The 72,089-nt window shown below is 33.7% G+C and overlaps 2 protein-coding genes across 2 annotated transcripts in view; one reads left to right on the plus strand and one right to left on the minus strand.

Moving 5' to 3' along the window:
* Positions 1 to 25,413: 25,413 nt before the first annotated feature.
* Positions 25,414 to 39,527, plus strand: LOC137922254 (protein-glucosylgalactosylhydroxylysine glucosidase). Its single transcript, XM_068765211.1, has 14 exons — positions 25,414 to 25,736; positions 27,950 to 28,281; positions 29,763 to 30,065; positions 30,768 to 30,868; positions 31,799 to 31,934; positions 32,325 to 32,472; positions 32,897 to 33,044; positions 33,841 to 33,931; positions 34,273 to 34,360; positions 35,383 to 35,580; positions 36,263 to 36,431; positions 37,490 to 37,661; positions 37,913 to 38,053; positions 39,383 to 39,527. The coding sequence occupies exons 1-14, from the start codon at positions 25,561 to 25,563 to the stop codon at positions 39,490 to 39,492; spliced, it is 2,313 nt and encodes a 770-aa protein (XP_068621312.1). The 5' UTR covers positions 25,414 to 25,560; the 3' UTR covers positions 39,493 to 39,527.
* A 24,324-nt stretch (positions 39,528 to 63,851) lies between these two features.
* The window catches only part of LOC137922112 (carbohydrate sulfotransferase 11), a 20,379-nt gene continuing 12,141 nt past the window's right edge, over positions 63,852 to 72,089 (minus strand). Inside the window, exon 4 of the mRNA XM_068764988.1 lies at positions 63,852 to 65,120. Within this exon, the coding sequence (XP_068621089.1) occupies positions 64,891 to 65,120 (230 nt within the window). The 3' untranslated portion in view covers positions 63,852 to 64,890. The remainder of the gene's footprint in view (positions 65,121 to 72,089) is intronic.

Raw genomic sequence — 72,089 nt, forward strand, 5'->3', positions numbered from 1 at the left:
GTTCTTCGGTTGAACCATTTTGTAAATATACAGGGTGATTAAGAAGACTATGTGAAAAAAGCATCTTACTCTAATTATAGGAATGGTGAATTATAAAATAAACCTTCCGGGGCAGTCAAGACCGCGCCTTCCTCACCAGCTGGGACTACTGCAAGCATACATGAGAAGCTGCCTAATACAGGTTTTATCCAATCCTTGTTAGAAGCATTGTAAAAGTTCCACTTCACTCACCCACGCCACTTCTTCTACCATCTCTTTTCGAGGTCATAGAAATTTCCAAGCGACGATTTCGAAGCAACGGACCAAGTCGAGGTTTAGCTTCCTTCGGAACTTCTAAGTTGGAATATTTTTTGGGAAAGAAGGTTGGAATAAAGCATTCACCCAAGCGAACAATTCACTTGCGGGCTCCCAATTCAGTATTAACTCTATTTCACTGTCCGAGCCTGAGCTCCTGGGGGAGCCCTAGCAGTTGCTTATTTAAAATGAGGTATTGGATAAGCGACTTATGTGCGTTGTCTTTTCGAACCCGAGGATTCTGTAAATGCCAAAAGGCAAAAGTGAATTTCGATCAAAAAGCACATCACCTGTTTTATATTCTTATGTCTCTGGGTTCCTTCCTGAAACTTAGTTCTGTAGTACTGGGAAGCTTAGTTTCTATTGTAAATACTTTTTTAAATATCTGTAATTATTGAAAATTTTTCCATTTATGTATTAACTCGTTGTGATATTTCTTGAACCATAAGCCTAAGAAATTTAAACTTTTGTAGAAATATTCTGTTCACCTATTCAACGAATTTGTGGAACCACTCCAAATGATTGAGGGCGTTCATAAAGTTTGCGAAGCAGACAGAAGACAGTAATTATTCTTAAATATCTTCTCCCTTCGTTTCTTATAATACACTTTCTCTTTTATAATACACTGAAAAAGAGCGAAATTATCGGAACATATTTTTCCGTATCTATCTTTTCTTCTTTGCGATGAGAATGCATTGTATAGCCAGTTTGACAGCCCTATATCACATGTGAGACGGCATTAACATAGCGTGCGCTCGCGCAAGACAGAGAGGCGCCTGCACGCTGTCGACCGTACCGCGCCCTCTGATTTATAGTTCGTACCACGTTGAACGGCTGCGACATCACGGCCACTATGTTTACATCATATTACGTACTTACACCTGGCTTACCTGCTTTTCTACAGACTATATTATACAGCTACAAAAGATATATTTTATTACAGAATTATAGCAAACCATTGAGCCGAGTTTTGGTATGTATAGCAGGCACCAATCGTAAAGTTAAATAAGTCCTGTCGTTTCGACACATACTTGCGCTTACTAAGTTTATAATTAACTTACCTGTGATGCATTTAATGTAACTTATCTTAGGTTCAGCCCCATGTAAGAATGCTGATGTTCCCAGACCAAGAAGCATAGTAAAGTGTCGTAGATTTATGTGTTTACGCTCTTTTGATATTCTACCTGATGCCCATAACTTAGTCTACGGATCTCCACATTTGTGATTTGTTCTCGTAAATAAATTCCGAGCGTAATTCTTTCCATGGCTCATTGAGAAAACTAATTATTACAGTTTTCTCGTGTATTATACATAAATGTACACCTTGCATGAAAAATTATTATTATGATACATCCTATTAATTAAAAAAAATTCGCGGTTAATTAACTATGTAGTTATATACGAGACAGCGAGCAGCGGTAGAGGTCTGAAAGTTATGATCGTAGGTCGCGGATTCGATTCCCGGGATACAATCTTATATAATTCACACTTTGTACATTAATTATATAGGATTACCATTATTGACAAAGCAAGTTGCCAGAGGATTGGCAGTAGCGTTCTCTGCGTACCGTAATACATACTGCAGTCGCCACCCCGCCTGTCAAGCGTGGTGTTATGTCCCCTTAGATATTTTTGAAAGAGGCAGTGGGCTTTGCAGTGGGCGCCTAAAAGCTGAAACGACGGTGTAGTTATACTCCGATGGTTCTCACTTCGGCTTGTAGTCTAGAGAGACCTAGCATCGATAGTATTGAATAACATTTCGGAATGTTTGATTCTTTCATTTCACACGTGTAAATTAAGCTATAAATTAGAATGTAAATATAGTATTTTTTGGTTAAATAAAATTTGTCTTTGTGGTCAAAATAAGCAAAAGATTACCTCACCGGAGTGTTCGCAATTAGGGATAAGCAGGCGACATCAAAAACAGGCAAAGCAATTCGCATAACAATTTGTGATTAATTTCTCTGACACATTCAGCAAAGGTGGTCGTTGTACTAATTAAAATAACTCTATTTTCGTACATTATTCGGCCACCTGTAACCGTACTAAATGTATAGGGTTGTATCGTTTGTTTAATACGATTTTTTTCGTTGACAAATACTGGATTTGGGGGTAAATCTTCTGAATACCTTGCTCTCTTACGGTAGGAGAAGGGGTTATGAGATTCCTACACACTAAAACCTAGTCGGTGGTCATCGTCTATACCATTGAAGGTGCCGCTGGACCTTCTTAGAAATTCTCAGGTGTATCTCAATACTGTTAAGGCACATCCGTGTCTTACAGCTACACCTGAGTAGAGATGGCGGAGTGCTAGAGGTACTTAACCAAGACATCTTTATATTTATGTTTTGTTTTTTTTTTACCTTTTTAATGACCGTTCTCTTTAAGGGTCTCTCGTTTCCCTGTTTTTAGGACAGGGATTTATAATAATAATTTTTTGACTTTTTTCTTTTATTGACACTCTCTTTCGTCCATCACAGTTTCTTTCTTCCTTTTCAATTATCTATCATTCTTACAACATTAGTTTAAATTTCATTCACGTCTCCCCTCCTCCGTCATACTTCTTGCAATTTTCCATTTTCCACTTACTTTCTTAATTTTTGTTATTTATTTTTATACATTCCCTTCAATATTATATTTAATGATACTTTATACAGACCTCATTATAATAAGGCTCTTTATAACTCGCCTCCGGCCAAAACATTAATCCAAACGAACCATGGATTTAAACTCCTATAGGAAACTGGGACTACATCATGTGGGCAAAAATAAAAAGCATCACCAAAACCATAGAACGATTTGAATTGCGAATCCTAAGATTGGCTTTACAGGAAATTCTTTGTGAACACTGTTCAACTATAGAGCACACAGATTTTAGCCAAATTTAAATAATTTTTTTTACCAGAAAAGTGAAAAGAAGAAATTTAGGTTCATATGTAGTTAAAAGAGATATTAGATCAAAATGATAACCATTAATAAACAGTACTGTTACAACTACGAAGACCCTTATATAGAGTTATGTATTGAATACTTTAGTTAATGAAAAATAAATTGTTCGTTGCTACATAATAAAAAGACATATTACTCGCAATCCATTGCGAGATCCATCTGCAAGAGCAATAAGATGTAGATTCAGCAACCAAAAGAAAAATCAAATCCTTGCCTAAGAATAAATTGTTTTTCAGCCCGAAATCATTCTTCTTTTTTGCGATAGTTTAACTATTTGTACGATGCATTATAGAGAAATTTAGAGAAACCAAATAAGGAATAGCTATTGGTATTTCATATTTAAATAATAACTATTCTGTTTTCAAAAAAGGAATTATACTATAAACTGTTTAAAATACCCAAAACATTCTCATTAAAATCAAGTTCTTACACGGTATATCATAATTATTATGACGTTAAAATTAGGAATGGCTGCCGCTACCGGTAAATAAACGTCAGATTTTCGTTCACTGGGTTCAAGTAATAAAAACGATTTCCCGCCAAAAATTATCTGCTTGTCAAGTATTTTTTTTTAATTCTCTTTTAAAGCACCAGCATCTTGTTTAATTCAACATATTACGGCAACCCTAATGGCGCGTGACTAATTGGAGTGAGCTCAGTGCGAGCAATTATTAAATTATTTAACGCCTTGCACCGTGACCATTAACAAGGATCCGCTGAGTAACAGACTTTTTCGTGCAATTAATTAAAACAAGACGAATATCTCCCGCGAGGGGATTAATGTCGGTACTGTCTGCATAAAATTTTAATTTCCGCTACATTTTTATACTAGGAAATAAGGTGAGACAATTCACCTGATTATAAGTGATATTAACATAATATCATAGACATTTTTGAAACGTGATTATAAATCTCGGTAAAGTTACAAATTGGGGGACCGGAAAGTAATGTCGTTTCTGTCGGCATATTTTACAGAAAAACCAATTGATTTTTACTGCAAATTGAAAATTTGTGCACTAGATGGCAAAAGGTTAGTTGTAGGATAACGAAGGTGAATATATTGTTGATTAGAAATATACAACCCATTTGTTTATAAAACTATATTATTAGATGTAACTGGCTTGTTTGAATTTTTTTTAAATGATCGTCAGTGTTACATTTTAAATTTAACTAAATAAACAGTTACATGCGACCGAGTGACCTCACCAATGCACTTACGGCGAAGTTTTGCATAAATTATTCTAGAATTTTAATGAGTTTAAACGAGACGCATGGTGCCGTGTCTACCTCGGAGGTCTATTTATCGCAGGCCAACTATCTGGGGTACAAGGAAACACGGGCTAATATTGGCGGTACATAAAATGGCGGTCCACGTGGGCGCTATAAGCACGGTATTGCTGTTTGTAATTTTCGCTCGCGCTTCGGTATCGTGCGACGGAGATATGAGAATAGTTTTGTGGAATAGTCTTAAAGATATCGGGAATAGAGTTACGGAGAATTCCAGTTATAAGGGAGGGCATTATTGTAATAAACAATTCTCTCGATATTCGATATGATTCAAATTGAAACTTATACAATTTCTATATCTTTATCTCATTTATTTAAGCTTTATATGGAAGATGGAATAAATAAAATTAGTGCAATGTTTTCTTGTCATCGTATATCTATTTCTGTTATTAGAGAGTTTATTTAAATATTAGTCAGCCAATAACGTCCACAGAGTATTAAGTTTATTGTTTAAACGATAATAATGTATATAATATAATTATTCTTTAAATATTCGTTTAAATATTTACTTAGAATTGTAAACTAACTAAAAAAGGTCACTTTATAAAGTATAAACGGCATTTGATTCGGCGTTTCGGATATGCATACATCTTAGTACTTGATATTCGCAACGGAAAAAAAATGTCAAAAATATATAACTCGGTTTTTATTTGGTATATCATAAGAGTAAGAATTATAGAAAAAATCGGATAGATTTGGTTTCGTACAGCGTTGTCTTTATCGCACAGTAATCTGAGAGTTTGCTATCTTTATAGAATAGTTGAAAGTTAAAACCAATTGTGTTTACAAAAACTTAATATTAAAAAAAAAAACAATACTTCGTAGATGCCAAATCGAATGTCGGATACTATACAAGTTATCGCTTAGTAGCATGGCTGGATATAGTATAAAAAGGTATTCGGCGCATAGGCATTTCGGCGCATACGTAGCCCCGTAGTGGAATTTTGGTGACAACAGACCAAATAGCCTATCACTTTTTAATATTTATTTAATTAAAATTTTTTATTAATATAACTTATAACAGTCAGATTAATTAATCATTGTAATAAAAAATTCTATTTCGATCCCTACGTCTATCTGTCAAATTTCAGTCAAAGTGACATTAATATTTATTCCGTTTTGACTTTCTATTTTTCAACGAAGGCCAAACGAAAACTACGCAACCGATCAATAAACTTTTTTTACTGATTAACAGCTGAATTGCCAACTATCAAATAACAAAATGTGTTTTACATTTGTACTACGTCTGCAAACCTAAAAATACAAAAGAAGCCATCTATGAGTTAAATTCGCAATTACTTAGTTGCCATCCCAATAGAAATTATTTTGTAGAAAAAATTAAAAAATTAGCACACAAAACATCATAGCTTTAAATCTAGTGTCATTTTTAATTAAGTATTAACAGTTGTGGGTTATTTAGTATGCATAAAATGAAATTAGTTAATAAAACTTTGAAAATAATTTATATGACAATTTAAATAAATACATATATTCATACGTACAATCTTAATAAATTTTATAGCATTAAAGAAGCTAATTGTTTTATGCTATCTGCTAAATGCTAGATATAACGTTAATAATCGATACATCCGCTGCATTGCCGTTTACTGTCGCCGATGAGTCACTGTTTACCGTCTAATCAGAGATATTCACGATTCCATCCGTTTATACAGACGTTGAGACTGCCGTAGTGCGCCGTACGTAATATCCGAACGCCCTGCAATGTATAATTTCTTACGCTGTAAATTACTGGTTATGTAAGCTGACAGGATTCAAAACAAGTACGAGGGGAGTCGTAAAGACCGCTGCCTCATTACGCCGCTTATAACGAGCGCATAGACTGAGCACGTGCCACCATATATTAGTGTTGCGATGCCGAAGCACGTTTCAAAATTATCGATTGGAAAATCGTTATTTATGTATCGTTACTTCCATGTTTATAGGCGTGCGATCGCAGGAGGAGCATCAAAGCAATATAATAATAGCAATAATAATAATTATGCATTTTTAATATTACATTTTCCTTCGAGCAGTGGTAGCCTAAATCGAAGGTTGCGGGTTTGATTGCCAGGATATTATTTAAGGTTGTCACTGCTTATAAAAAGTTTCCAGAGGAGGGGCAGCAGCGTCGTCTGCGTATGGTACGCAATAATACCACACTGCGATCGCTTACCTGCCAAGTGTGGCGATTGTGGTATATTGCTCCATAAATATCTTTGTGGAAAGTCTATGCCTTACAATGGATGCCAATGGGCTGAAACTACGACAACGACATTTTCTTTAGGTTATCTCAAACTCTTTCTCTTAAGCAATATGGCGATCAAAGATTTAATCAAAAATGGAAGTGAATAGAAATGGAAATGAAAGGAAGCATTGACAGAGCCTGACAAGAATAAAAATTTTAGAGCCTGACAATTATTTACGAAAAGATGTTAATTTTCTTTTAATAACTACTACAAAGTTAGAAGCTTCCTTCTTTGGCTTTCTCAGGTTTAAGTGTTTTTCAACTATCATCAAAGTTAACAGCACCGGACATCGCCTAATACAGTGTGATTGGAAATCGGTGTAAAAGCTTTAAGAGGAGAATGTTTAGGTTTTATTGTCAATATATGTACACCCTACCCATAAATCAATGGTTACAGAAAAAAATAAAAAGTGAAGGTAATATAATAAGAAAAAGCATGTCCAAAATTCGGATTACCAATAGTTAAAATTAATTATTTTTTAATTTATAATCTATCCTTGCAGACTTTGCATTGCCGGAAGTTATTAGCCTGTTGATATTTGGATTAAAAATAATAATTATTTACTATCTGTATCTGTAGATAACAACTACAATAATAATACTGGTTGTTGCATTCCAAGATAAAAAAAAGAATTAAGGAATAAAAAAACCTTTTTCACTGATCACTTTCTACGCGGTGAATGGAAATAAGTAGTAAAAACTTTAAAATATTAAATACATAGTTTATTTGCTGATAAATGACATGAAAAGACATTTAACCGTTGATAATTTTGTAACTTTCAATGTGACTTTATTATTATTATTCAAGTATATCAGAAATTTAAGTCATAACATAACCTGAAAATTATCAAACGTTAGCGTTAAACAGACTACAAGTCATCTTTTGATCAGTGACATTGACAACCGTTATGAGTTGGTCATATCATAAAGCTGTAAGTAAACCTGATTCATTAAAGCGCCATCTAACGGAATTTAAATGTACCCCTACGGCTATTCTATGCAACTGTATAATTTTATTATGGCTATTAAAATGAAAACAAGACATTATCATTCTTTGTTTTTATTTGAAAATAAGGTTCTGAGATTTCAGTACATATCAAAGAATGGTGTATTTAAGAATGCCAAGTCATTTGTTTGAAGGTTAATCAAAGTCATTATTAAAATTAATGTTTTTAGCAATAGTATGTGGCGATATCTCTATCGAACGCCTTGTGGACATACTGTAAAAAACAATTTATTGTATTTTGTAGTAATCTCATTTTTTCAAATCGGTTTTTCTTACTCTATAATCATTACGTTAATTATAAATTAATTAACTGCAAACGAGTTATACATTCACCCGTTTAAACCTTTACACCTATAACAAAACACTATTAATACAAAATACATATTGAAGCCAATGTGCCAATATGCCAATGAACGATATTTTATAAATTACAATCATACAGGATATCAATTCAGTGCTTCACATTAACATGTTCAAGTAACGAAATTGTAATTTCTTCTCATTGAATATGTAATATGTAAATACATGTCAAATAAAAGTACACAGGTGCGAGAAATTCGCCATTTTGTACCCTTCGTAAACTAAATGAAAATTTTAAATTTGCCTTCGTGTAATAAATTTACACTTTATCCGTTGAATTTTAATTCCGTTACCATTACATGGGTCGTCAAATGTAAATAAATATTTGCATATTATGTTAATGTAACGTGTAATGTGTGATTTTGTTTCTTTTTTAATGTTAAAGTAATAATTCGAAGAAATTGATTCATGTAATGTATTCCTAATCGCAGTTGATACCGGTACCACATTACATTTATTTCATGTTTGAATCCGTTTTTATTTATATATTTTTAAAGCTGAATGCTCCGTTTGTTTTTGAATGGAGCCTTCACTTAATTGAATGTGACTCGCTAAGCCTCGATTTTAAAGATAAAACCTTAAAGTAGCTCATAACCCTCTAGTTTTACCATTAATTTTAAGCTATTTATAAGCCGTAAAATCTTTTTTAAAAGACGATTGGTAGGTGTTGTGCATTAAAGACGTGAATAATTAGCTAATTTGATGTGAAGTTATGTATCGTACCGTATTCAAAAAATCAGTGGTATCTGAAATCATAAAAAAGTAATGGTAACAGAACAAAAAAAATATTTTCATGTACGGTTTACTAAATATGAAAATTAATTACTATCTTCTATTTGTCCCTGTAGACTTAGTACTATCAGAAGTTTTTGGCCTCTCGCATTTCAATAGTTTCAGAATGATCAGTGGTTGTCAAATTTTTGCACAAAAATGAACTAAATCACTGACTCTTAATGTTTTTACACCTATAACCGATCTTCTTGAATGCTAAACGATGTAGAACTAAAAGCACGTCATAGCAAAACTACGACGTATTTTTCCTAACAATCTCTATGTTACGTGGAACCGGATCTCCTTGTCTTCTTTACATTTATTTATTTCAGCATTGGTATAATGCTACCGAAAACGCTGCACCGCGCATTAGATATGCTCCGCGACGAGACGGGGGTGGGAGGAGTGCGTCAATTTTTGCGGCAGCGGCGCTCAAACTATTTATTCCTCAGTTTTCATCGCTGCACACTCTTAAGACAGTATAGCTGCTTCCGTGGTACTGTACTAATGACAGGTTAGGTAGGTGACAAAAATAGACGCCATAGTAAAAACCACCTTTATGAAGTCCTACCAGAATGGCTGGTTGATAAGACTCTTCTTTTTGAGAAAGAAAGTTTACTCACTTAAGAAACTTACTTAACTTAGATTGCGAGCGTAATGCGGAGTCAATAATCTAACATTTCTCTGGATATTCGCCTATAAGACCTCTTAAATACTGTTTATGTGATACCGATGTCCCATTAATTTAACTGCTATAGACAAAGTTTTTTATTGACACAGATTAAGGTTGTTTCTTAGTTGACATTTACAGCTTCTCTCTCTTTACATTAATCTTAAAATTTTTGCCATTTATTAAGCTTGAGAGCCGTCAGGAACCTCGGTTCAAGCACAAATTTTTGTTTTGGCTTTATTTATCAGGTCTCTCGTTCTTCTGTCTTAATTGGGACATGGACTTTATTTTTCTCCACACACATTATGAGTTCCTCTAGATTAAAATTATTTCTACCTCTTATGTCGCTTAGGTGGAATATATTAACTGAGTGTAGTAACCTCAGGGGATTTATTTTTGGGCTGTCTGTCAAGAGAAATTAAAGATTCAGAAGCCAGCAAAAGTGTAGTCACTTCAATTACTATAACCTATGCTAAGAATTATTTCTGGAAAGATACTTTAAAAATAAAATATAAGTTACAGTCATAAGTGTACTGAAATAGAATAACATGTAATAAAAAGATTCGTCATAATTATAATGGAAATATGTATGCTGCAACAATTCGTTTAATCCTATTTTGGACTTTAACTCCATCGCATAAAGTTTACATAGCTTTGACGTTACTGTTGCAATCACGATTAATAGTAGGTGTAACGTCTTTGTTTATCAGATCCCTTGATGAGCGATGCACTAAGCTTTATTTTTGGATTACCTGTTTAGTTAAATTCGCCCACAAGTCCTTATATAATTTTAAAAATGAAGCAAGACCCGGTATTAAAGAAATACCATTTTACAATGCAATATTAGCTGATATATATGCTTTATATACACGTAATAGTTTATTTCTACATTCTGATGTTACGTTTCGGTAACTAATCTTTTTAGGGCGGTCAAAAGACGAGTCGAAATAGCCAAGAACACTACCTCTCAGATCCCTAAAACATGGACGAAGAGAAAGAACTGGCTCACTATAAAGATTGTACGATTGTCCCTTACCTGTTTTCTCATCTTTATTTTATGATTCTGTATTGTGAACCCTGGAGGTAGTTGATTTTTTAGTGTTGTCTTTACTCGCGTTGGTGCCCAAGAGGCATTCACAGATTCCGCTGGTGCGAGAGGAGAGAATGCTTAGCCTAAAACCTCTTTTAAAGTGGCGAAACTTGGGGCTCCCGTTTAAGCCTCTGGAACTGGAACGCTGTGCACAATTTCATTGGGCCGGAAGGCCACCGAGTTCTTAGATCGTTTCGGCGTGTATGACTAGACTATAATGAGGCAACTAAAAAATAACACTTAACTCTATTGTACAAATTCCAATGAGCACAACTTGGGAAAGGTACGGCAATGATCAGGGGAACGTAGCACAAAATGGTATTCTGATCTGCATCGCACACCATACTACTATATACAATGCTGAAAGAAACTGGTGAGGGGAAGTGATGACTTTAAGAATTGAGAAGAATAACGTAAGAAGGAGGAGTAATTCTAACCTTCCGTATAGAAGATATCTGTCTTTCATTTATGAACATATCGGCGTCAACATGTGATAGTAAACAAAAGTGTGTAAGTTTATAAAGACGCGCCGACGACAGAGAAAAGTGAGTTAGCGCTTGATCCACTGGAATTAGTGTGGAAGTACGGAATTTTAAATTCTTTATTTTTTATATCTAATCTCATTGATTTTCTTTTGTTGTTCTCAGGTCTAAGATACTTATCATCTGTAAGAGTATATAACTCAACGTTAATAACTGATATAATCTATGATGTTGAATAAAGTATTTTCGAATTTAAATTTGAATTTGAATCTTGGTGTCACTCACATAGTATTATTTTATGTTTAGTGAATAAAACTCCTGTTTATGATGGAACATTTATTGACGCACATGGCACATTTTTAACGATTTACAGTTTTTTATACACTTGGTTATATAGAGGTCTTTGGTACATGGCATCTATACAACCACGATATATAGTATGTATACATCGTGGTTGTATGTATACATAGTCGTGTGGATCTGTCGGTGCGTCACCTCATTGCTTATTGTCCTAGTTAGTTCGCCTTCGGTCGTCGTGTCAAATTACGTGGCCGACCACGCGGTCCTGCGCGTTGACAATTAACGTCGATACGTTGTCCCAGGTGTTTAACACCTCTTACTTTATATTATATATCTATAGGGTGATTGATTTTAGATCTAAGAGTTTTAAAATAGTTAATGTTTACTATATTTGCTGTGAATACATGTATGACACATCCAAATCAATGGTTATTTTAATATAGTAAGAAAAAGCCTTTTCAAAATTCGGATCGTTACATATGATAGTTAATACTTATTTTTATCTGGTACTGCAAAAGTTATTGGCTTGTCGCATTTCAATACAAAAAAATAATGTATCACATTTCTGAGTGTTCACTTTTAACAGGGCAATTGAAAATATATGTAATTTTTTTTAAGAATTTTGATAATAATTGAGCTTTTAAACCTAGAACCTTAAATATACAAATATGACTTTTCCATTTATGTACTGACTTATTAACACTATAATAATATAATTTGGTAGTAATGTATTTCTTTTTCCCACAGATTTCTTTTGCGGTCAGATGAGAACAGACTTTACGAAATTGTACCCACAAGGAAGGTTTAGGAGGCGTGGGGCTGCAAGCATATGTTTTTTTTGACCCCGCTTTTGGAGCCTCTCGTTCAATCTCTATCATGGTTGGACTAGGTCTTAATTTATATAGTAATATTTTACATAATTTAAATTAATTTATATTTTCATCTTTTGTCCTTCTCAGTGTCTCTCATTTTTTGCTCTAATTTCCTCCACAATATCTTTCATTCCATTACCTCACCTCACTTTCTTCACCTAACTTCAGAGTTCTAGATTTTTACGTTTATTATTTTTAACATTATTTTAACAATTTATTCACTCTTAATACTTTTTTTTTCTTACTATCCGAACCACACTTAATTTACATTTCTAATATCAAAGCTCTTTTATCAATCTCATTTATTATACTTTTATTTATATATATTTATTTATTGCCTATTATTATTACCTTTATGCAGAACTCCAAAAAGGTCTGGCGACACTCTTTATCGCCAGTGAGGCGATGTACTCCTCTATTCTCTCTGTTAACTTAGACTGGTATTTTGAGCGTAATATGTTATGACAATAATGAAATGAGAATATAAAATAAATCTTAATGAATTGTCATGTTGGCACTGTTGGAACACGGATATGAATGTTGTGTCTCATCACACGCCTATAATGGAAAAACTGAATAGAGTATAATCTAACACGCGTTTCAAATTGGTTTATGTAATACCGTATTCTTTACAGATTGTCAGTGTAAAGATTTCACGTTACTCGACGATGTCATATTTGTTGTAGGGGAACGAGCTCGCGTCCTGCAATCTTAAGCCGTGGTCCCTTTCCATTATGCTACCATGCTTTATTTATATGCGGAATGACCTCCTGTCTATATAAGTATATAAATGTAATATATGTATATGAATTATGAAGATAGCTGATAACTACTTATATATAATAAAGTTGTCAATGTGCATAAGAATATTAAGGAATATAAGTAAAATTTCTTCTTAGTCATTTCCACATGGCTGAGGACGCGTCAGTCTCCGCTACCAGTTATCTCTAGTCTCTTCTGTTTTCGGAAAGGTTTACAAAACCGTGCATGGTGGAGTTGCACGCATTCGTAACTGCGTCAGTCTAGCAAGCAGATGTCCGTGCTTCACGTGCTTTTTATCCTTTACAATGCCGACAAATATAAGCTTCTCTAGATATTCTAGCTTCTCTGTGCAATGCGGCCGAATTACTCGAGGAATCGAGGAAGAAAAATACCCGTGTAGATAAGGTGGAATATGAAACCTAGAGAAAGCTCTATAAACTCAGTAATTATTTTAGGAGCACCTATGTAGGGTTTTACCGTCTCATGTCTCTGAATTATCACATTATAAATATAGGTAGTATAGGTTAAATAAAAACAAATACAGAGAAAAGTATTTTTAAGTGTTAATAAACTTGGGGATCTAAGTCCTTTATAAGCAATATTTGTGAAAGTAAAAAAAGCCAAGAAAAACCGCTCTAATTTTGAGACGAGTTCCTCGCTGATCAGGGCGCGTTCAAAAGCCATGTGGTTTTAGATTGAAGGATGCTATCATAAGAGAGCTTACTATGATTATATTTTAAAACTAATCAGACTCTTCTGGCATTTTTCCCGTGATATGTACAAGTGTTTAGTATAAAAACTGAATACGAATAAATAAATAAATACTACGTATGTTATCCCATAGTAAAGTAATTAATGCAATATTTAATTATTTATTTTATACACCAGTAAACATCTGTAACGGTATCGGAAAAGTAAACTATGATTCTATGTTAATTAACGATGCCCGTAGAGCTGATGGCATCAAAAGTCCAGCTAGTGCATCGACTTGCTGGGTATCGCACCTGACCGAAGGCGCCACGCTCCGCCGAGCGCGACGCCCGCGCCGTCCAGCCGCGACCGGACTGCCAGTTAACGCACTGGACATTTGAAATCAGAACACCGCTGCTTGTAACAATTTTTAAAATTTTACATTTTTCTTTCCAGCCAGTGTCATACATAATTAATAAATTAGTACATATTTTGGCGAAAAAATATCTGGTGGACATACATCATCGTTTTTATATGGTCGAAATGTGAGTTTGTTGACTCATTTGCGGAGTTAATATTATAATGTATATATAAAATCTGAAATGTTTGGTTTCCGGCTGACTCTTCTCAATATATCAGCATTCCGAGCTTCTAATAGCTTGCACACGGACTGACTGACTACACTGACATTTTTATAAACTTAAAAATAATTGACGATTCAATAATGCATGTAAATGGCTTCTTAAATACATAAAAATAGTTTGAAATTTTATTTTACATCATATTTTAATTTTTTTTTAATTCATGTAAACCGGACGCAGTTATTATCACTTTGACTTATTTATTAACTAATTTTTCATCTTAAAGGCTGTTTTGTGACGGTTGTAATTACAAAAATATGTGTATATAAATAGGTAAATATATATCATACATATTAAAATAAAAAGGTTTTATACATGTTGAAATAAGGTTTTCATTATTTTTTTTAATTAAAGCCGAAATATTTCCGGCTAGTATTGCCATTCGAGTGCGACACGTGTAATTTACACTGCCATTGGACGTCATACGGGGAGATGTCATTTTCATAGACGTACCTCTTTGTGCCCGGTCCTATCTCAAAGAATTATGTTCGAGGCTTCGAGTCCCAGCTTAAATTGTCATTATGGCAGTGTTCGCGTGCGGCGGCCCAGGGCTGCAAATTTCTCGGATAAAATAATCGTATAATAACATTCTGAACACGAAACTAAATCTAGATTAAATATAATGAACTCCTTCCTCCATCGTGTGGATGTTTATTTCGCTAAAACCCTTCTTAATTCGTAAACCGATTTATGTATGGACATATATAGTATTTTTAATATTTGAGAACAATGTATGAAATAATTTATTTCAAAATTAAGTAATAACTGTTTATTACTCCTATTTGGTGTTAAAGAAACCGCAAAATAAATATGAACGACAGATGTATCCGAATGTATGTATGTACAGGCTGATTGGTTAAAGGTGTTAAAAGGGCCAATGTATAGTTCATGTGCAGTAATAAAGTGTTATTTAATTTCAGAAATAATAATTAACGTCATGATAACATAGTAACACAAATTATATATATACATATATACTAAAAGAACGGGGGACTGGTAGCTCAACGATAGAGAGCTGAAACTTGCGCTCAAAGGTCGCGAGTTCGATCTTATGTAATTCGCACTTTATGTATTAATTATAAGATTTCTACGGTTCACAAACAAATTGTCTTTTTCCAAAGCTCGATGTGTAATATTTATCGTGGGTACTGTATATAGTTTTGTGTAGATAAATAAAGGAAAATTCCTCCAGCTGCTAATTTAGACAAAAAACTTTATATAATATATGTATACTAGCTGATCCCGCAAACGTTGTTTTGCAAAAAAAAAAAAATTTTAATTAACAAATGTAAGATAAGGGTTGATCGTAAAGGGGTGAAAATTTAGGTTTGTATGTATTTTTGTATGCTGTATCATAATAAAATAAAAACAAAAAAAAAATTGTCAAAAAAATTAAAAATAAAATTTAGGGGTGGACCACCCTTATCACTCAGAGGTATGGAAAATAGATAGTAGCCGATTATCAGACATACTGAATACGCATGTAAAATTTGGTAAAAATCGGTCAAGCCGTTTCGGAGGAGTTCAAGTTCGAACACCGTGATACGAGAATTTTATATATTAGATTATTCGTAAAGAAAATTCAGTTCGTTCGATAGAGTTCGTCCATTGATATGACAAAACAAGTTGGTAGCCCTAGTGTAGCCTGAAGGTGCGTTCAGACGGCATCGGTTGAATAATAACCGATATTTCAGAACAATCACTTGGAGCGCGCTGTATTTTACGCCATCGCTTATTGCTTTACAGCGTTTAAATTAACTAAACGTTCCCTGTTTGTTATTGCCGGTTCAAATTAAAATATAATCGTGGGCTTAAACTCGTGTTATGATTTAATATCGTCAGTTGATTTGGTTTGTTGATTATTAAAATGATTATTTATATTAAAATTAACTGTTCCGTCAGATTTTATACTGCATAAAGTCTCTAACAGATTTAAAAATAGTAAACAAATATTGTGCTAATTTGTTTTCTAAATAGAAAACTGTAACACGCCAAAAAGTATATATTTGATATAGAAACATGTATAATTAAAAAGTGTACATTCACACTATATGAGTACCATAGCCAAGATCTTCTACACTGTTCGGACGTCAAATTATGCAGTTTGTCGAGTTTAAGCCAGAGATGTTTCTGGTAGCGTGCGCGGGCTGCCCACCGCTGGGATGCGCAGCTCGGAGGTTGGCGACCGGGCGCCGGCGCGGAACGAGGAGGGCGTGCCGGTCCACCGCTCACGACTGACTACTCCGTCTCATTCATATCTCACTTGCTCACCAGGTGAAGAAAGACACCTGTCTAACCGCTAGTTTCTTCCCAGTACAAATACCAGCTATGACTACAAACGTACTGTGGTACTTTATATTTCTATTTCGTGAGAATATTAAAACGAGAAAGAAATCTCACTTCTCCATCAGTAAATACAGTGGTAAGTTACACACCCTGTCCAAAAATCAGTGGGTCTAGAAGTAATAAATAAAATAATGACAATATGTTAAGAAAAAGCGTTGTTTTTTCTTAAATTGAGAATACTGCGTTGTAAAATTAATTATTAATTACTATGCGTCCCTGCAGACTTTGTACTTCTAAAATTTATTCGCCTATCGCTTTTCATCATAGTTCCAGATTGTTATCTTTAAAACTCTTGCTGACAAATGAACTATAAATACACCACTTTAAAACTTTTACACCTATAACCAATAACTCTGTATATATAATATTTTAATTACACATTTATTTATATTTAAAGGCAATATTGGGACAAAGACAAAATTACGAGTTTCTATTAATCTATATAAATCTATAAACGTTTTCAACGATAGGTTTGTGTTATTAATACATTTTTATAAATTAATAATAAATGTTTACTCACGTGTTAAATATAAAAGCGACGTAATTTAATGTCCTTATTTTAAGAGTCTTAAATAACGAATAATAAAAATTATAACCTTTTTATATAATTTGACATCTGACACGGCCGTAAATGTTTCTCTAACCGTAAATCAAATGAATGAACAGCTACAGTTTAATGCTTCATATACACACACACACACACACACACATACATATTATATGTATTACATTGAGGAGAACTTTTAAATTTCACTAGCCATAACAGGTATGTGAATATTTCACGGATTTTGGGAGCTTAGTAAAACTCGTAACCCTACACTTGCACCGTCACCCAGTATTATTACCGGATTGAAATGCCGACTTCAATCATATACATGTGGCTAGAACGTACAGAGAGAGCCTACCTTCAGGCACTATAGATGGAAGTGTTTTTCAGCACTAAGACAAAGGAAAAAATGAAGTTAAAAACTGAAAATACAAGTAAGAATTTAGTGAAGCTATAACCGACCACTACATGAATTAAGAGCGGATGCCAAATACGAATCTTCTAATAGAGTTAAAACACGCGATGTAGGCACATTTATACATAAACACTGTGATATTAAGCTTTAGCTATAATCTAGGACAACCTATTATTCTCCTAACAAGTTATAAAAGTTTGTTTTAGTCTTTTCAAATCAGTACACGTTTAAAGCCCTTAGTAAATTGGACTTAACTGGCATTTATTTTTGCCATTGTAGATGATTGAAAATTAAAAAAAAAAATTAGTTAACCTATTTAAAGTTTAATGTACGCGGGGAGCATAAATCATACTGTTTAAAAAAAAACATGAATAAAATTCACTTTAAGTTTCGTCACTAGAAATAATTACAGAAATATACGTCGTACGGGATAAAATCTACATTCCTTAGCAGCAAAGACCAGCTTATTCCTAACCGTACTATCTCGGCAGCATCTCTCTAATATCACATTTCATTAGAAGCGTTTGATTACATGATAGGGCATTATGAAACTAACTGTTACTACAATAACGACGTTTGCTTCTTTGTATGCGATGCCTTTCATTGAAAACAAATTAAAATGTTTAAATAACAACATCACACGGTTTTTCTAATACCCGGCCTGTTACAAATGCGTCCTGGTTCCATAATATAGTCGTAATAAAATGGTTTTACTTTTAACCTCAAAATATAGAAAATGATTACTGTAACAATACTAAGAACTAAGTCGATTGTACAGATAATATATCTCTAAGGATAAAATTAAAATCACTAACGCTGTATGCTTTTTAGAAATAAAATATTAGCTGTACGGAGTGGCAGTGGACGGAGCACATTGCTGGTGCAACCGACGGAAGTCGGGGCCAAAAGATACTCAAGTGGTTGCAAACCGGTAGACGTGGAGTTGCAGATAGGCCACGTAGGTGAAAAGACGTCATCATCATCATCAGACGAGAAGGTCAGGGGAAGTCGTTAGACGCAGGCAGCTCAAGACCACTAATTGCGGAAGGCCAATGCCTTGCAGTGTACGGTGATAAGAAAAAGAAGAAGCTATATTCTCTGTTCTAAGTCTATCAAACAACGTAAAAACCAATCTAATTTTTTTTTGTAAGCCTCTAAAAGTTTAGTAATAACTTTATGGTACATTTTTTAAATAATTTTATAATCATATGTCTACGATAATATACGAAATTTCTATCAACATATGATGATAATTTTCACATATGATTTTTGGACTGTTTGGGGATATTATTCATGGGATACCTCTAGGCTGCGGTGGCAAAGAAAGGTTTATGACGGTCTCCTATCGGCTAAAACATCACGATCTTCCTCGACGCCTTTTGTTAAAACTATAGAAACGCCTTAATATATTACCGTAGTTTCAACGGCGAAAGCTTATTGGCTCAACTCCTTTGCAAATTCTTTTCACGTATCTTTTTTTAGTCACGTTACAATGTTCCGTTTGTCATTTACAATTGTTTCAATGGTCTCTTCATTTGAAGACCGCTACTGATCTTTTATTTTACCACACACAGTAATATTTAATAGCATTGGAAAAAACAACTAAGAACATCACATATATTTTAAAAAGTCTAATCGCTTTCGTAGCATCCACTTTATATCCGTCCTCTTAACAATAATAGCTTTCTTTTCAATCGCTATTTCACAGTTTAGGATCAAGACCCCCAAACATCTATTGACATTGTCTTCTCTTCAACTTGTCTCTAAGCGTTACGGTCTCCTGCTCTTACGTAGCTCCGCCTGAGTCGAATAAAAGATTAGTATCTACTAAATCAAGTCCAATATACCTACGAAATGAAGTGTCGGAGCACTGGCGTTGGAAACAAGCGGGCAACGGACCGAAACGCTCGGCTCACGGTCTGATGCCTCCACTATAATAAACAGGCGTTCGAAGTAATCATCCTTGTATCAAATGAAACTTCTAGAAGGTATCCACTTTATTATTTTATATGGGAGAAATATCTTTACATATCTTACGGGTTATACAGGTCATGTCGAACTTGTACCGACTAAACCCTCACACTGTTTCACAACTATATGCAGGGCCATGGGTACTCAAACGAGTTTCGGCATTGTAATACCGACTCTCCTCTTCTTCCATAACTTCGCTCTTAACTCTACTCCGGACCTAAAATGCTTCTTCTGAAATGATCTCATAGAGTCCATTCAGAGCATCTGCCTTGAGCCTGACCTATAGCTCAATCCGGCGATGTAAGTTCATCTTAACTTAACCGTGGGTGATCACAGCTGCAGAACCCTTTACCATGAAGAGTAGGGTACCTGTTTTGATGAGAAATATTTGTTTTACTTTAACTTATGTTAATAGAATATTTTTGCAAAGTTGTAGATGTGTAAATGTGATATTAGACGGTACGCTCAATTGATTATTTTTTATTTTTTTGTGTTGTCACGTGTAAAATAATCTAACCAAAATATAATGCTACATATAGCTACAGTTTTTGTACTGCAGAGAAGTCCTGTTCGAGATATATATTTAATGGGACAAATAGTCGCTAAGAAAACAGTTTGATGAAGTAAAAACAATTACATTACGTTGTCGATGTATAGATATGAAAGCTTTGTGGGATTAAATCGTCGTTGTTTCAGTCCATAGGTGATGACATAGACCTCCTCTCATTACAAGGGATAGACCTCCCCCAAAGATATCTGTGGGAAGATATCATAATCGCCACGCTTGCCAATCGGGTTGGTGATTGCCGAGTGGTATTTTAATACGCAGAGGACGCTGCTGTTCATCTTTCGAAAGCTTTGTTTATAAGCTGTGGTAATTCTAAATAATTAATACACAAATTGTGAATTATATAAGATTGTGTCTCGGGAATCGAACCCGCGACTTACGACACTCTTTGTGGTATTGTAGTGGTGATAAATATAAGAGAAATAGCAAAGTAGACAAGGTTAGCTCTAAAAAGATCATTTAGTTGTACTAGGGCAGTGGTTCTCAACCTTTTTTCACCTGCGGGACATTTTTAACTATTCTGAAATCTGGCGGCACATAAAGAAAAAAAACCAACAGAAGTTTTTTTGTTGGCATGACAAACTGAATAAAAAGAACCATAAAAATTGCATTATATGTAAATAATCTAAAAATACAACAAAATGGCCAGTTTTCTTAACGATATAAAATTAAAAGCTAATTAACTAAACTACTTTAATGAGAAATTTGAGCTTGATGTTTTTCGATAATTTCATTTATATTTGGTCGTAAAAATGACAATGCTACTCTCATATCGTCTTCTACATTTAACAACCTTGATCTTTTTTTAGTTTTAATATTGGCTAATGCTGAAAATCCGAATTCGCACAAATAAGATGTGGAAAATTGTAATAGAATATTTAAAGCTTTTCTAGATAAAAGTGGATAGATGCATCTGATTTTTATCCAAAATGTATTAAGTGATTCTTCAGAATGTTTTAAAATTAAATCTCGATTAGTTGAAAGCAAAATAAGCTCTTCTTCTTCATTTAAAGTTAACTCAAATACAGCAGTGTCCGTAATTAGAAATGGGTTACGAACCCAATCAAACTTATTAATATCCAATTCCGGGAAATAATAAACAATTCTCTCCTCTAATGTTGTCAAATGATCAAGAACAATTTGTTTAATAATTTTATACCCGTCTTTAGGAACTGATTCGAACTTTTCTAAATTACCTTCTTGGGCTTTCTTTTTCCATAAAGAAATTTGTCTTTTTAACCCCACCAACTTATCAGTTGAATTTAAAATATTTTCATTTGAACCTTGCATACTTGAATTAATACTGTTAAAAATGACAAAAATATCTGACAAATAAGCAAGTTTCGTTGTCCATGTTAAATCTTCTAATATTTCAACAAATTCAATATTATTATTTTGTTCAAAAAAAGCTTTCATTTCCTTTTTTAATTTTAAAACCCGAGATAAGACTTTTCCTCTGGATAGCCATCTTACTTCAGTATGGAGTAGCAAAGATTCATACTTGGACTCCATTGCTTTACATAGTTCCTTGAATAATCTGTTTTTCAATGGTCTTGATTTTATGTAATTTACCATTTTAACACATTGCTCCAAAACTATCTTTAAATCTGGTGACAGGAACTTTGTTATAAGAGCTTCTCTATGCAAAAAACAATGTGTAACTATTATATTTTGATTCAATTCTTTTACATAAGATACAAATCCTTTAATATGCCCGGTCATTGAGGGTGCACCATCTGTGCAAATTCCAATACAAAAATTCCAAGAGACATTTGTTTTTTCTAGATATGAATTAATTACTTCAAAAATATTTTTCCCGGTTGTAAAATTTGACAGCTCCCGACAACATAAAAAATGATTTATAATATCATCTTCATAGATAAATCTAACAAATGCAATTAACTGAGAATTTCCTGTGATGTCGGTGGTTTCATCTATTTGTATTGCAAAAAAGGAATTTTGAAGATTTTTTGTAGTATTCTGCTCGATATTTTCTGATAGATCTTTTATCCTGCGATGTATAGTGTCATTAGAAAGGGGTATTTTGGAAATTTCAACATCGGCTGATTCACCAATCATCGTTTTGACTATTTTACGGCAAGCAGGTAATATAATTTCTTCTGCTAAATTATGGGGCTTCAATTTTACTGCGATCAATTCCGCGATTTCATAAAAAGCAAACTGAGCTTTTTCGGACACACAAAATTGTTTTTTAAAATTTTTTCCTTGTTTTACTTTTGTTGAAAGATACGTTTTAAAATAGTTCTTATCTTTGGTTGATAAAGAGGGATGATTGGTAACCAAGTGACGAAGAAGTTTGCTAGGAACCATAGCACTATTTGATAATTTTAAATTGCATATAATACATTCTGGGACTACTATGTTATTTTCTAACGATGAGGTGAATCCAAATCTTAAAAAATTGTCGTTATATTTTCTAGGAATTATATACTTTTTTAAAATAGAACTATTTTCACTTAAAACAGAGGAACACTCATTACTTTGGTCGTATATGTCATCATTATTGTTACTTGCATCATCATCATCATTATTCTTTTTTTTCTTTATCCATTTGTCCATTTTTAAGGGGTCTGAAAAAAACAAAAAAAATACTGTCAAAAAAATCGAAGAATATATAAATTTAAATTTATAAATATACAAATTCTGTAACCATTTGTAATTTATGAAAATGAAAAATATAACCCTTATGAAGTTATATAACTTTCACACAAATACAATTTTTAATGCATAAAATCGAATTTTATTTAAATAATTGCTGCCATTGTATTCGTGAAACAATTTAGCAGCAAACCTCGGGATTTTTTTAGATATAAACAGCAAACTTTTTTAATTACAGAAATATTCATCGAATGGAATAAAATCTGAAAAGTCTTAGATATTGTAAATCAAAGAATACGTGCATTGCAAAGTCAATATACCTCCTATTTTTTTATCGAAACTACATGCCAACAAATTAATAAGGATACGAATCAAATACTTTTCTAATTTTACAAAGGGTAGATTAGTATTACAATGGAAAATCATGTAAATTTAAAATATCACACAAACAACATGCTCATTTGGAAAAAGACAAGTGTGGTAGACTTGAGACAATTTTTAATACATAAACATGACTTTATCATAATTAGGGATTAAGAAAAGCGTTTTGTAAATTAAATATAATTAGCTGGTTCAATATATAAATATTTACGTTGAATATTTTTTTTTGTATATGTGTTATATATATTTTAAATTTTTCGCGGCACATTTTTAAAATCTCGCGGCACACAAAAGTGCCGCGGCACATGGGTTGAGAATCACTGTACTAGGGCATCAAGGTTTTATACAGTTATAACAATGTCACTAAATAATATTATACAAAAATTTAAATATTTAAGTTTCATAGGCGTTAGCAAATGACGAGGACAACTAAATCATCATATATTTTAACTTTTCAAACTTCCGAGAGACGTTAATATTTATTTACTTAAAAAATGCAGAATTGGGTTAATAATGTGCGGAATGATAAGAAATTTATTTCAAGACTTACCATTTATTTGAAGAGGTAACCCAAGCCGAGGATATTTTAAAAATGATCTTTATCCAAAGATTGGCAACGTATGATAAAATTATCTCACATTTGTGATCACTTATTATATGAACTACATGTTTAACATCCCTAATATACGCATGTATTTTTATATAAATATAAAAGATAATATAGATTTCATGGATCATTTTTAAAAAATTTCCTAATAACTGTAAAAAATTTAGAAGAAATAACCAGAAAATTGCGAAGAAACTTGATAATTTTTAGAAAATATAAATGAAATGCGACTAGCCTATAACAAGACGCATGTTAGGACAGTTAGTATGCTTGTAAAAAAAATTAAAAAAATGTATTCTACTATTCTACATTGTATCGTTTTTTTTAATTATCGAAAATTATGAATACCAATATCTTACTTCGGTTACGTCACACGTATACGCTATGGATACCTACACCCAAAGACCCAAAACAACCAAAAAGAAATTACCAACAATTAAAAAAACACGAAATATTAATAATATAAATGGTAATAGATTTTTTAAGGATTGAAAATAAATGGCTTCATTAATTTATTCCAAAGTTAATAACTTTACATTCATTTTAAGGTAATTGACATAATATAGTTTCGTCACAACGTCAGAAATTTTCTTTTAAAATAGAACTCATTAAATAAATGTAAATAAAACAAAACAACATCATGATAAGCAGTGTTTCTATTTATAAATAAAAAAAAAATAGATTTGCCATCTTGAATACCGGGATGATGATCATACTGCCAATGTACTTTCTATGTAACTTTTTCTTGTTTATATACACATATCAATTATTGTCAAATATACATGATTAAAGGATAATCTTCACTTTCTCATAAGGAAAATTGTTAATATGACCTCTTTCTCTTTTCTTTTGACTTTTTCGGCTGTGACGTATTTTCGGGGGCTTCGGTCATTGCTAACTACTTAGTGGTAAATATTCACTTAATGAATCATTGCTTTTTGGCCTTTATTACTATAATAAATAAAAATTTACATAGACTTCTCTAAAGATACACTACGATTGATAATAATTTTGGAGCATTTACCTATTATATCTGGTAACGTTGCATAGATCAAACAGAAAAATAACAATTTTTAATATATAAAAAACCTTATTTACACCTATGTCAGTCTTTCTAAAGATACACGTAATTAGTTAATTAATTTCAATAAGAAATAAGCAAGCAAGTCACGTTTAATTACATCAATTGCCATCATAGAGACAGATCTTGGCTTACCGTATGCATAACTGCGTAAGTCTAAAGACATAATACAACAAGGAAGTGACAATTGCATTAGTTCACAGGAGTACTCTAGGGTTGCCACCTTCTTTTCCATATATTGTCACAATACAATGGGTTAGATGTTTAAAGGTGTTACAAGATCTTATGTAATACTAAAACGTTTTTGTTCGCTGAAAGAAAAAAAATATTTGTAGCGGATTTGATGTAAATTCAGACGTAAAACCTAAATGTGATAACCCTGCAAACATCATTAATAGAACAATAAAGTGTGTCATGTCACCGCGGGTCACGTAATAACTAACCAGTCGTAGCAGGAGACGCACGGACACGACCGTTCCGTTCCGACGCCCGCGCATTTCTGAACGCACTCGTTCGATATTTAATTTGTTTTATTTATCTAATGTTAGTTACCAGTATTTCCAAATAAGGAGATTGTTTTTAAACAGGCGCTTACAGTTCGCATAGATGTGGCACTTTTTGGCGCGAAACAAGCAGGCGGCTGTGATGTTGGGACTATTGGCTACCGCTACAGTTGTGGTGGCCTTTTTGGCGACGAAAGGCGCAAGTGTGGCCGTTTTCGAAAATTTATCGTCGGAAACAGAGGACATCAGCCAGGATCCGCACGTATTCTCTACTTACAGGTGATTTTTTTATTACAAGTTGTGATTATAGCTTTGTAGTTTTGACGTTCGAAAATTGATTTTCAGTTTTCGTTGCATGAATGACCATACTTCTATGACATAGCTACAAATTGGTGAAATAGTTATGCCATATATTATTTGTAACTTATGAATACATAGTACATATTGCAAAAAGGAATGATCTTAATCGAAGCAAAACATTTTCATTGTGTATCAATCTTACTTTCATCAATGTAGATAGTATACAGAATGATTGGTTATAGGCTTTAAAGAGTGGAATCCAATCACTCCGCATAAAGTGATCACTCTGAAGTATATTACATTGATATTTTTTTCTATTCAATGCGAAAGGCCTATTACCTCTGGCAGTAGAAAGTCTGAAGGAACAGATAGCAAATAATAATTAATATCCATGTGAAATCCAAATTTTAAAAAGGTTTTATTACTATTTTATCACTAGGCTTTTTATTATTTTTGATATAATTGATTTTTGAACAGAGTGCACCGTATATTAATTGACATCAAATGATCTATACATTCATCCTATTGTAACTTTTACACATATATTCTATCACTCTATATAATTATAGCAAAGTATGCGGCGTGAATAAAACCTATCAGTAACAGCACTTAGTTTATATTTATCACTATTCCTAGCCTGCTAGTTTTGTTTACAGTTTGATTAAACTATTTTTGTCTTTCTATAACCGATAATAAAGTCGTTGCTACAGATTGTCACACATGACTACTCGCTTAAATTCTCAGGACATTATTTAAAAATTTATTTCTATTTTAATGCAAATATGTAAACATACTTACATATAATCAGGTTATTTCAGAAATAAAGCGTCTTTAAACTCTTATTAGAGATATAAATAAGTTGAGATAATCGGTAATTGACTTTGTTTACGTCGTAAAACGTATATTATATGACATATATATTCTTAAATAACTAGCTATTGATGGATTTAGAGTAGCGAGTAAATATTTGTGACTTCTTTTTAATTTGTTACGTAAGTCAGGGTTTTGAAGAGTGATGCCAATGTCTTGGTTCCTGATACCAATGCAAGTATGCAGGTATTATATATCTCTAGTAGATTCTGGATCTAAGAGTTGAATTACGTTCTTAAGATATGGAATAATTGGACTAATTGTACATATACGGAGACATTCCTTTAAGGTAGGTCACTATGAAAATTCTAACTAATAAGGTATTTTAACAACGAATACAAGTTATTGATCTATTTAATTCTTTTGTAAACATTTTGAATATTCTTATTAATATTGGCTATGGAATAAATGATTATTTACATATGACAACACCTGTAGTAGATGTTAAAGTTACAATTTAATTGTAAATGTATATTATTATAATTTTTAAGAACTTTTTTTTTAAATAAGTATCTAGTTAATTAATAGTTTATATTATTAATTATTTACATCAGAGTTTTTATCGCACTGGTTGTAACTGGTAGATTATACTTAGTGCATTTGTTGCTAGCAATCGACTAAACCTGTTAGTATATGGTAAATAGAAAAATAAAATTCACAATGTTGAAAGAATATATAGTATAGTAATAACTTCGTACTTTGATGCGTAATTTCGTGACTCATGACTTATCGCAGACGCTTATCTTGACAAGCCTTTACAATAAACTCATTGCGGGAATTCGTGCTCAAAATAGATTTAATTTTTTTAACCATTTGTATTTTAAATTTTATTTGAATTTAATGATCAGGTTGTTTGTTTTTGATGATGAAACACTTCCCATGATGTGACGTCTCGTTTTTTAAACGGAATACACACTCATTTGTGTTCATCAAGGTCGAGAAAGTTCTTATGACATTCCTGCATCTATTTATGGACCTCGCAGGATTTACGGATCAATTTATATACAGTCGGAATTTTTAAATATTCGTAAACTTCAGTATTTCTTATAAAACATGAAAAGTAAAGGCGTTTTTATTTAAAAGCGCCTGCTAAAATAAAATATCAAAGTTGTCGAAATTATATATTGCAGCGTTATCGTATACATGAAAGTGGTACTGCCTATTAATAGAACCTTTTTTCTTGAACTGTAATAAATATTCCGATACAAGGGCCAAACTTCAGCTATGTCAGTTGCAATTATTGTAATTTATATATGAATTTTATGTACGAGTAGTTACGTAATTTCAATTGGTTATTCGTGTAACACCACCATCTTTTTTAGCCTACCATCAGATGACCGCTTTATGCCATCGATCGGTAACGGTCACCTCGCTACAAATGTCTTCAGCGATACTGTTTACATGAACGGATTATACAATGGCTATAAAGGGGAGAGCCATAGAGCGCGAATACCATCTTGGGCAAACATTAGACTCAACTCCACGCTATCCGACAATCCTTACAGTCCCGTCTACAGTTTGGACACTAAACATGGTGTCTTCACGGTAACCGTGGACAGGGACAGGTCCGTTGTTACGCAAAGGATATACGCTCATAGATTTTACACAAGAGCAATTGTTAATCAAATACATGTGGCCTCAAAACATCGTCTAGGTGAGTTTACATTAATAAGTTTAATTACGTAATTGCTAATTGAAATGGACCGAAGAAAATATATATTTTTAAATAGTACTGTGCTTGGATTCAGATCTCACGATTGTAATAGAATATTTATTTGACTGCTATGAATAATTTGTTATAATACTAAAAAACAAAACAGACAGTAATATTTGGTCGTGTCAAATAATGTAGTAAATACCGTTCTATGCTGTGTGTAAATTGCGTGTTGCATTTCTTAAATAACAGGTAATTTTTTTAACAAAAATAAAATTATTGTGCGAATAAAAATTATCCAGTGTTTTTCAACATTTCTTTAGATGAACATGAAATTTAAAAAACTACTTAATTATAGTTTATCGTGAAAAACATCGTTCCTCTGGATGTTTGTGTATTATGTCTGTCATCTGTGTATTTTGGTACCAGTATTCAAAAAATAATTGCTATAAGTTTTTTCACAGGCGTTACAGCTTTTTTTTAATTTTACATTTAAACACTATAATTTATGAACTTTCTATGTATTTCTATGAATTTTAAAATTATTTATGGTTAACTGCTACCAAGATATATATCTGTAATAAAAAAGCCGTCATTGAATAGAAAAATTAAAATAAAATAGTTAATAATTAAGTTAAACTATAGAAATGAGTGCAAGAGACAGTTGAGCACTAGTAGCATAGAGGTAGAGAACCGAGAGTTTTGGTCGTAGGTCGTAGTTTCGATTCCCGGAATACAATCTCATATAATTCACACTTTGTGTATTATTTATATAGGAATGGCAATTCTCATGAACAAGTTTCCAGAGGATGGACAACAAGGTCATCTACGTACCATAATACCACACTGCGATCGCCGACCGTCTACCAAGGGTGGCGATTTTCGTATACCCCCCATAGATCTCTTTTGGGAAGTGTTGCCTTGCATTGGGCGTCTAAGACTTGAAACGACAAAGACGAATAATTAGTGTCTAGATATAAAATCAATTCCACGTTTTATTAATAATTCATTTTTAATAAAAAAAAATAGTATTACAGGAAAAAATACAGCGCAAGAACTATACATGTAATTTGCGTAGAAAAGAGGTTTATAGTTTTTCCATTAATAGAAGATTACAAGAAACTACCTGGGTTTATATTTGTGTTAACAATGTTGACTTAACAGGACTTGGACGTAATTTGTATTGAAAACAATACAACAGTAGTTTCTGTAGTGGTGCTACAGAAAATACTGTACTAGGAGTATGAGTACATGGATTAAATGTCGATAATCTTTTATATATATTTTTTGAAGAAGTTATACTTGTGTGTTAGTTATTTAGCGTTAAACTGTTTCGCAAACTGTTATAAGCTTTTGTTGTTTCATTGTTGATACAGTGCAACATAATCTTTAATATTTTAACTATATTTTACGGCTCATAAATAGTTTAACTTTTTATAATATTTTTATTTAATATTTTTTTTAATAATCTTATTTTTTAGATCCTAATTTTCTACATCCAGAAATATGGATAGCCATAAAATTAATGCCTGGACCCGGAAGCGTCGATATTGCCTTTAATGATCCAGTTCCTGAGATCATTAACGGTCGTACGGTGTGGAGTATCTGCGGTCAGACCAAGGAGTCCGAGGACACGACGTATCAGCCGCTACCAATCGACGTATGCGCTTACTGGACGTCAGTTCCCGATCATTTAGTTGTACCTCAACACGGCACTAGGGTGTTCACGTTTGCAATGACCGCGGACAAGAATAAAACAGTTGCGCGGGAGGAGCTAGTACAAGGTATGTCCTCTTGACACTATCTAAAAGCTGTAACGATCACCTATTTTTTGTTGCTTGTTATATTGCAGAAGTGGTAACTTCAGCTGTTAGGATTCTTTATCTGATCACCGTTGCTATTACGGCTCGGTTTCTCGATATTTTTCTTTTCACTTTCAAACAGTTTTAAAATTTTAAAACAAGTCCAAATAATAATTATTAATTAGATACTTTCTTGAGTAAGATTCTAAAAGAGCATTACTTCTTCGTAAGAGGACGAAAAAAATTCCAGCTCTATATTCTATCTCTTATACAAAAAAAAATTGCTGTTGAAGGTACCAAAACGAGTATGCTCAGGCTAGTAATGTGAAGAATAACTTTGTCTCAGTTTCAACGATACATATTTTACTTATATAATCCCGGATTACTGCCAAAATCACTTTATACGCTGGTTTATTTCTGTGATTATAAATATTGATAAATAAACATTTTGAAACACAGTCTTTGGTTCATATTATACATTCCTCTACATCCTAATACTTTTAAATACTTCACATTCAAAAGTCGAGAGACTTCTGTAACTGTTATTTACTGCAAGTTAAGTTTGCTGGTGCATGTATTTCGTACATGCTTATATAAAAAACCTCTTCTGAGAGCGCGTATTATAATAAAAAAAAATAATAAAAATCTTTAAAACGAAAGAAATACACACAAAAATTAATCTAGTGTTACAGGAAGATGGCGAAGAGCTGTTTGATAAGCACATAGCGCAGTGGCAGCGTTTGTACCAACAGGCTGAAGTACACATTGAAGGCAACTTGAAACTGGTAAAACTCCACTTTAAAAAATCATTTACGTTCGATATCTTTGAGCTGTAATAGCCTTGCCGAAACGAAAAATAATTATCAAAAATATACGTTACAGATATCATCATATAATATATCATGAGTAACTAGACTTGATTTGAAAGATTGAAATAACTTTGAGGATTGGAATCCGAACTCGGTCCACTTAGAAATACAGTTCAAAAGAGAACATCTGTGAACCTCTAGTTAAATAGAATGAATACTCTTTTTATCATCATCATTTCTGCCGCATGGCGTCCATTACTGGACATAGGTCTCCCCCGTGGATTTTCAATAGGGTTACTTGGAAGTGGCCTGCATTCAGCCTCCACCAGCACTCTAAATCCATATGACCGGCCCTGCCCACTTTCACTTAACTCACCAATTCGCTGTTTAAAGTCGGCTACTTTCAACCCTCTACAGATCTCTTCATTCGTGATTCTTCTCATAGAGTAATCACGATTGTAGCCTTTTCCATAGCTTCTTAGACTGTAAGCATACAAATGAGGCCCAGAGTGTAACTCACGTCTCTGTGCCAGAAGTCATCACCACTAACACACCTTTGTTGAAAAGAAGATGTTTCGTAGTATCCTGGACGCCCAGCCGATTTGGATTCGAAGAACGACCTCTTCATCGTAGTTTGACTGTTTTACTTTTTTTAAAGTTTAAATATATTAATTTAAAAACTATTTTCCACTGATTACACTGATAGGTCGTGTAATGCATTCCAACAGATTTAATTACTTTACAATGTACATATATGACATGTATGAACATGTATTTGTGACATTTTATTATTTCAAATTGTTTAAAATCAATATAGTTAAAATCTAGTAGTATCAAATGATATTGTAGCATTTACTTTCTTGTAATATCGTCAAAAAATAATCATTACGACATTATCTTTTCCAGTCAAAAATAGTGAACGGAATCTGGTATTACCTGCTGAGTTCGCTTCCGGCAGAGGAGACCCATCGGCCGCCTGACCGCTTCTTTGGTCTCAGCCCCACTGGACTAGCTAGAGGAGGAACCTTTGATGACTATGAAGGTACCAAGACATGTTTTGTACCACTTGTACTTATTACACATTTATAATACCATTATTTTAGCAGTAAGTCGTTCACTGCTGCAAAGGCCTTTCCGTAAGATTTCCAATAGGTCCGGTTGGAAGTGGGTTTTACGAAATTCCACCCGTAAATGGATTAAGAGAGCGTTTATGGTATAAGCAAACTATGTAACTATGGCTCTTGTATAAAACCCAGAAAGAACATATTAAGTAGCTTTAAAAAATTACCAAAAATAATATTACATCAACAAAGGTTAACAAGCCGCACAAAGCAATAGGAGGACAGCCAGCTAGTCTGGCAAGAAACAAACTATTCAGTATAGCTTTAATACCGAACCAATCATGACTTAATAACAAAAACTCACGTTCCAGGTCACAACTTCTGGGATACGGAGACCTGGATGTTCCCCACAATCCTGCTGTTATACCCTAATTACGCGCGTTCATTACTGCAGTACAGAATCGAAAGAGCTTACGTAGCTTCACAGTTGGCTAAGAGCACCGGACATAAAGGATATCGGTAATTTATTTTCAAAACTATAATGTCATTACAGCCTTCAGTTTTCAGGTATTATGGTATTTAGGGAATACTGCTGCCCATCCTCTAGAAACTCTTTTGCGAGCATTGGCCATCCTATATAATTAATGCAGAAATTGCGACTTTGTTAAAAATTCTATCCCTGGAATTGAACCCGCGACCTACGATCATAAGTATCAATTTTATACCGCAGGGCTACTAGTTTTCTGTACTCAAAACTATTTTCATATAACATTAAGAGATACTTAATACTTATTTATCTGGCACTTACTTCGTTACTGGTCTCTACAAAAAAATCTATTAAAATACTAATCTTCAATCGATGGTTTAAAATTGAATATATAAATCTATGAGTAATGTAATTGTTAAAAAAGTAAATTGTAATATTATAATTATTATTATTAAGGTTTCCGTGGGAGAGCGCATATACGGGAACGGAAGTGACGCAGCCTTGTTGTCCGGAAGTGGCGGAGTTCGAGCAACATATTACCGGATGCATTTCTTTTGCAGCCAGGCAATTTCTTGCCACTACTAGAGATGAAGAGTGGCTGAAGGTATCTTCGATTAGTAATAAAGTCTTAGATAAAGATTTCATAATTTATTTCTATAGCAACATATTAAATTTAAATATAATTTATTTTTAACAATCTATGACTAGATATTCAAATCACTTTTATTGTGTAATTCTTATGTACTGTTATATAATCATCAATTTAGTCACAGGATGTCAACAGCTGGGCGTAGGCGGCCCCCTAAGATTTCTTATAGGACCGATGGGCCTGAATCCAGTATCTTTCGACGATCGAAACGATGCCGTCTCTACACCTTGTGTGTTTCCCAATCCAAAAGGACGCAGCAGCTATCTCTTCCGCGCTGTATCTGCCCAATATCATCACCGACTATATTTGTTCATCTACGAATCCCACCTTTGCTGAATCTATCTATTATATTGTAGTATACTCTTAACCAGAATTGTTCATTTGTTGTTTGCGTCTAGAAATTAAGTTTGGTCTTCGTTCAACTTTTGTGTTAGTAATAACTTATTCAAATCAATAACTATCCTTTAACTTACGATATATGTGATGGTAGGAATAATGAGAAAAACTATTTTATTAGAAGCAACATTTTAAAATTGTACTCTAGTTTAGCGGTAGAAAAGGACATGCAACTCAACGGTCTTTATTAATGTTTTAATATAGATCTGGATATATCTATTCACCAGATTTAGCTTATAGCGAAACGTTTACATAGGTACGAAAGATTACTCCGAATTCGTCGCTAAGACCATTCTAGACGCGTTTCCGGTAAAAAGCTTGATTTTTATTTATTTTTCGTATTTTATTTTTCCAGCAAGGAGGTTGCTCGCTTGTGACTAACATCGCAGACTTTTGGGCCTCACGAGCCGTTATCAATTACACATCAGGCTTTTACAACATTGAAAGTAAGTTTGACTGTTATCATTATTTTTTAATTGCTCATTACACATTAAATCGTTTCGGTATTATTAAAATCATATGTTTAAAATCTATTAATTCGCTCAAATATCATCAACATACCACCAAAAATATTTTAGTTTTAACATCAAAGTATTTTATAAAAGAAAATTGTTTACATTTTTATCAGTTTTAATATATTATTACTGGTGTACGCTAAAGTATATTCTATTTTTGATCTTCTGTATCTGTCTTATGAAGCTAGAGAAAATAACCGTATGTAATTCTGAAATCATAAACATCTTAGGTGTTTTCGTATTTGAAATTTTATTTGAACCGATGATTCTAGATGTCATGGGCCCGGACGAAGATCATAGCAACGTGTCGAATTCCGCCTTTACAAACGTAATCGCTGGATACTCTCTATATTTGGCCCAGTAAGTATCGCATATTATTTTAATAAACTTTACATAGGGATGTCAACAGGATGGTAAATACTCTAAAACTTTAATAAATATTATTATTACTTATGTCACAAAATAAAAGTTTAATTGAAAATATATGTTAATTTGTACAACAATTAGAGGATACTATATTTTAAGTAACCAGACATTTTTATTATGAAAGCCACTTTGCGTCGAATTTCATTGACGGGTATAGCTTTTACCTGTCTTGGTACTATATGCTGAAAAACTTTCAGCGCTTGCTACCTAAATAATTGAGTTAATTATGTTGTTTATATGTAAAAATTTTAGCTATATTTATCTGTAAATTGTAAATAATAATAAAACGCTGTTGTGACTCACAACTGGAAGAAGAAAGATCCGTATCAAATAGCGGCAATTTCTCTACCAACTGTCAGCGCTTAGCAAACGCGAAATTAAAATAATATGTTAACAAAACATCCTAGCTATACAAATTAGAATTAATAAAAAAATGAAAGTGTGACTTTTACGTCATTAATTATTCATATATTTATATCATTCTCCACTTTCGATTATTTATTGTGATTATTTATGTACATTAACAAGAGAAGTTTCTAATTTGACAGAACATCTAACTAAGCTCCTGTATTTTCATCTTTTAACTTCAAATAAATCTACGAATGTTCCAAATGCCTTCTTATCGACGAAGAGTCGACAACAATTTGTGATTACTTCTATAAATATTCTTAACCCAGTAGTTTGACTAATTTATTCTCAAATTCTTAATTCATTGCATGATGATTTTGTGGAAATAAATATTTTATCGTTAAAATGTACACTTATAACTTACTAATATTATGAAAAAAAGGAGACTTCTTACTTCAAAGGATCTTGGTCGATAAGTGGTTTATTCAAATTGAATCGCATCGGCAGGATTTTTTAATTAAAAATAACAAATATAGCAAGCTTATGATGTGAGTCCGTTTCATTCTTTGCGTTTTTGTATAATAAAGATAAAAAAAATCGTTTGATAGATACGTAGCCTGTCTGTGCAAGGATTACTACATGTCGAAAGATCCGGAGCATTACGCTGACATCGCGTGGAGTCTCGCCCTCCCTTACGAGGACCAGCTGGACTACCACCCTCAATTCTCGGGCTATAAGAGGGGGGAGAAAATAAAGCAAGCCGATGTGGTACTTCTAGGCTTTCCTTTGCAGTATCCAATGAATGAGTGAGTATTGTGGTAATTAACAAAAATAATGCAAATATACCTCTACTGGGAAATAAGTAACGTATCTAATGGATTCAGGCGTTATTTTGCCATCTAAGTCCATCCTAAGTAAGAAAAGGACAAATATATAGCTACTTCCACCAATGCAATAGTAATCATGCAATAAAGTGCACCGCCCGTCAGCCCACTGATAAATGCGCATGCGGTGAACAATGCGAATTACACAACTACCACTGTTGAATCACTCAACACGTGTTTCATCCCTCCACGGAGCATCCTCAGGAGTAGTGTTACACCGATTAGTGCCAAACAGAATGCACTCTGTCGCAGAAAGTTGCAGGATGCGGGCAGCACAAGATCCGATAGAAGCCAATGTCTTGCAGTGGACGACTCTCAGCTGACATGATGATGATGAAGTAACGTAGCGTCCATTCAAGATCCTTGAGTTAGCTTTCAAAGCTATATTAACGTAAAGAAGTTGAGGGTAAGCGACTGAAGGCTCAGTTATTTCAAATTTAGAAGCCAAATAAAAATATATTTATGTGTTTTTAATCCTTTTTTTTTTTAAAGTGCAATTTTTAAAAATGCAAATCGTTTTCTGTTTGCTTCCATATTTGAATAAGCTGTTCGATATTTTGTTTCGATATTTGAATAAGCTGACATTTCGAAATGTTCTGTACAGTTCGACAAGGGAAAACGACCTGAATTATTACGAGTCGGTTACGCGTAACAGCGGACCGGCTATGACTTGGAGCATGCACGCTATCGGCCACCTTCGTACTGGAAACGCCGTGCGCGCCGAGAAGATGTTCAACATAAGCTACGACGCCTACGTCAGAGAACCGTTTAAGGTTAGTAAATTGAAACCATAAGTTGAAGTAACAATGGGCAAGCCACATAGGCCTTAAAGTTCTGGTTCACACACAAGGTGAACCGATGATCTTGTTAACCCTTTGCCGACCGAACGCTCTTCACCGTTTCCTTTCAGTAGGTCTGCACAGATTTCGCCGGTCGCTTACCTATTTGTCAATGTTTATTTGTGGGTAACATGTATCACCTTAATTTCGAGCCATGGTCGACTTCAAACGCGGTAGGATGAAAGGCGATTTCGAGTCGCACTCGAAATTGGACCGCAAAGGGTTTGGGTTGTCAGAAGACTAAATATGGGTTGCTACCGGCCGTACTCTTGAAAATCTACAGGGGAGTTCTATGTCCAGCTGTAGACTTCCTATGGCTAAATTATGATGATGGTGCTAACCGTTTGATACGATTTTAAATATTTCGCAGAAATGTACAGAAAATATTGTAAAGTAAAAGATGAAGGTAATATCTATTGCCAGCCTTTTAGACGCCATTGGTAACTTTGACTGTTTATTTGTTGTAACTTTCAAACGTTATGTAAACCGTTAATCTAGATAAGTCCAACTCCCACTCGGCTCCAGCTCGTTTGGGAAACTGCGAAATATCTTCTAGTCTCATATCACATCGGTGCTTAAAACGACTTACAACAAATGTGTATAATCAATGACGACTTACGGCGACATGGTCTTTGACTTCGAGTCGAACCAAAGTAACTGACGCTGCCCAGCGGATTTGCAAGTTGAAGTGGAAGTAGGTAGATAACATAGTGTGGAAGAAAAATAACGGCTAAGGTCTTAAGGTTCTGGAGGGGAGACCGCGAACCAGCAAACCCAGCATAAACTACGCTACTACGCTCCTTAATAAGTTCGTATTAAGGAGATCAGATGCTACATGGGGGAACGTTCTTTCTGGTCTTAATGGAAATCTAGGAGGTGGACTCCATAAGTGGATGCCCTGCAGTCGAAATAATGATGATCATGTTAATTAATCAATAAGTAAACACCTTGTATTATTAACACTTCTATTATAAAAATTGTTTATATTACAGATATGGAGCGAGCTGCGACGTCCAGATGTAGGTGCTGTTAATTTCTTGACGGGTATGGGTGGATTTCTGCAGGCTCTTGTCTTCGGATATGCTGGAATCAGTCTATATCTAGACCGTGTAGAGATTAACCGTCCACAACTGCCGCCACAAACAACTAAATTGAAGATAAAAGGTGATTGTCTTAACGTATCTGCCTAATACAGATTAGAATCCATAGTTTCAGAGTGATCATTTTCTGAAAGTTGATTGAAAATAAGTGTAAAAACTATAAAGCTTTTTGCTGACAAATGAGCTATATATTCATCTCTTCAAAGCTCATGGAGGGTCAACTGTTTTGTCAGTAAGCTGTTCTGTTTTATCAGCCATTGTTCAATTTGATTCGGGTGGTATATTTAAGAGTGACTATAGTTTCAATGTTATTAGGTATTAAATATCTTGGAGCAAATCTGACTCTGGACATCGATGATGTGGAAATCAGTTTGACGGTGTCCTCCATAGATGACAACTGGCCACTGGTGATGAACAACGGCAAGTACAACGTCACACTGGTTCCAGGTTTGACAGGTACGTATACGTTTTAAATGTCTCATTTATTTCATATTTTATGACTTTTCATCGCTTCGCTAAATAGAAAAGTCGTGCATGTGAAAGTAAGTGATCGTAAAAATACTTATAGGTAGTTTTAATAATGCTAGAAGTGTAAATAATCAGTATTGTATGGAATAATTTTTCAATATTTGTGTATTTATGACCATGCATATCTGCCGTCTTTGCAATTATTATTAAAAAGAAAAATTGATAGAGTGTGTAACCACTTTTATACAAAATGATTCTAAACAGATGAATGTAGAGTTTACGGGTTATAAATTAATATATTGTACCGCTTAAATAATAAATAACGTTTACTGCACATTAAAATTATTTATTGTTTACTATTTGTCTCTGCCGACTGTACTGTCAGAAATTATTGGCCAGTACAGGTAACCAGGCAACATAAAAATTAATGTAACACATTTCAGGGTGATTACTTTATGTGCAACGATTGGAAACAAGTGTAAAAGCTCTGCAGGTTTTTGATGATAAATTAACTATACATTTACATCTTTAAAGCTTTATACCAATTTTTAATGAAACTATACATAGAAACCGTTCACAAAAACAAATTTCACTACCTAAAATATAGAATTTTAATTAATAAAATAAAAAATATCACGTTAAGATAAATTAAAAGGAATAGTGTACACCTTTATTTACCTGGTACCTTTTTATAGATTTGTTATTGTCGTTTAATAAATATCTATAGGACGCTGCTGCCCATACTCTGAAAACTTATTTATGGGTAGTGGTAATATATTCAATGCACAAAGTGTGAATTATAGAACTGTATCCTAGGAATAGAACCCGCTACCTATGAACGTAAGTCGCAGTCTACCACTGAGCTACCGCTGTTCGACATTAGAAATATTATTAAGCTCTGTCTTTCTGATTAAAAACTGAATTAAATAAGAAAAGGACTAATATATAGCTACTTCCGCTATGTAGCAGTAGTCGTGTAATAAAGTGCACCGCCCGCCAGCGTACACGTGCCAAACACCGAGTCCTAATCGCACTAATCGGTGTAACATTGCTCCCGAGGATGCCCCGTGGAGGGATGAAACACGTGTTAAGTGATTTGACGGTGATAGTGGTGTAATTCGCATTGTTCGCCATGCGCATGCGCATTTATCAGCGCGCTGGCGGGCGGTGCACTTTATTGCATGACTACTGCTACATAGCGGAAGTAGCTATACATTAGTCCTTTTCTTACTTAGAATGGACTTCCGCAAAGTAACGCCTGAATCTATTAGATACTGAATTAAATAATAAAAAAACAAATTTTTTTTTTACTTTCAGTGACACTCTCAGGACCCGGACCCTTCACAATACACTCGAAGCCGTGGAAAGATTGCAAACTACCTGCTGATGTCATTGGTCGAAACTATCTTCGACCTACGGAACCATAACTACGAATTTCAATTAAAATCACATTATAAAATAATGCTATTATTTTATTCACGAGCCCAGTATTCCTTCATGTTGATAAGCACCAATATATGTAATTATTTTAATGAGGATACACAGGAAGAAATAACAAAATAGTCATTGGCGCACATAATAATTAGGCCGGAGTTTAGAATACTGTAGCCGTCTGTGGGATGAAAAGAGGTCGGCGGAGTACCAGCTCGAAGCTTTGGACTCCATGCAGACACTTTTATAGTGCGAACAGCCAAGGAGTAAAACAACCTACCTTCGTCATTGTTTCAAGACAATTATAACTTAGGAAACTTAAAAGTAAATAGGTTTCTTCTAAGCAAGCATGTACCATCGAAGACCTCGTCATCGCTTAAGCGAGACAGAGGTCTAATGAGGACAGAGTCTATAAAGGATAAAAAATATATACAATTTACAATTTAACTCATTTATTTAAATTGCTTTCATCACTCTTTTATATTATACCATATCACATAGAACATTTTGTGACCTCGAACTAAATTTATATTTACTACTTAACATTACAATAACATATTTCATTGAATTATGTATGTATGGTATGGTATGGTATAAGTATTGGTTTACGGTTCTTTTATATATTATTCTGGTTTTTAAATACATTATATAAAAATACTTTATTTGTTTCTTATAATTATAATGTTGAATTCATAAATATTATTAATACTCTCGGAACAAACATATTTCATTCAAATCAATAATATTTAGGAATCATTTCCTGTATAAGAATAAACCAATTGCACACGCTGCTATTGTTGAAGCAAATATTATATTCCCGAAGATCTATCTTGGTCTGTATTATTTATTAGTTAAATTGTTAAAAAAAAATTTAAGTCACGGTTGTCATTTTCAAATAAAAGCATATTTATTTTTAAAACTTCACACAAGTCGACTGCAATACATATTTTTTTTGTTATATGGCCTCTATTTTTGGTGACGTCTCGTTCTACCTTACCATGGTGAAGCAGGGTTTATTTATATAATTAATATTTTTTCGCTTACCGTTATTATTTTCATGCTCCTACTTAGTCTTGCCATAAATATTGTTATAAAGAAAAGCACGATTTTTTTTTATACGTAACATTTATTCCTTTCATAGTGAGTTAGTTTAATACATCAATATATAACTATTAAAAATATACAATGTTTATTCGAAGTGGTCTCCATTGGCTGCAATACAGTCTTTTAAACGTTGAGGCCAGTTATCAATAGCAGCACGAACTCTTTCTAGAGGAAAATTCTTCACTGCCAACCGAATGGATCGTTTTAGGGACTCCAAATTATCATGGCGTTTAGAGCAAGCCTTACTCTCTAAAACTGACCATAAATCATAATCCAATGGATTTAGGTCAGGACTTGACGACGGCCAGTTTTCAGTGCTGATAAAGTCCGGAACGTTAGTTTTCAACCAAGATTGGGTGGATCGAGCTCTATGACCCGGTGCCGAGTCTTGTTGAAAGCACCATTCTTTGTTATTGAACATGGTGTTAGTTAAAGGCTTAACTACCGTCTCAAGAATGGTATTTTGATAAACTTGTGCCGACGTTTTAATACCTTTTTCACAAAAATATGGCTCAGTCACCCCTTCATAGCTAACACCCCACCAAACCATCACTGAAGTGGGATAATGCCCACGTTGTACTCTGTTTACTAATTGCGAAGCTTCTTTAGAGCTTCCAGCATAAATACGGTCATTTTGTTTATTAAAATACTGCTCAATTGTAAAAATTTTCTCATCCGTAAACAAAATTTTTTTGTGACCTCCCTTTGCGTACCGCTTAAGTAGTTGTTTGGATTTTACCACCCTATTCTTCTTTAAATTATCAGTTAAGAAGTGACCAGTACGTCTCTTATAGGCTGCAAGTCCTAAGTCATCTTTTAATATACGCGACATGGTTCTAGGAGCTATCTTCATCTCCCGAGATAAAATCTTTTGCTTACGGACAGGATTTCTTCGAATTCTTTCCCTAACTGCTTTAATCACCTTTTTCACACGAACGGTACGTGGACGGCCAGATCTTTTTCTGTCACAAACAGAGGAGGTATCATTGTACCTATCAATAGCCCGGTAAACAAACATTTGACTAATACCAAGCGGGTGGAGGGTTTTAAAAATTGCACTTTTCTCCATACCTACTTTATGTAAGGCAATCACAGCGATTCGGTTCTCTTTATCACCCCACTCCATTTTAATATAACAAAATATTTAACAATATAATGGCGCGAAAATAAGAAAACACATCAAGCAATCATATAAAAATGACAGATTCCAAATTCAAACGTAATATTTTCTTTTTTTGAATAGTAACAGTATTTATGGCCAGACTAAGTATATACAATACACATAATTGAGATGCAGGCTGCTCACAATCGGTGTTGAAAATCTATGGGATAGGCCCAGTCCAGCTGTGGATTCTACAAGCCTCATTGGCAAGATTACACTCGCCTATCGAACTATAGAAAGGATCGGGATTTCTCTACGAAATTGAATCATGATCGACTTAGCCTAAAGGATTGGTAAATTGAATTGGCAGCGTGCAGACACTTAACCCTTAATAGCCTGATTTACGAAAGTGATTTTTTTTATATTACTGTGTTTGCTTGAGGCAAAAATAGATTTTTTTTTTAATTTCGTTGGAAAGAATATTATACAACAGTAAAATTCGTACAGCCAACCTATAAAAAAAAGTAATAGTAATGTGAACATTCGGTTTAAAAGATTGGTATCAAAATTGAAACTCTAGGCTATTAAGGGTTAAGTTATCAGTTTGAAGGAACACGCAGCGACCTAAGGTTCTGAAGTAGACACCACGTCCCAAGTCCACAGGGTGGACAGGTGACCTTGTTAAAGTCGTCGGAAGACACTGAATGCTAGCTACTTACAACTGGTCTTATTGAAGATCTATGACAGATACTTATGTTCAGCTGCGGGTATCCTACGTTTTGAATGATGACGATAATGATTTGCCATTTCTGAATATGCCAAATTATAAATGTCCTAATTCCTAGCAATGAACGTGTGTCGTGCGATGTCGCAACCCAAAATCGCTTAGTTTGTAGTGTCGGGTTCAACGCACTTTGGTCCATGAGCAATCTTCGCCCTATTTATATATTACCAATATAAAACGCAAGAAACAGTTTTAAAATAATACACGTGATAAAATAGCTTATCTGTTAGTTTTATCACGCAACAAATTCTTATTCGATCAATTATTATATCTAGGAAATAGTAAAGAAGGTTATTATAGATTCTATTATTTATATGAGAAATAATAAAAATGTTGTATTTATTATTCAGTCATTTTATTATTTAGATAGGATCATTCACGTTGATCACATTTATACGAGGAAGTCATAAAAAATGCTAGGAGAGCAAAATTTCATAAAAATGAATATCAAGTTAAGCTCTCTTATGTGTTAGTCTTTGTTAAATTTACAATGTTATTTAAATTAAATATTAGTACAAATTAGTTCAGTCAGTTTTCAAAGTCAATAACATTTCATATTAATGGATGTATTATGAAGTTTATAAATGGAAGTTAGTAAAAATTTATTTTCCAAAACCATTTTGAAAATATGGTTCAGTGAGGAATCTGCTCTTACCGCTCTTTATCTTTCTCATTTGTTCATAATCTCTAGATTGATCGCATAATAATAAAACAGAAAAAACTGCATGTACTAAAATTACAGATAATCAAAAATTTTAACCTTAAACCCCACTAAGAATTTTTATTCTTTATCATCATTTATTAATAAATTTTAGTTTGCGGTATAAATTAACGGTAAGACGAGCGTCTTCATCTGAATTACAACAGGCGACGACCGGAAACAGTCGTCGAACAATAACAACGAAACGTTACGTGTTTAAAAAAAATAAATTCAAACAGATTTGCTGAACAGATTGAATGTCATAAATTTACAACTTCATAACTAGTGTCACGCTTTCATCGTGAGTCCTTGACAGTAATTATATGTATGTATATATAGTACATATATTAATAATATATTAATATGTAGTTAAGCAGCAAGACGTCGGAGTCGTGCCCCCGCCGCAACACTTTGATAGTTTCTAATAAAGACCTTGAATATGCATTAAACATATAAACAGAAATAAAGTAGTAGAAAAAGATGTTGATATTGAAATGAACCAGAGATGATTTTAAACTTGAGTTGTTCTGTTGGTTTAAGCATTGTTTTAAATTTAACCATACTTTAATTTAGGATATTTTTTGTTACGGAAAATTTACACACTATACGCGCTGTAATCAATTGCTGAATTTATAACGCTTACACAAATAGGTTTATAAAATCAAGTTCAAAAATTACAGAAAGATTATTATTTTACGAAATTAATATTATATATTTTATACATTTTATGGTATATATAAATCATACTCAGTAAGATTTCCTTCAAAATCAAACAAAAATTCTAAATTTCAAAATTTATCTACTAATTTCCTGTAAAAGGGAGATGTATTAACCTCATTACGCAGGCTTAACTAGTGTACCTATCTATCAATCTATATATACATATATGTATAAATATATATATACATATATACTTATGTACATTGTTGCTTATAATGAGTAATTTTCTTTACATTAACTATTTAAACCGTAAACAGATACGATGATTTTTGTCGACGGAATATTCTGCTTGTCACTTTATGACGTCAATTGTCAACAGGTAATTATAATATCATAAATATTATATTCGAAACGAAATATTTATATGTGCATCGCCAATTCGGGTTATTTCTTTATAATTTCGTAATCGATACACGATACGTAAGATTCCGGAGGCGTGCCTATAAAATTTTTCGCATCGAATAACGTCGACCGGTATATGGTCCGATATCGCGTGACATGGCATCAATTACGTATTGAATAATTTCAATCGGAATTCGTACGAACAAGGAATAACTCATTCTTAACGGGTTTAGCATAACTAGTGCGAATTTATAAACGAATTGTAATTATTTTATTTACGAATTTGACACGGTAGCGTCAAATTTAAAAATAGATTACGTAAAGCATCAACTACATGACCTCTTGTATGACTAAATCAAACCTAACGATTAATATTTATTTCGTACGTTGTTATGTACTTTTACATATTTAACAAACGCTATTAATACCAAAAAATTACTTAAAATAAATTAATCGATCGATAACATAAATTGGAGATCCGCAGACGAACTAAAGTGACTTACTTCAGATAGATAAACTACAATTGTGACAATGGCAATCTATATAGCGCTCAGAACAGATGACCGCTAAAGCCTTAAGGTTCTGGAGTGGAGACCAGGAACTGGCAAGCGCTGCGAGGGAAATCCGACTACAAGATTAATATACGACTTCGTTAAAATCGACAGAAGACATAGGATGCAAGTCGTTTCCACCTGGTCCTGAGAAACTATGTCCAGCAGTGAATTTATTACGGCATAATTGATGATGAATACAAATTGGGAAAGATGGTTCAGAACAACAATACACGGATTCTGTAATACGTTGAGGTTTCTAAATTTTGGAAATTGTTTCTGTCATGTTTTATCTTAAAAGTCATTTTAAATAGATACTCGATAAAACTATTGATTCTTTGTTTTTCCGATGATGTTATTATCTACTTGATCAGAGGCTTATCATTCATTATTTGGGTTATGCATGTGGGTTCTTATGACGCATTTATAAAAAATAAAGTTTATACCCTTGTAGATGGACATTCCGTGTCATGGACGACTGAATTTAGTTTTAATATTAGACCAATCTAGCGTTTTCATGAATATGAATCTGATATTTTGCCCTCAATTTGTCACACATATCTTCATAGATTCCTTGTTACTTGTGACATGTTCTTCTTTTTTTACTTTCTGCTATGTATAAAGAAATTTCAAATTTAAAAATATGCCATTATAAACAGGGTGATTGGTTATAGGTATGAAAGCTACAAAGAGGTAAACGTATAGCTCATTTGTCATCAAAAGCCTTAAAGGTTATACAACTATTTCTATAAAGTAACGGTTCTGAAATATGTTGCAGTAATTCCTTTTTTTACTGAAATTCGACAGGTTTATATTTTCTTGTAGTACAAACTCTGCAGGAACCGATTGTAAACAATAATTAATTAATTTTAAAATGTTATAATCCTTTTTATCGTTCTTTTTTATTATATTATCATTCCGTTATTTATTATTTCTGGAAACATTGATTTAGGGGTACCCAAGCGAGCATCATCCCTTTAATCCTTGTACACCTAAAACCAATCACCTGTAAATCATTATTAATAAATAGATAGACAAACGGAGAATAATTTGACTCAGTTTTTAATTTATTCTCCGGACTCATCAGTATGCGTCAATAATTTATGCCAACGTATATTTTCGCAAATTATTTAAATACTCTAGAGCTCCGTAATAAAATTTCTTAATATATAATGCAAATGAGATTAATAATAATGCAAGAATATTGATTTAACTAGTGCATTGCTAGTCTAGTGATCAATAACTGAGATTTACAACAGAAGATTTAGGTCCGATTTGCGACGGGTAAAAACGAAGTTATATACCTTGTAGAAACGCACAGGTATACAGGGTGATTGCTTACAGGTGTAAAAGCTGTATAGTGGTGCATTTGCTGTTATTTGTATGATACATATGACAGTCTTTAATTAATGCTACCACTGTTCATGACTGGTTACTACTACCTTGTAAGTATAAACATACTATATATAGGATGTTTGGTAATATTTCCAATCAGCCTATATAAAGTGATCACTGTGAAATATGTTATATTATTTTTTTTCTATAACATAGGACAAGGCAATGACTTCTGGCAGTACAAAGTATGCAGAGATAGATAGCAAACAATAATTAATTTTAATATGTTGTATATGTACGCCTCGTCGACAATTCCCCCGTCAACAACACTTAAAACGCGTAACCTTTAATTTCTTAAACGAATATTTACAATAAATAAATTGTTTTGTTTACAATTCTCACGTCATGTTTAATCTCTACTTTATTAATTATCAATTGCATTGTTATAATTTATGTCTGGTTTATAGGGTCCATGTTCCATTTCATGAACCACATCCAAATCGTATATAAGGAAGTGAAATAATCTACGATACACATCCCACATGGGGCTACCTGTGGGCACGATGCACCACACAATCATCACACTATGTGAGTACGTCACAACACCTGCGGCCGCTTCCGTCTCTCCCGCGTTCAAGCGAGGGTGGTCAGGAAAGGGCTCATGTTGCTTCCCACAACCGAGTAGTCCTCAATTCGAAAACTACATAACACTGCATTCGCTACACTATACACCTACACGGGTATAGTCCCTCAACGCACGATAGTCATCGATCTAACTCTCAACGGACCTCTATTTCCTTGAGCTCAATTTCAATGAAGTAATGAAAGCTAGCAGCATAACTTCAATTCACATCAAACGCGAATTATAAGTTAGTCTTAACCGTCAATCCTAAACCATATAATACTCTGCATTCTAAATTTTAAAAAAATCTTTTTAAAAATAGTCAATTGAGTCATTTACTGCGTAACATTCCAAGAATGTTATCTTTCGAAAATAACATTTGTAACACATTTCCAGAAATTTTTAATGCTATGGATGATGCCTTTGTGTAAACTTATGATTACATGAACTGGGTGGTGGTATAAAATAATATTAGGGGGACCGGAAAGTACTGTCGTTTCTGTCGACTTATTTAATAGAAAAACCGATTGCTTTTTACCGCTCCGTCATTGAAAAATTGTATAGTAGATGACAAAATGTTGTTGATAACGAAGAGGAATATATTGTTGATTAAAAATAAAAACTTGTTAAAAATGTAGTCGTATGAATTTAACTTAAAAAAGTGACATTACTTTTCGGTCCCTCTAATAATACCAAGAGTATATCTTAACGTGGACAATAGTCTACAATTTTATGGTTTTATAGTTTACTTATTTCACATTATTTTATGTGCAAAAATATAATTATTTGTCTATTTATAGCCATTTCTCTTAAAAGTCTTTCTTAATGCAAATATTTGGCAGTTTAATATTTTTTGGATATTTAATTCATGGGTCGCGGGTTCGATTCCTGCGATACAATTTTATATAATTAATTATATGGGATTGCCGCTGGTTACAACAAGTTTCCAAAGAATGGGCAGAAGCATCCTTTGCGAAGCATAATAAAACCTTCTATAGATATCTTTATAGTAGGCTTCTATTGGCTGAAGCGACAATAAATTCATTTTATCAAATCTCAAATTGTTATTATAACCAATATCCTTGCTCTTGTATATATTATTGATAAGGAAATTAGTATGAGTTTAAGAAAAATTGTTAACAGAAAACATTGGAAAAAAAATGGCCGCCATTTCTGGTGCTATAAAATTTACTTTAAATAGATCTCATCTATAGGAAACAAATCGAAGTCTGTAATACCAAAAAATGGCCAAAAACATTGCTCATTTCTGTTTAAGAAATAATCACCTGTTGCTTGTCTGGCTGCTTCAATATCTTGGTTGTCTGGAAGAAATTGCCTTGAGTGGTACGACCGCATTTTTTTAACTTACAAGTCTATTTCTTATGAAACGTGTGTAATAAAAAGTAGAAAGTGACGGTCATCGTCTAGCGATAGAATCGACAAACATGTCCTCCAAAAAAACCAAATACAAGAAATATAAAAATTACCTTGACTGTAGTTGATACATTTTCTCAAAATCATTTTAAAATATGTTTTTTAGAAATAATTGGAATCATCAAAGAATTCTATGTAGCGTGTTTTAGTTAAACATCTTTGATCTTTACGAACGGTTTAATTAAACGTAAAAATACTATACAAAGATAATATTTCTTTAAGTATATTCAAACGACCTTATTATTGATTATGGAGCAATAGTTATACATAACTGAGTTATATTTATAAAGACGTTTACTCACTCACCATTTTTTACTACGATCACGTAAGTTGAATCTTGTGGTCACACTTATATCTACGTTTTCATCTGCCTTTCATAGTTGAATAATTCACTTCTTTTATAAATAAGAAATTCTCGTTTAATTAAAAACATGTTTTTGTGTTTCTTGCGTTTATCATACCTCTTTGTCATTTGGAAAAATATTTCAGCACTATTATGTCAGTCGATAGATGCCCACTGTAAGGCATAGGCTAGCTCCTTGCTACGAAAAGCTGTCAATTTTCAATATTCCTTTTTTAAAAATTTATGCGATTTGATTATAGTATATATCACATTAATTAAAAATTAAAAATGTTTTATACTCTGTCTTTAACAGTTAAATAAAGGATTACTCGGTTATGTATTTTTTTACTATTTTTTATTTTAGATTATTATTTTATAGTGATGCAGATAAGGTTCACGATGCTGGTAAATGTATCTTATAATTAATTTTATATTTCACTTTTAATACAACACTCGAAGCATGAAATAAACTGGCCCATAGATTTTGACTCTTATTTTCTCATTGTAGATTTCTCAATAACTTTGACGTAAATATGGAGAAGTCAATTGTTGTCTGCAATGGAGGGTAAAATCACTAAAGGACAATCACCTCGTTTAACTAAGGCAGTCTTAAAAGCAACCAACAAGAAAGTTTGAAGGAGTCTCACAAAATATAACAGGAAATGAAGAAAAATTATACCGCTGTGATCGGAGTTACATGTTTAGTCTACAGTCACGATGTTTGTTTTACGTCTAGTCATAAATGTAATAGATAAGTTTCTAGATATTAATGCGTAGACTAAGCAAAAGATAAGGCGCAGTTCTTAGATATTGACGCATAGAGTAAGCACAATAAGAATTATATCTACACCCCATGTTCTAGGAGCTCTTTTTTAAAATTAAAAGTAGGTCACTTTAGGAACAACGTATAAATGCTACATTACTTCTTACTTAGGTACTTACTCATAGAGAATCGCCCTATAACATGAGAGTCCTAACATTGAATAACGAAGAATCGTTCCTTAACAAGAAAGTCCCATCATTGACTACAGGTGTCGTTTCTCACGAATGTGTCCTCTTAATATTGACTTGCAGAGAATCACCCCTCACCCAGAAACTCCATCATCGTCATACGGGGAACCGCTTCTCAACAAGAGACTCCCATCATCGAATAAAGAAATCATTCCTCACCAATGTATCCTTCTAACAATGACTGGCAGAGAATCGTCCCTCACGAAGAGGGTCCATCATCGACCTACAGGAAATCGCTATTGAACCAGAGACTCCCATCATTGACTCATGGGGTACTTGAAATATTTAGCCTACATTCATTTTAATTCTTTCTTAAAGTAAAATTTAAACAAAATGGTTTTTGAAAACAAATTCTCGTAATCTCAAAATTTGATTTATAAATAACATAGAAACATTACAATAACAATAAAGAAATACCATTTGCGGTCATATTGCATTTAGCAATTTCTTTCGGATAATCTTTGGATAGATTGGAAAAGATTTGTATTTGAATAGACTGGTGTCGATGACACAATAAAGAAGTTTTATGATTTATAAAGAATAAAAAATAGAGGTTAGTGCTATCCTACGATCGCTTATGTGGCGAGTGGCACTAAATACAGAGACTAGATTCCAAGAGTGCGCTCAACGTGATGGTTAGCACTTAGACAACATAATTTTTAAAAAATAAAATCCGCATTCAATACGTTCTTTTTTAGTTTTTTTAAAATAAATATTCAATTACCAGTTTTTTTATATTTGAATTTGAAATCCGAATTCTGCTATCTGACGTTAGCGTCAAATTTAGTAATGATTGTAGAATGTATATGTATTTAATAATAAAGTACATAAATAATTTTGTATTTTTCTGTTAAAGATTCAACTACTTATAAATGCATTTGATCTATTAAATTCTTCATGTAACTTTTCTTTTTAAGAAATCACTGTAAATTACGATGTTTATTATATTGTAACATGTGTTTTCTAGATGTGTGATATGTTTGCTCCGCTAAGCGTGAATTATTACGCGTTTTATATAATTGTAACGACAATGAAAGTAACTTAAAACATTAAAGAAAGTTTTTATTACCGCGTCTTTTGAAGCAAGTTATGTATAATTTAAAATCATAGAGAAATGATTAAAGACAAATACAAATAAAATATCTATGTATAGTAGTTGTGTACATATTTATACATATAATGTACACATATAATATTAAGGTAAAAAAAAATGTTTAATAACTATTTACTACGTGATTGATTTTTTATCTTTAAACAATTTTTTTTCTTTTTATGTTTCTTTGTTTTTTCTGAGGCAAATGCGATCAAAGTCAGTTTGATGTTTTTATTCATTATTTTATTTATAATTATATATTATAGCGTATTTATTACAGGTATATATGCTATGTATACGTACGTATGTTTTATTACATTTTCACAATAGCTACCCGTTATCTCATACCCTTCTACTGTTTCCACACTATGGTTGTCTGAAAGTGTCTTTTACACTTACCTCTAATAATTATTCATCACCATCTTGATCACCATCATCATACTTTGATTGTGTACATTATGTTGATAACCCTTATAAAATATAAAAATAAATAAACAGTTAGTTTAGTGGTCTTCTCAGAGGGATAAGGTTGTTTAGCCCTTTACGGTTAACCTTTCTAAACGACCTAAGAGCTTCAGAAACACATAATGTCTTGGTTCCCAAGAGAGTTCCCTGCTTAGCTACTGTAAACAAGGCTATGTCAAGAGCCTTCAGCGCTCATCTACTTCAAACCCTGTTTATCTTTGTCCAGTACAAAAAACACAAATCTATTCATTAAGCGCACATTTTTATTATTATTATACTTAGTTCTCAATTACCTAAGGTCTCTAAACGTCTGAAAAACAGGACGAGTTTAATTCATTATGACATTATCATGAAACAGTCTTCCGGTTCCCATACTGCTTGAGGTTAAGGCTATGGTTCAATTTATGTAACTTATTTACCATCAACTTAGATTAGGTTTTCACTTATGATTACACATTATTGTCACCGGATGCAAACTTAAAGTTGGCCTTACTGATTTACCTCAAGACGTACGGACCCGAAAAAAATTCTTCTTGCTATGATTAAAAATAATATTCTGCATATATGTTATGATTTTATTTAAAGTTAGCTGTGCCCGAGATTTCACTTATGTGGAATTAAAAGAAACGAATATTTAGAAGAAAAATTGTCATTTTTTTGTCGTTTAATAATTTATCTAAAATAAAAATAGCGTTAATTACTTCTTATTAGAATAAATCCAGACAAAATTGGTCCAGCCATTTCAGATATTAGCCCGAACAAACAGACAGACAAACAAAAAAAATTTAAATAAATGAAATTTTGGTATGTGTACCGTATATATAGTCTTAGGCGTGTAGTAAAAAGCGGCTATTTTAATATCTAATAGATTCAGGCGTTACTTTGCGGAAGTCCATCCTAAGTAATAAAAGGACTAATATATAGCTACTACGAAGTAGCTATATATTAGTCCTTTTCTTACTTAGGCTATTTTAATATTACAAACAGACAGTTCAATTTTATTTATTTATATGTAAAGATGAACTAATACGCGACTCTAACAGATTTAAGAAATAGTGAATTTATAAATAATTAATGTAAACTAGAATAAATAATCGAGGGCAGGTGTCCGAGGACTCGGAGTCTAGTCAGTTGGTCTTTTCAAATACGCTCGACACTTAACACTAAACTTGATGCTACTCTTACAACGATACAGATAGGAACAGGTGACGAAGCATAATGAAAGCGACGATAACTTCCTGGTAATCACGATCCTCAGCAATGAGGATTGTGATGCGAGGAGTATAAGAAATAGAGCCTAGTTTTTTTTAAGTTACAGATGAAAAGTCGCATGTTAGAAGTTGTCTAGATAGACTCTGCGACTTCTTTATCTATGTTCTGAAGAGACAAGATAAAGTAGAGCAAACTCTCTTTAATTTGTGACAAATAACTTACATTCGATCAGATTATATACAAGCCTTTGTGTCTTATAAATCTTGTCAAGTAACGTACTAGCTTGTTATAGACTTGCCGTGTCATCAACGGATATAAAAATATTAGTTTAATGATCCTATTTCATCATCGTCGCCAGAATTTTAGCTTTGGAATTTCTACTTCTGGTTGTATGCCTTGTCGGGAAATTTCCAATGGGATTGGTTTGAATGTGCTTGAATCTAGCGTCTTGCGATAGCATTTAAAAAGTCGTTTGTCCACATTGTATGTGTACGTCGTACGCTGTTTTAACCTATTTATGGTCTTCACTCTAGACTGCGTGATATGTAGCCTGCACTGCCACGTCAACTTGCTAATTCACTGGGTTATTTTCATTTATATATGAATCTCCTAATGCGTAAATCTATTTCGTAGAGAAATCTCGAGTTAGCACTATCCATGGCTCTATGAGCGGCTATCATACTATTTATTGATATTAAGTTATTATCTAGGCCATACGGCAGCAGTGGTAGCAATGGTAGAGAAGTCACGAGTTCAATTCCCAAAATACTATTTTATATAACTCACACTTTGACGAAATTATTACTTTCATCACATAATTTCATATCAAATTTTCTTTTGACTGAATAAAATCCCTAAAGTTTAGATTTAATATTCTATTTTAAGACTTTATAAGCAGAGTTAAAAAATTTAATTTTTTATAGCAGTAAAAAATCCAGCTCTACGTAGAACAACAAATAATTTGGTTGTTTCCATTGAGCGTAAACATTGATATGTTTGTATAAAAACAGACGTCAACCTTTGACGCAAGTTGGTTCGCAGTCAAGGATATTGTGTTAGATTCACGATCTATAGTTTTTTTGTTAAGAATAAATGTTTGATAATTGTTTTCGACGTAATTCACACATTGTTTAATGATACAGCTAAACCGGATTCATTTAAAAAGTGGGAAAATCATTGCTATCTCGTCCTTGTTAGCTCACGAGCTGCTTTGAAAGTAAAAATTAGTGTTTTAGTCGAATTAGATGTTCCTATTGATATGTGTCAGGGTGATTTTAGTATTAAAATGCCATTTGTACTCGAAAGATCAATTTATTCGCGGTACCGAATTTACCAAATAGCAATGGACGAATTCGGGTTATTCACTTACAATTTCTAATCTCCGCGAACACTAGACTGTATATCCGCGAACACTACCAGCTTCAGTACGAGGACGCACAATAAAACTTTATTGACTTAATTACCTCACCTGCACCTTTTTAATGTCGCGCCGTCAGCCCCGACTGTCTCGTTCGTATAATTCGTCGTTTGTTCCTTGCAGAGCCCTTAGTAATATCTGAATCACACTTTTAAAACTTTAATAAGGCTTGGTCGGCGTAAAGCCTTAAGCATCAAAGTCTTTTGAATTATTTCATATTTAGTCGACATTATAGAAGAAACAGTAATATAACTTTCATAATAAATTACACTAAAATAATTTCATCTCATTTTGCGATGTTAATTACCATTAGTTGATTTGTAAACTAATTATATGATTAAAATAATTTTTAAATTATATAATAATTAGTGACTTTCGTGATTAACATATCTGCCATTGGTAAAAAAATCCGTATGACCGTATGGTTATAATTTCGGCATTGGTTCGAATTCTAAAATATTACATTTTTTTTTTTGGTCTGATGTCCATTTTTTATGAAAAACTTTATATTTCACTTAATGTCCTCTATGCGATTTTCGAATATTTTTCGAAATAAGATCATAAAACATTTGCACAGACGCGGAGGAAAATATATGTAAAGTGTATAATTCTTATATTTTAAATTATTTATATCTAACTATTTGAATGCTCAAAAATTAAATTTATTCATTATGCATTTTAATTATTAAAAACTATTTTAGTATTCAGTAGTAATTAATATTACTCCAAATGTAATTTTAGTATATTAAAGTTAAATTTAATTACTGTATTCAATACGCCAAATAACATTGTATACAAATTTTACTTAAATTATCTAACAAATAAAGAACATAAATTGCATATATACTCACTAGAGGTACTGTAAACAGAGACTTTCCCTATTTCACTGGTTAAAGTTTAATCTAATTCTTGCTGCCACACGATCTAGCCTATATAAGTACAGTGCATAAGGATTTCGCGGGCACGGGCACGTCAGCGGTGGATACCAGTGCGGGAGTACTGCGTGGTCGCCCCTACGGAGGTGTGGCGCTGCTATGGCGTAAGAGTGCTTTTTCCTCAGTGTCTGTGGTGAAGTGCAATAATCCGAGGGTATGCGCTATAAAATGTAAAATACGCGAGTGTACCATGTTAATTTTCTCCGTATATATGCCTACGGACTGTGCGGACAACTTACCACATTTCACAGACTGTTTGAGTGAAATAAATGCGGTGGTTGAGGACAGTGACATAGGTATGGTTTTTGTGTTGGGGGACTTTAATGCTCATCCAGGCGAGTTATTCTTTGAGGAGATGCAATTATTTTGTATGGAACAAAAATGGTGTTGCGTTGATTATGATGCTTTGCCAAACAATGGGGAGACGTATACATATAAGAGTGACGCCCATGGCTGTACACGTTGGCTCGACCATTGTTTGGTCACTAGTATAGCAAAGAACTATGTTGAAAAGATAAAAGTAAATAATGACGTGTCGTGGTCTGATCACTATCCCCTAGAAATTATTTGTGATCTTAAACCCATATCTCTGCAATACGACACTCCTAAAGGTTGTTACAATAATAAGATAATTTGGGGGCAAAGGGATAGTGAACAGACGAGACTGTTTACGGAGTATTGTAATGAAAAGTTAGGCAAGATTGTACTTCCAACGGAACTCGCGGAGTGTTATAATACAAATTGTCAAAGATCTGACCATAGACTACTCATGATACTCTGAGATGTATTCGGAGATAGCTAGTATAATGCAGAAAGGGGCTATTTTAAGCTACAAGGTGGTTCGGCGAAGTAAAAAAGGTTTTGTTATCGGGTGGAACAAGCATGTGGCGCCACTGCACGCGAGGGCTCGTCTGTGCTTTCAGGCTTGGGTTGAGGCGGGGAAGCCAAGTAGGGGGGTCACTTACGAGGATATGTGTGAGTCCCGTAGGCTTTTTAAAAGTAAGCTGAAATGGTGCCAGGACCACGAGGAACAGATTAAAATGGACAGGTTGGCCGAGGCATATGACACCAAAAATTTCGGAAGGTTCTGGCACCAGACAAATAAATTAAATGTTCGGGCGAGCCTTCCCGTTGAGGTGGGAGGCACGAGTGGATGCCGAAATATAGCTAATATGTTTATGTCTCATCTTAAAGTTGAGTCACCGAGTACATCTCATCAATTCGAGGACGTAGCTCGGGACATCGTGGATGTAAGGGAGGATCGGGTACGCTTCTCAGCAAGCGAGGTTAGTAGTGCTGTAAAGCGTATGAAGCGTGGTAGATCTCCGGGACACGATGGCCTGAGTGTTGAGCATCTACGTTATGCTGGGGTGCACCTATCCGGGGTCCTAGCCATGCTCTACAATATCAGTATTGACCATAGTTACTTGCCGGAAGCAATGATGAAGACAGTGGTGGTACCTTTGGCAAAAAATAGGACGGGTGATGCAGCAGACAGATCCAATTACAGGCCCATATCCCTCGCGACGATAGTAGCTAAGGTTCTGGACAGTTTGCTTGATACGCAATTAAGTAAATCCGCGAAGATCAATGACGCGCAATTTGGTTTTAAACCCGAGTTGTCAACTGAGAGCGCAATACAGTGTCTCAAGCAAACTGTCCGCTACTACACAGACAGAAAAACTCCGGTTTATGCGTGCTTTTTGGATCTGTCCAAAGCATTTGACTTGGTGTCATATAAAATTCTATGGCACAAGCTTAGAACCGAGACCAACTTAAGGCCGGAACTGCTATCACTTCTTCAGTACTGGTATGGCAATCAATTAAATGTAGTGAGGTGGGGAGACGCAATGAGCGACCCGTACAAACTGAATTGTGGAGTAAGGCAGGGAGGGCTGACGTCGCCGAGGCTTTTCAACCTCTACGTCAACCAGCTGATAGAGAGGCTCAGTAGGGCGGGTGTCGGATGCTCGATTGATGGAGTTTTTATAAACAACATCAGCTATGCTGATGACATGGTCCTGCTGAGCCCCTCAGTCAGTGGCCTCCGAAAACTGTTGAAAATATGTGAGGAGTATGCCGGGGTGAATGGACTCAGCTACAACGCGAAAAAGAGCGAGATCCTTGTTTTTAGGGGGAATAATAAACCTTCGAACTTTAAACCTACTTTCATGCTTTGTGGATCCCCCCTGAAACAGGTGGCTGAGTTCAGGTACCTCGGGCACATAGTTGACGAGCACCTCAAGGACGACGGCGACATAGAGAGGGAACGGCGGGCGTTGTCGGTCCGGGGCAATATGTTGGCTCGCAGATTTGCGCGATGTAATAAACAGGTAAAGTTGTCACTGTTTAGAGCATACTGTCAGACTTTTTACACGTGCAGTCTGTGGGCGGACTATAAGCAGCGGACCGTCAGAGCCCTTCGCGTGCAGTACAACAATGTGCTGAGGGCGGTGCTGGGCAAGCCGCGCTACTGTAGTGCATCTGCCATGTTTGCGGAGGCGAGGGTGGACGACTTCTACGCGATCATCCGCAAGCGTGTAGCGTCGATGATGAGACGGGCGGCGGAGAGCACTAACACCCTCCTCAGCACATTGGCGTATAAGTTAGACAGCCCTCTCTGGGCCTGCTGGAATGGTGCACATACACTCGCCAATAAGCGTATGTGTATTTAGTATGTAAGTTTTCTTTTATACTTAATTTTAATACTAACATAGGCTAAGTTTATCTTATTACTAACCCATGTGCTGTTCTGTATGTTTGTATGTTTGTAAACAACTAACATAGTGTAAGAATATTGTACTAACATAAATATGGACTGAAAATATGGTCTGAATTAAAGATTTATTATTATTATTATTATTATTATTTATTAATTTATTTTAAGTTATTTTATTCAATGACAACTTTATTACAACATATATATACCCCGGTGATTGTGGTGATTTCTTCAAATTAACAAATTTTTTTGTCTATAATGATAAATAAACAGAAAATAGATGGTAATAGCAATTAAATATAAATAAATTTGTAGGGGTGGTCGTGGTACGGTAGCTTCTTGTTCTTCGGTAGCTTCTTGTGCTTCGGTAGTTCGTCGGTTGTATCTTGTTCGTCGATTGCTTCTTGTTCGTCGGTTGCTTCTTGATCTTCAGTTGCTTCTTCCTGCGTTGACCGCACCTCCGCTAGCCCTTATAATGAGCGCGGAGACTCTCAACAGCGCGATGCAGATTTTCGTTGCGTCTACTGTGGCGCCATCTGTCATGTATCTGTTTCACTGCCGCCGCCGCCATGCGATTGACGGTCACGTGGGTAAGAGCTTGGTGTTTGAGTGGCGCGCGATAAGCACGCCACAAATTCAGAAGAACCAAAGTCACCAATGTACAATAATTGACCGTATGAAGTGGCAGTACTCGGGGTACACCAATTCGTGCAGCCACGAACTGGTCAACAGGGTCAGGATAAGGCCCCACTAGGTGGAGTGATGACTATGTCATGGCTGCTATGCCTTGCAGTCGGCGTCTATCAGCTGACATGATGATTATGTTGAACCAATAATAACAGATGGTATATATTGCAAATTTATTATCATTGCATTTCCTATACAGCCCTATAAAATGTTTTATTATAAATTGAATTTTATGCAGTCATTAAAAATAAAACCACGATATCGTTTTCGTCCCCGCCAAGCGCATGCATCCGAGTCAAAGTTCATAGATATATTTATCAAACTTTACATTCACTTATCGTAACACAACGGTTCGTGTTTCCCAACGACGGGACACACACGGGATTGAATATGTCATACAATTTATATTAATTAGGTGAAAAGGAGACAAAACAATCAATACGACACTAATTCCTTAAGTGACAATTACTTCTAAATATCATAATAATCTTCAATACATGTTGTATTTTAAATCAGTACATATATATATTAATGTTTAACAAGACTTATATAAATATAATCTTTATTTAAGCTTCTTATAATAAATGATATTTCATTTTCGCGAAAACTGTTTCAATTTCTCAATGAATTTATATTAGCAGTAAAACACAAACAAATCAAAGTTAAATTATAATATATTTGATATCATAACATTTATAGACCCGAAAATCTACAGATATCTATGGAGGCCAGTTACGAGAGTTCGGTAAAGTCGAGAATGAATTATCTACGTAATCTTAAAACAAGTGATACTATACTGTGTAAATTTGTTTTTATTTTAAATATAATAAAACATCCACACGGTAAAAACTAATATGGTACACTGTCCATTTAAATGAATATTTAAACGCGAAGATTCGTGTATAGCAGTGCCTCGAGAAGCCATTTTTTGTTTCGGAAATCCTGTTTAAGATATGCCGGTCGACGCCGATACAATTTTTTTTTCACTATATTAGTGTTCGATTAACTTTGCATCATGCAGATGACGATTAATTTTGAATAAATCAATTCGTAGATAACATTAAAGTTTTAAGTAATACGTAGTTCGTTATAATTATTGATTAATATTTCGTATGCTGTTATAATACGTTGTGCAGGAGTCACATTAATTACGTCATCATCAGCGACGCATCGAAAAAGGGAATTACACTGAAATATAATTCTTTTTCGAGCGAAAGAGAGACTTTTCGACTTGCGATTGGCTGACGATTTTTTACCGTTGTTTTCGTACTTCTAAATCGATATGAATGTGGGCGAAGCTTGAATGAATGTAAACAAGCCGCGTACAAACTTAATACGCTTTTCCTCCTAATATGCTTTTTAAGCAAACTCCCCCTTAGACATAAACTAACTATACCTACCTATACAAAACTTGCGTAAGACCTATCTTCACCTACGCTAGCATTGTATTCGCCAACTTCTAAAAACAGCGATCTAACCTCTGCAAATGCTCCAGAACCGCTTCACCCGGACTAGTGCGGAGTGGTTCCAGCGTAATTTCAATCTCCACAGTGACCTCAAACTCCCAACGGTCAAAGAATTATTTAAGGCTTGCCAGACCTACTTTGAGTCAGCCTCCTCCCACCTAAAATCCTTCATAGAGAGCGCGTCAAGCTACTCTCCCCGCACCTCAGCCAAGACCAAAAGGTGTTTAAAAGTCGTACTCGCCACTCCCCTTATAAGTTTCCCGCAAAACAAGCGCCATATCTCACTACACCTGCCACACACCATACACTACACCACGTTCTACACAATAGAATGAAACTTAACTCACCATACCACACGAACCGTATTGGGGGGCCTCCGCCCGCCCCCTAGCCGTAAACAGCGTGGACGATCCTGAGGAGGATCTGGATCCTTCCTTGGTTCGCCGAGTAGCTCATGCTGCAGTTCCAAGCCGCAAACACATCAAACAGTAGAACTATCTACTACGTGCAAACGTTATCGTGCGTGTAAAGTACGATTGCCCACAATTTTTTTTTTAAAGTTCACGCACCCTTCAGTTCCTGAACTCAGTTCCGATAAAGATGTAATATCCCACGAGTATAAAGCATCAACGTAAACAGAAACAAAGCAAATGTACATACTCCTACTTCAGATTTTTTGTTGTTATTACCTCCAGCCCAAGGAAGAATCCTATGGTGTGAGACATGTGTGAGGCTAGTTTTAGTCAACAGCTATATCTTTTTTTTTGTTTTTTTTTTGCCCCCGCTATTGGAGACCTCTCGTACCCTTAATTTGTTGGGATCAGGGTCTTTGTTTACAAACTTCGTTTTACACGTATAACCAATCATCCTGTACAATGACTAGCTCAATTATTCGGCTTTCGATGCCCTTGATAATGCTCAAATAAACCTTGTAAAAATCTAAGAAGAGTTCTTATCGATTTTTAAGCGAACAATATACTCTAGAATTATTTTTCCAATGTGCTATAAAATATCAACTTACAGGTTGATGAAATAGTATATAAAATGCTACGTAACCAAAATTAATATTGAAAGTTTAAAAATTTCGATAAGATTTTATATTATAAATAGCAGGTGAAAACGCAAACAAGTGAATTAGAACGCTTACGAAATTGTTTACGTTTGTAAATATCAGCATTTGAACGACATTACAAAATGCTTGAACTTGTATATATTGCAATTTAACACCGATGTTACGTAATACTTATGGTCGAAGTACAATTTTACATATTTATTAGCAGTCGGATAAAGTTTCAGTTATTACAATCGATTAAATTTTAATTTATATCGGTTTACAAGGAGAAGCTTCTCATATTGTCCCCAGCGTTACCTTATGCCAGTTCTCTGACGCTGTGCTAATGTCAGACGAACTTTTTCTTTTCTTCCATAATGTCCTCAATGTTCCTTACCCTACACCTACAATGGGATTTTTGTAAAACAATTCTTAGCTAATCTCTACTCGGCGAAAGGAATCTTCCTACCAAATTACAAATTTCTAAGCCAGTTGCATCCAGAAGTTATTACGATGAGTGAGTGCATAAGCGGAAATCTCTTTCGTATACATATACTATGATAAAATAATTAAAGTGAATTTTTTAATAAATTTTGAATTTTCTATTTATTTTTCTAAATCAATTTAAAGTAATCCCCGTCCGATAAAACCACATTTGTCCATGTGGTAGCAGTCGGAATAGTCTTTTTGTGGTATAGCCTCCAAAATCTTTTCGATTCTGTTATTCCGCAATCGTCTGAAAAAGGCCTCCCCGTATTGACTTTTTTTCTCTGCTATACTAAATAGCCAGAAGTCAGAGCCGAATCAGGCGAATACTATGATTTCGGAATAATATGAACGAGATTTTGACGCTTTTTGACGCCAAAAATTAAGAGATTCAGAGAACAGAACGCATACTGATCGTCAACTCAATATATTTTTTATTCTATTTTTTTTACTCTGCTTCGTAAGATGCTGTAGTTGTGGAGAAGAAACAGAAGAAAACTCCGCAGCAGGACGAAACGCCACAAATAACCTATTTAGTTTACTTAGCTTTCCACATAGAACATACTAAATTAGCTGCCCTAGATTGAACATGTGTTAACAAAGTCAAAGGTGTAACACAATGTTAGTGTGACGTATTATTAAGTAAATATCTATATTAGTAACATTTATTTCACTCCATTATATCATCATCATCATCACCCACAGATCATCCAGCGTCTTTCAACTACCTTAACAAGTTCTGCGCGCTAAGTAAGTCTATCCATAGCTACTTTAACTTGTTATTTCGCTGGCCTATATTATTTAAAGAAGGTTAACACGCTGTAAGTCACACTAGCATTTCGTGTTGCTTGTTTTGAAACCCTTAAAGTAGTAAGTCATTTTACAGACTAGTAATAGATTCAACCGTGAAGGTGTATTAAGTAATATAAGTATAATTTAACTTGTGACAAAAGGTACAATGAAAAATATGTATATAAATTAGTTTCGTATTAAATCAGATAACGTTTAGCAATGTGTTTAAGATAAGTGAATGCATAATGTTGGCCTTTGTTCATAATTAAACTCACGTCGAAAATCATACTATTATCCGTAATTGATAGTAATGCAAAGAAATTGATCAAGAAACAAGTATACCATTCACGAGGCAAACAATTTAACTAAGATAAATTATTTATTAATTTCATTCGTATTATATATATGTGTGCGCGCGTGTATGTGTGTGTGTGTGTGTGTGTGTGCGCGTGCGCGTGTGTGTGTAGTTATAGTTTGTGAAGATTAAGAAAAAATGGCCAGAAAAGTCTTATTTTATTGAAACTATAATCATAATGACCTTGTTTCTTTATCGCATTTGTGGAGAAGGAGGGAGAGCTCTACCATAACACATTCAGGCAATAGGCCACTCTATTACCATGGATGCATACAAAAGCGAGCCAATAGTTTTGACAAAACAACTCAAGAACTATGATGTTATAGCCGGCATGACCTTTTCGTTGTCCACACAACCAGAGAATATCCCATGAAGGATTCGAGGTAAATGGATCTATACCATGGTTGCACAGACTTATTAAGACTAGGGGCCACTCAGGCAAATCATGAACTGATGGCGGGTCGGCCGCCAGAAGTATAGGTAATTAATTTTTTTTGGTTTTAATCTGGAATAGAATTCAATATTTTTCGAATGTACGAGAGTATTATTTTTGCTGTCGGCGGGCCACCAGCATTCGACAGGCGGGCCGCGGTCTGTGCATCCATGATCTATACAAATGATAAATTAATAATAACTAAAGAATTGTTATCAATATTAACGGAAACCTCAGCTGCCCTGACCGATACAATGTCAAAGTTATTGCCCTATGTGCCTATCGCAGTCAACTAAAATATAATAGCTATGTCAAACTTATACAAGTGTCATCACTTTATTAATCGATTTAATGTTTAAATAAAGAAAGATAAAACATAAAAAAATTCTTTTTCAAAATTTTTATTCGAAGGCTTTTTGGTATACTATATATTTTTATTTCTTTATATCCTAACACGTCTTGTTAAGTTTTTATTTGACGTCGATGTTTGACAGGTTTTATTACTTTTCCATTTTTCTCTCCGTAATAAATGATGAAATACCTTAACAAAAATTAAAAAAAAAAACATAATATAGTTGGCGGAGCCGTACTCGAGTATAACAAGTTTGTCGATTAATGTTTGTCTATACATGGTGGTTGTAAATAGGGTGTGCTGCTATACATTCACACATTTAAAACTTTTAGACCTATAACCGACCATCCCCTATATCTAGCTAACTTACCAACAGTAAATTATTACAGATAAGACATATCTATAGCATCAGTGGTAAGTTCGCAACTTAGTGTTTTTAACGAATTTATTTTGTAAGACATAAAAAGAAGGTTCAGGCAATAGTGTCACATATTTTTTGATTGTTTAGGAATTTTGTTTATTCAGTATGTCATCACACAAAATAAAACAATGAAAAAAGTTATAACAATTTTATTAATTATGCATTCATGTTGTTACAATATATAAAATAATAGGGTTGGTTGTTTTATAAAATCATCACTGAGTGAAAAATATAGTGAAGTAGGTAAAATTGTTCAATTTTACAACAATAAGGCACATTACTTGATCATAAACTAACAATTTACAAAGAAATTTGAGATAAATTTCATATAATATCATTAAATCTGACGTATATCTTCAAAATATATAAAAAGTTCAAAAAATATATAAAAAATATCCTTGAATTTGTTCTTTACGGATAGATATTCACATTTTATTATTTCTTTTGATATCTACATTGTTACTTACTTCAATTAAGTCTAAATATTTTTATAAAAAATAACTTTTCACCGAGATTTCATTAAATACATACAAATACAGACTGTATGTTGTATAATTTATAGTATTTGAATATGGAATGTATATATGTAATATTTATTATTGACATGTACTTTTTTCATTGTACCTTTAAAAGGTTTAAGTACTACTGTACTCTTAACAAGGAACAGACGTGCTACGTTTAGCTTCTAGGCCTTTTATAAAGCTAAAGCTATTCGAAGACTAACATATAAACATACGTTAAGTTACTACACAAACACATACACGTTTTTAAGTTATTTTACACTGTAAAATTTTGAGTTACTTATAACAATAAATAATCTTACAAGCACCATATGATTGAAGAATAGAGAGCACAGTGATCGAGTATTCGTATGCATACTAGCTTAAATGTTTAAGTGTTAGCTTAGTACAGAAAACACTTTTGTATCAAAAATCGCGGGATGATCAGAAAAAAGAGAAACAAAACCTTTATTTATTCCCATAATAACCTTGTAATGAAAATGTAAAACCTTGTTAACTTTTACATAGATTGTTCGTTTATTAACTTTTAGATATAAGCCACCATGTATCAAAGGCTAAGCATACAATATGCAAACCATTTAAATTTGTACAATGCTATAAGAAACTAATGTAAACGTATATGTTATATCGCTGTTAGTGTGCTTATTTAAAGTAAATATATAAAAAGTTATTAGTAACTCATTAAAGCCGTCTCCATAATTACTTAGCTTAAAAAACTATAAGCAAATATGCTTACGATACACGATCTCGATGTATTACCTTCAAATATCTACATTTAGTTGAAGTTTCATAAAACGTCGACAGTATACTAGACTGTTTATCTAGCACCATAATATTGATAATTATTATCAATAAAAAAATGGAGTTATTTCCTAAAAATTCTGTTTGCCCCCACCAAAGGTAGCACATGGTTCAAAGCCTTCACATAAAAGTAGGCAGCGTTATCCTAGATCGTAGCCTACTATGTTGTCTAAATCATAGTTAAATACTCTGTAGTCGTATTTATAGAGTTTGTACAGGCGACGTATGAGAGGTAAGTCAAGCTGTGAGAAGTAGCTGTGGAGCTTTTCCGCTGTGCCCGACGTGTGAGTGAGACGGGGGAACTGAATGTATGAAGCCTTGATTGTATTCAGTGCCAGTAGCGAGTCGTCTAATAATGTCTCGTATTTACCTGTAAACAAAATTGTTTTTTAAAATTATTTTAGTGTTCACGTTTTTCAAGTTGATTGTGGCAAGCTATTAATTGTTAGGCGATTTAAGTATTCACTTAAACGCATGTAGCTGTGTGTGTGGAACATTTTTTTTAAATCATCTATAAGAATAATTAAAAGGATATATTCTTGTCTAGATTAATATAACATACAATAAATTCTTGAAGTCTTGTTGCATCATTATTTACAGTTTATTTATTTATTATTCAGTTATTGGCGTTTAGATTAAATAATTCTGGCCAGGGCTATCCACGTCTACGATGGATCTTTTAAATTTATATTATGTAATGTTCTGGGCGTGTCTGTTTAAAATATATAGTGTTTTAGTCATTTCGAAGTATATCCGCTCCAGGGCTCTTCAGAGAGCTTGAGCAAACACTTCTTAGAGTGACTGGGCTTATAAGAACTCCGACACCCAGGATTTAGCTCTTCGGGTACAATCGGAATACTAATATATTCCGAATGTACCCGAAGAGCTCAACCTCACCTCTGTTACTTTTACTGGATTATTCGATTAAAAGGCGTCGATGCATTTACAGATGATTTTAAATGAATACTTATATATGATAAAACACATTTCGGTGTCAATAGGGTAAGCAGGAAAAATATTATTGTAGGAAATCACACCCTTCTTTAGAATCACACATAAAGAGTTTATAAATACTAGATGAAATATTATTTGATGATTATACAGGGTGATTAGTTACGGGTGTAAAAGCTTTAAGATGGCTCATTTCCTGCGAGTGATCACCTTGAAATAGGTTACATTAAATTATTATTTCTAATGGAATACAACAGGCCAATAACTTTCGGCAGTTCAGTCTGTAGTGATAGATAGTTAACAATAAAATAATATCAATTTTAAAATTGCTTTTCGTTATTATAGATATCTCATTACATTATTAATTATTTTTAAAACGATTAAATTTAGGATAGCTAATATACAATAATTGACAGCAAATGACTTACACATTTACCCCATAAAAGTTTTTATAACTATAATCAATCATCCTGTACAAGAGACCTAGATGGATATTTCGTCGATCTGAAATTATTTTGCTTATTTTGTGATGACATCTTGATGTGTTAATTCTATTATATTTAGAATTGTCACCTCTAGACGCAAAGCACTAGTTAAGAATTTGTTCATGTTTTAAAAGTTTTAATTTGATCTTCAAAAAAAAGATATGAAATCCTCTACGGGTATTTGATATAGTTCCACAAGGAGTCTTAGTTTTGAAACTAAAGTTAAAAGTAAAATAAAACGATCTTATAGTATATAATAGTTTTTAGTTGATCGATAAGTGTGGACCTTGGTTTGTTGACTAATTCACATAGCTGATATTATACTGTGTGCATCAAAAGCACAACTTTTGAATTTCAGGCCGGCTTTATTTCGATTAGCAGATCATTATTCCGAGCCAATGGTAGCTTACTACTTATAAAGTTAAAATAATTGACCATTCAAAACAGCGTGCAAAAGTCTACTTGAATTAAGATATTTTGAATATAAATTCAAATAGATTGGTTTTGTCAATGACAAGTTATATATATTTCGATCAAGTAAGACCCGTTTCATATAAAGTTTGCATTCTAGCCATCTCATGTGCAGAATCCGTTAGTAATATTCTAATGCATTCTAACATTTACTAGATAAATATTACATCGATGTAAACCTTTTTTTAGTAATTTGCAAATGATTTGTTTTTACCGTATTGATATGTCAAGTTTAATGTAAGTGCTGATAATAATATGTACATTACACAAATATAAAAAAAATCTACAAAAAGTCTTATTGCATTATACAGGATGATTTGTAATAGATATAAAAGCTTTAAAGGATCGAATGCGTAGCTCCATGCATGGTACGACCTATTCAAATATCAATGGTTTCAGAAATAATAAATTACTTGAAAATATGGTAAGAGTGAATTCAAAATATCACTACATTTTAAAATTAATAATTGTTTACAGTCTGCTCCTTAAGACCGTAATGCCAGAAGTAATTAGACTGTCGCTTTCCAATATAATAAATAAATTAATTAACATATTTCAAAGTGATTACTATACAGATTGATTGAAAATGCGTGGGAATGCTTTAAAAAATTTTATCAACTAATGCTTCATATTCGTTCCGTTGAATCCATTACACATAAAACCAATCACCCTGTATAGAGTATGTTCACACCTACAAAACAGTAATGAGCAGTCATGAACAGTGGTATTCATAAAGGACTGACAAATGTAAGCCGCCGGTTCGATTTCGGATCGGTCAATTTGTGGCAATATTGCCGTCGCTATTATTTGGTGAAGGAATATTCCGCCATCAACGGTATATTGTATGATGAAAAAATCTAATGCACCAATTCACAGTTTGTCCGTGTGGTTATTTTTTTGGAGTCCCTGTTTAAGGGGTCCTCTGATTCCCCTATTATTTTTTGAGACAGGACCTTTGAGTTTATCAGTACGTTTTTTTATTTTTCTTCTTTCTGGCAGATATCTCGCATTCTATCTCCTTCGTTCCTTTCTTCACATTTTATTTTATTATTACTGCTTTTATTTACATACCCTCTATGTATCACCTTTCATCCGTCGCCACATTTTTAACATTTATTTTATATCTTTCTTTTTATTTTCTTTCACAATTCTCATTTTGTTTATCTCTTAAAGAATTTATTTACGATTCCAATTTTTGAATACGTCTTCTTTCAACTGATTATATAGTTATTTTTATATACCTTTATAGTTCTTTGTACGACCTTAATTTTAATATATACTTTTATTAACTCTCCCGTGTGGTTATTATGGCCAATGTCCTCTCTATGAGGGGATGCTTTTGCCCCAATAGTCGGTATATACGCCTAATGCAATACAATTACAACTAAGGATTAACATTGATATAATATGAGAACTAGTTCTTTTTTTAATAATTTATACACATAGAAAAATACAAATTTGCGCACCGTTAATGTCTTATGCAAAAACACTTTATAATTACGATAAAAAATTGAGAATATTAAAGATTATGTTAATGCAATTATCGAATGATGTATAGGTTATTACCCTAATAGTAAAAAGACTTTACTGCGCAAAATATAATCTACAAATAAAACTATGTCTTGACTTATCACGATATCTCTGGAACGATAAGGCTTAGAGACTTGAAACTTGGAAGGAATATTCCTTTTGCCGAATAGAGGTCAACTAAGAAATTTTACGAAATTACAACCACTTAATAGTGCTAGCTACACGAAGCGCGCAGGATACAACTAGTAATTATCACTGTAGTAATCACGTTGTTTATAAAGAATAGAAACTAAGTTTTTTGTAATTTAACCGAAGATTTTACGCCCATTTCGAATTCTCCTGTATAAAAGATTTATTTAGAAATGTGTCATATTTTTTTTCTATTGGACTGCGATAGCGTAATAAGTTCTGGAAGTATAAAGCCTATAGGTACAAATAATAGACAATATTTAATTTCAATATGTGGTGATCGTAATTTTGAAAAGGCTTTCGCGAAAAAAATAATGTATCACATTTAACAAAGACAGATCGCCTAATTATGAGATGATTGGTAATGAATGTGAAAGCTTTTTATTGAGAAATTAGCTACAAATTAAGCCTTGTAAAGCTTTTAAGTCTATAACCAAATATCTTGTATATTTGTTGAGTCTTTCCAATCCTAAAAGTTTTGGCTCGGACCAAATACATGTTTTTACAATTTACACTAAGTTTATGAAGTTAGTATAGCATAGACATACTATTAATGTTTGTAAAAAATATTTTTTGCTCTTATGGTAGGTAGCGACTGAATTTATTGTATCTTCCAACTCCCTTAGTCACAAAAAACAGCGGTCATTATATCTAAAGTCTCTGGCTCCGTAGAACAGCTATGGGATGACGCAAACATCTAAACCGGTTTCTGTAACTCTCCTTCGCTAACAGCAAACTATTTAGATATATCTTCGACGATGCACAACAATCGTAGATTAAAATAACACGTGATTTAACAAATAATTATTTACGTAATCTGTATACATGGTGATTATAAATATTTACTGTCAATTAATGTACGGTGCACCCTGTCGAAAAATTAATAATTTCAGAAATATTAAATATAATACACGTAAAACGTTTTCATAATCAAGTAATTGCTAAAATTATTTATTGTTTACTATCTGTAGCTGCAGAATTTGTACCGCCAGCAGTTATTGCCCTGTCGCATTCCAATAGAAAAAAAAATAATGTAACATATTTCAGAGGCTTGCTTGATTCCTTGGTTGAAGTTGAGGCTGTTAGCCCGGAGTTTTTAACAGCTTCATCGGAACTGAGTTCACGGAGCGGAAGAGTTCGCGAACTTAAAAACAAAGCAAAAGTTGGACAGACGTATTCCAGTTGTACGATGACGTTCGGACGTAGTAAACCGCTCTACCCGAGTAGAGCTGTGTAGTGCTGATGTTATGTATGTGGCTTGAGACGACAGCGCGGCCCAAAGGCAAGCCAAGGATGGATCTGGATCCAACCTCGGTTAGCCCCTGATGTTCGCGGTTAGGAAGCGGGCGGCCGCCCCGTAAGAAAGGGTATTGTTGTTTCAGAGGGATGACTTCAATTAGGATGTTTAAGTGGAGATGTTTCTGTAGTATATATTAGATGAAGAAGCTATCAAACTTTTTGGTGGCAAATGAGCTACACGTTCAGCTTTATACAACTGTCATAAATAAGACACTGTCTCTACTATCTCTGGAATCATGATATTAAAAAACTTGAAATTTGATGTGAATATTCATTTCGCAGCTGTGGTAACGCAGCGGTAAAGAACTGAGACGACTGAGACGATAATCTTATATGATTCTCAAATTATGTGGGTCTGCCACTGCTTACAAAAAAATTCCAGAGTATGGGCAACATCGTTCTCTGCATACCATACTGCGATCGCAAACCTGCCTGCCAAGTGTGATGGTGCATTGTATATCTCCATAGATATCTTTGGCAGAGGCGTATGCGTTACAGAATCGTTTTTAGTTGACGAAAGCGACGAATCCTTTCGCCTTTTAGATGTCATCAATGAAAAGAATTTTCGAAAAAATTCCATTCGCAAGAGGATCGACGCGGCTTAATTTGTTGTGGCAAAATTGCTACTTGTCTGTTGTCGTTGATAACTTTGCCGGGTTTGAGGTGACTAAGTTACTTTAAGGCACGGATGCACAGACAACGGCCCGCGGGCCGCATGCGGCCTGCCGGTCGAATACTGGTAGCCCACCGACAGCAAAAATAATACTCTCGTACATTCGAAAAATATTGAATTCTATTCCAGATAAAAACTAAAAAAAATTTATTACCTATACTTCTGGCAGCCGGCCCGCCATCAGTTCACGATTTGCCCGAGTGGCCCCTAGTCTGTGTAACCATGTTTTAAAGTAACTAAGTTTGCGGAGCCCTCTCTAATATGCTAAGAACTTGTCTCGGATCTTTACGTTAGATATTCCATAAGATTTGGGAAACCACCAAGCGCTTCGCTTAGACAAATGATCTTTGCAGCGATTGAACCTATGTATCTAATTTTTTTTTACCTTTTAAGGTAAAACAAAATTAGATACATAGAAGTAATCAGTTTTGTACTGATTATAAAGTAAAAAAATCGTTTATATATTATCGTTAAACGTTGACGTATTGATATTTATGAGGGACTATTCCCAACGGTGGACGTCCGATAACTATATTAATCATGATGATGATGATGCCAAGTGATTGTTATTGTATATTTACATCACTGCCAAATTAACAAGTTGTGAACATAATGCTTATTAAATTATAATAATACGCTAACTATTACTTACGACATAACTATAGATAAAAGCGGTATGCCAACTGCAAAGGCGTTTCATGCATTTTCATATACGAATAAATAAATTATACATTGTTGACAAGTGACACGCCAAGCCGAAATCTCCTCATGGGGTACCTAGATCCTGGTCACTCTATAGAATGTCAGTCAAAGAGAATAACTTGATGGCCTTCCAATCTGTAAGTTGTAGTGTGTATCGATCTTAGCCGAGGCTCTTCCACGAGCTTCGCTAACTTTAAAAGAGGTCTAATGAGAGAGGTTCGATAGGGCTAGGCGCTTTCTGCACCTTGCCCTGTCGAACCTGCAGAATCTACGAATGCAATCTGAGCAGCAGTGACAATCTTGTCGAAAAAAAAAATATTTAAAAAAAACTGGATGATATATAATAGTTAAATAAATAGTGCCCTGGTACAGTAATTTGCTTATTTTTATTTTCTTTTTTTTTGGCTAAATATATACAAAAAATAATAAACAAAATAATATTTAGGAATTTAACTTTCAATTTATACAAAAACTGTGTGAAACTTTTAGATGTAGATTTCTTGTTGACGATTCTATTTTTAGCGGTTTAAAAATTTTAAATTTCATAAGAAAGCGAAATTGTATGTAAATTTTGCTATAAACGTGTATCCTACATAACGGAATACAGAATTCTAGATCTATTACGATTTTCTAGAAAAAGTTTTTACATACGAAACAGACATACTTTCACGTTATATTATTTATTTATTAACTATTTTTACATTCAGAGCAATTGCAGGCTTGAAAGTCAACCTAGCGTGGTGCACATAAAGCAAATAGCAAATGTGTTAATGTGCCGCAATATATACCCATAAATGCATACTTAAATAAGGCAATATAATTGATATGTAACCTATTTAAAATAGAATAGGTCCTTAAGTTACGTCAATTCTATCGCCAATAAGTCTCGAAACTTCTTTTTAAAGATAACGGTTTGCTGACTCCCTATGTCCGTAGGTGTGTTTATTTCGACGAAGAACTTTTTACTACATTAACATTTGCGGTAAATTATAAAAAATCATATAACGAACACTCATTTCAGTGTCATTTTTTAATCCAT

This window comes from Battus philenor, unplaced genomic scaffold, assembly GCF_028537555.1.
Source record: "Battus philenor isolate CCGP_79_NKW_IND1 unplaced genomic scaffold, ilBatPhil1.0.hap1 SCAF_2, whole genome shotgun sequence".
Taxonomy (NCBI): domain Eukaryota; kingdom Metazoa; phylum Arthropoda; class Insecta; order Lepidoptera; family Papilionidae; genus Battus; species Battus philenor.

What these genes read in the sequence shown, in the direction of transcription:
- LOC137922254 (XM_068765211.1), top strand. Translation starts at nt 25,561, where the DNA reads ATGTGGCACTTTTTGGCGCGAAACAAGCAGGCGGCTGTGATGTTGGGA. An exon ending in GCGGGAGGAGCTAGTACAAG is followed by an intron (nt 30,066 to 30,767) that starts GTATGTCCTCTT and finishes AAATTAATCTAG; the next exon opens with TGTTACAGGAAGATGGCGAA. An exon ending in ACTGGTTCCAGGTTTGACAG is followed by an intron (nt 38,054 to 39,382) that starts GTACGTATACGT and finishes TTTTACTTTCAG; the next exon opens with TGACACTCTCAGGACCCGGA.